The following is a 72,089-nucleotide window of genomic DNA, read 5'->3' as shown; positions in this document are numbered from 1 at the left end:
GCCTGGGCTGCCAAGCGTCTCCGCCAGTACATGATTCGACATACTACTTGTTTGATCTCTCACATGGATCCAATCAAGTACATCTTTGAGAAGCCTGCCTTAACCGGGAGAATTGCCCGTTGGCAGATGTTGTTATCAGAATACGACATTGAGTATCACGCACAGAAAGCCGTGAAAGGAAGCATTCTAGCTGAGCACCTGGCTCACCACCCACTCAATGGTCATGAATCAACCAGTTTCGACTTTCCGGACGAGGACGTCATGTACCTCAAGATGAAAGATTACGACGAGCCACTACCAGACGAAGGACCTGAGATAGGATCCCAGTGGGGCTTAATCTTTGACGGAGCTGTCAATGCTTATGGACGAGGAATTGGGGCAATCATTGTTACACCTCAGGGTACCCATATTCCATTTACTGCCAGATTAACTTTCAAATGCACAAACAATGAGGCCGAATATGAAGCTTGCAGCATGGGTCTCGAAGAAGTCGTGGATCTAAGAATCAAACACTTGGATGTATACGGAGATTCTGCTTTGGTCATCAATCAAATCAAAGGAGAATGGGAAACACGCCAACCAGGGCTAATTCCTTACAAAGACTACGCAAGAAGATTGTTACCATTCTTTGACAGGGTAGATTTTCATCACATTCCTCGTGAAGAAAACAATTTGGCTGATGCATTAGCCACACTCTCTTCCATGATTAGGATAAATCATTGGAATGACATTCCTCGGATCGATGTTATGCGCCTGGATAGGCCCGCTCATGTTTTCACAGTAGAAGCAATCATCGACGACAAACCGTGGTATCACGACATCAAGAACTTTCTTCAAAAGCAAGAGTACCCTCTTGGGGCATCAAAGAAAGATAGAAAGACTTTGAGAAAGTTAGCTTGTAGATTCTTCTTGAATGAAGATGTTCTGTACAAGAGAAACTTCGACATGGTTCTGCTCAGATGCGTTGACAGAAAAGAAGCAGAAACACTCATGAGAGAAATACATGAAGGTTCCTTTTGTTAGAACAAGATTTGTTCTGATCAATTATCTTAGTTTTGATGATAACAATAATATGAATTTTGCTTAAGATAATATGGTACTCTAATCCAATGCAATTTCCTTTTCAGGAAATATATAAAGAGTATGCATAATTCAGCGCTCAGAAGCTTTGTCTCAAAGGTTCAGCATGCAACATCAGAACATGGTCTGGCAAGACATCAGAAGATGGTCGAAGCAGAATCAGAACATGGGTCTATGGAAGCATCAGAAGAACAAGAGAACAGAAGCACTGAAGTTCTGATGGTATCACGCTCAGAAGCACTTCAAGGTCAGAAGATCAGAAGATGCTATGCACCAAGCTGTTTGACTCTGATGATATTCAAACGTTGTATTCACAAACATCAGATCAGAAGGAAGTACAAGTGGCAGGCTACGCTGACTGACAAAAGGAACGTTAAAAGCTACTAAAGGCTACGTCAGTAGACACAGCGTGAACAAGGCTCGAGGTAGTTGACAAAAGCGTATAACATTAAATGCGATGCTGTACGGAACACGCAAAGCATTAAATGCACACAACGGTCATCTTCTCCAACGCCTATAAATATGAAGTTCTGATGAGAAGCAAGGTTAATGAAAATAACGACTCTGCACCAAAACAACTCAAATTAACTTGCTGAAACGCTGTTCAAATTAAAAGCTCAGAATCTTCATCTTCATCAAAGCTCACTACATTGCTGTTGTAATATATTAGTGAGATTAAGCTTAAACGTTAAGAGAAATATCACAGTTTGTGATTATCGCTTTTAAGAAGCACTTGTAATACTCTTAGAATTGATTACATTAAGTTGTAAGGAACTAGAGTGATCGTGTGGATCAGAATACTCTAGGAAGTCTTAGAGGTTATCTAAGCAGGTTGTAACTAGAGTGATCGTGTGGATCAGTATACTCTAGAAAGTCTTAGAGGGTATCTAAGCAGTTGTTCCTGGAGTGATCAGTGTGTGATCAGAAGACTCTGGAAGACTTAGTTGCTGACTAAGTGGAGAACCATTGTAATCCGTGCGATTAGTGGATTAAATCCTCAGTTGAGGTAAATCATCTCTGCGGGGGTGGACTGGAGTAGTTTAGTTAACAACGAACCAGGATAAAAATAACTGTGCAATTTATTTTTATTTGTCAAGTTTTTAAAGCTACACTTATTCAAACCCCCCCTTTCTAAGTGTTTTTCTATCCTTCAATTGGTATCAGAGCGCCGGTTCTAAGGTGCAAGCACTTAACCGTGTTTAGAAAAGATTCAGGAAGAGAAAAACGCTTCAGTAAAAGATGGTTGATGAAAGTGAAAAGTCTACACCTGCATCTACATCTGGCTCTGCTGAGCAATACAACGGTAACAATGGTTATACTAGACCGCCGGTATTTGATAGTGAAAACTTTGAATACTGGAAAGATAAACTGGAAAGTTACTTTCTTGGTCTAGATGGTGATCTATGGGATCTTCTGATGGATGGTTACAAACATCCAGTAAATGCCAGTGGCGTAAAGCTGACAAGGCAAGAAATGAATGATGATCAGAAGAAGCTTTTCAGGAATCATCATAAATGCAGAACTGTTTTGCTGAATGCCATCTCTCATGCTGAGTATGAGAAGATATCTAACAGGGAAACGGCCTATGACATATATGAGTCCTTGAAAATGACTCATGAAGGAAATGCTCAAGTCAAGGAGACTAAAGCTCTAGCTTTAATCCAGAAGTATGAAGCCTTCAAGATGGAGGATGATGAAGACATTGAAAAGATGTTTTCAAGATTTCAAACTCTTACTGCTGGATTGAGAGTTCTTGACAAGGGATACACCAAGGCTGATCACGTAAAGAAGATCATCAGAAGCTTACCCAGAAGATGGGGTCCTATGGTGACTGCATTCAAGATTGCAAAGAATCTGAATGAAGTTTCTCTGGAAGAGCTTATCAGTGCCTTGAGGAGTCATGAAATAGAGCTGGACGCAAATGAGCCTCAAAAGAAAGGTAAGTCTATTGCATTAAAATCCAATATCAAGAAATGCACTAACGCTTTTCAGGCCAGAGAAGAAGATCCTGAAGAATCAGAATCTGAAGAAGAAGATGAATTGTCCTTTATCTCCAGAAGGCTAAATCAACTCTGGAAGACCAAGCAAAGGAAGTTCAGAGGCTTCAGAAGCTCAAAGAAATTTGAATGTGGAGAATCTTCTGATGACAGAAGATTTGACAAAAAGAAGGTCATGTGCTATGAATGCAATGAGCCTGGACACTTCAAGAATGAATGTCCAAAACTTCAGAAGGAAAATCCCAAGAAGAAGTTTCATAAGAAGAAAGGTCTTATGGCAACCTGGGATGAGTCAGAAGATGATTCAGACTCTGAAGATGAGCAGGCTAACTGTGCGCTGATGGCGACAGAAGATGACGAATCAGAATCTACATCAGAATCAGATTCTGAAGAGGTATTTTCTGAACTTACTAGAGATGAGTTAGTTTCCGGTCTAACTGAACTTCTGGAATTCAAGTCTCAGATTAGTTTCAAATACAAAGAGCTGAAAAAGCTATTTGAAGTTGAAACAAAGAAGCTTGAGTTGGAGAATTCTGAATTAAAAGAAAAACTTTTAAAATTATCCAATAATGTTGGATCTCCTTCTGATTCAGAAAAATCCACTCCCAGTCTAAACCATATTCTGAAAGAATATGATTTAAGTTTCAGGAAGTTCTTATCTAGAAGTATTGGCAGAAGTCAGCTAGCTTCTATGATATATGCTGTGTCTGGAAACAAAAGAGTCGGCATTGGTTTTGAGGGTGAAACCCCATACAAACTTGAACCTGTTGATGAAATGAAATTCACATACAAGCTATTGTATGATCAGTTCAAGTATGGCCACTCCCATGATATTAGGCACACTTCACATGCTCAAAGTTTTCACATAACACACACCAAAAAGCATGTGACACAACCTAGGAAATATCATGAAACTCATATTAAAAATTATCATGCTGTTCCTCCTATTGCTTACAATGTTAAACCCAAGTTCAATCATAACTTGAGAAAATCTAACAAGAAAGGACCCAAGAAGATGTGGGTACCTAAGGATAAGATTATTCCTATTGCAGATATCCTTGGCTGCAAAAAGGACAAAGCACAACATGTCATGGTACCTGGACTCTGGATGCTCACGACACATGACAGGAAGAAGGTCTATGTTCCAAGACCTGGTGCTTAAATCTGGAGGAGAAGTCAAGTTTGGAGGAGATCAGAAGGGCAAGATAATTGGCTCTGGAACTATAAAGTCTGGTAACTCTCCTTCCATTTCTAATGTACTTCTTGTAGAAGGATTAACACATAACCTCTTATCTATCAGTCAATTGAGTGACAATGGTTATGATATAATCTTTAATCAAGAGTCTTGCAAGGCTGTAAATCAGAAGGATGGCTCAATCCTATTTACAGGCAAGAGGAAGAACAACATTTATAAGACAGATCTGCAAGATCTTATGAGTCAGAAGGTGACTTGTCTTATGTCTGTTTCTGAAGAGCAGTGGGTCTGGCACATAAGATTAGGTCATGCTAGTTTGAGAAAGATTTCTCAGATTAACAAACTGAATCTTGTCAGAGGACTCCCTAATCTGAAATTCAAATCAGATGCTCTTTGTGAAGCATGTCAGAAGGGCAAGTTCTCCAAACTTGCATTCAAGTCCAAGAATGTTGTTTCTACCTCAAGGCCATTAGAACTCTTGCACATTGATCTGTTTGGCCCAGTCAAAACAGCATCTGTCAGAGGGAAGAAATATGGATTAGTCATCGTAGATGATTATAGCCGCTGGACGTGGGTAAAATTCTTGAAACACAAGGATGAGTCTCATTCAGTGTTCTTTGATTTCTGCATTCAGATTCAATCTGAAAAAGAGTGTAAAATCATAAAGGTTAGAAGTGATCATGGTGGTGAATTTGAGAACAGATCCTTTGAAGAATTCTTCAAAGAAAATGGTATTGCCCATGATTTCTCTTGTCCTAGAACTCCACAGCAAAATGGAGTTGTAGAACGAAAGAATAGGACTCTGCAAGAAATGGCCAGAACCATGATCAATGAAACCAATATGGCTAAGCATTTCTGGGCAGAAGCAATAAACACTGCATGCTATATTCAGAATAGAATCTCTATCAGACCTATTCTTAATAAGACTCCTTATGAATTGTGGAAGAATAGAAAGCCTAACATCTCATATTTCCATCCTTTTGGATGTGTATGCTTTATTCTGAACACTAAAGATCATCTTGGTAAGTTTGATTCCAAAGCACAAAAATGTTTCCTTCTTGGATATTCTGAACGCTCAAAAGGCTACAGAGTATACAATACTGAAACATTGATTGTAGAAGAATCAATCAATATCAGATTTGATGATAAGCTTGGTTCTAAAAAACCAAAGCAGTTTGATAATTTTGCAGATTGTGATATTGATATATCAGAAGTTGTTGAGCCAAGAAGAAACGCATCAGAAGCAGAGCTTCTCAGAAGCAAAGAATCTGAAGATCAAGTATCAGCTTCTCTGGAGGATCTAAGCATTTCTGAAGAACCATCTGTCAGAAGATCATCCAGACTCATCTCTGGTCATTCAGAAGATGTCATTCTTGGAAAGAAGGATGATCCAATCAGAACAAGAGCATTCCTTAAGAACAATGCAGATTGTCAATTAGGTCTTGTATCTTTGATCGAGCCAACTTCTGTTGATCATGCTCTAGAAGATCCAGACTGGATAATTGCTATGCAAGAAGAACTGAATCAGTTTACAAGGAATGATGTTTGGGATCTTGTTCCTAGACCAGATGGATCCAATATAATCGGTACAAAACGGGTCTTCAGAAACAAGCTCAGAATGAGAAGATGAGAAGTTCTTATGGATGAGTATCTTCTGAAATGAATTTTTTTTTAAGAAGTTCTGATTGAAATCAATTAGAAATTGTGATTCAGTTATTACTAACGTTTCATTGTCTAAGTTGATTCAGAATCTCTATAAAAGCAAAACAGCTGTAACTGGCTATCCAGATGGTAAACACGTGTTCACTATTCCTGGACAAGCGTGCGTGCAGTTGAGGGGACGTCTACTTAGGTAACTGTGCAAATCACGTCTTTTGTCATTATTATCTCTCCTCACGTCACGTAACATTAAATGCTTTTCATCATTTACTCTCTTTCAGTTTTTTTTATATTCTTCAAACGTTTCTTTTCCCTCTTATATTTCTCTCACTTTGCATTCAGTTTCTTTTTCGTTCTCTCTCTTTGCATTCATATCATAAACCCTAGCAGTTTCCAAATCTGCAAATTCATCATGAATCCATCGTCAAGCTCTGGGAATCAAGATAATGATCGGAAACAAAAGAGAAAGGCAACTGCTGAACCAGAAACCAAACCAAAAAGAGTAAGGATCACCTATGACCCTCTCAAAGTGTATCAACCCCTTGACGGTACCCCTCAATCACCTCCCACTTCAAAGACCTCCACCACCTCTTCCTCCTCATTCATCCTCTCGGAACCACCTTCTTCACCATCTGATATCTCCTCTCCTTCAACCCATCCATCAGATATTTCTTCATCTCTCTCACACCCTTTTCCCACCAGAACACCTAATCCCTATAGTGTTGTTCTTCCCGACTCCAGGTTCACTGTCAACCCTCCAACCCCTACCACTCAATCATATCTGGAGCTTTTACATTCTGATGTAAATGGCTGGTTGGAGATTCTGGGTGCTGCTCACCTTAACCATCTGGATGAGTATGCTACAAGCAACCTTTGGGATACCTTTCGTCAGGATTTTCTGGCTAAGGCTACAGACACTCAGAGAAGGATTATGTCTGAAGCTCCTGGTGTTCGTGGTCTTCGGTTGGAAGTTGGTGAAAGCAGCTATCACCATCTCATCAGGAACAGAAGTGTTCTTGAGGGGAAGATACCAGCAGATGAGTTGGAAGAAGAAAATCTCTGCAGAGACATCGTGGTGTGGAGACCATGGTTTCCTGTGCTGACTGGAGATTTTCAGTGGCTGTTCAACTGGTTCAGAATGAACCCTTCTGAAAAAGCACCTCACATGGTCTTTCCAGTAGTGGTTTATCCTGCTGAAGTTGCTGGTCCTACTCCTCCAACAAACCTAGCAGCTATTCTTCAAGCGTTGGAAGATGGAACTTCTGAGCTGCCTGAACCAGAATATGCTAAGGCTACTTCTAAGTCAGACTCAGATGAGGAAATGGAAGATGCACAAGCTGAAGATCTCCCAGAAGATCACCCTGCTGAGATTGCTGTCCCTTTTGGCAGAAATTCAGGTGCCTCTTCTTCTGGTGAAACCTCAGCTCTGATGGAGACCTTGGAAGCTCTTCATCAGAATCAAGCTATGCTGGCTTCTCGTTTGGACGCGCAAGAAGTAGCCAATGCTGAGTTTCGCTCCTTCATGGCAAGGCAAGCTACAAGCACTGACGGGATTCATGATGTTCTGGCGCGGATTTTGCGTAGGCTAGGATCTTAGTCCTTTGGTCTTTGTAGTTTTCTTTCCTTGTTGCATCTGTTTTCCTGCATTCCTCTCTGTAATACGGTGAACTGACTTTTATATCGATCGGAATGTTGCGGTAAGCAAGAGTCGCCACCGACTTTTATTTTATCCAAACTAAATCAGAAAGGCAAAAAGAAACAGAAAAAAACCTTTTTAAAGAAATCTAAGTTCGGGGGGTAATTTATGCAAAGGGAAGGTGTAAGGCACCCTTTGCATCCATGGTTTTCCATGGGCTCTTAATTGCTTTGCTTGCTCGTTTGTTTAGAAAATATAGATGAAAGAGATAGGGACTTTAGCTTGTGAATAAGCGTTTCCCTTTTGAAAAATTATGAGAAAGAATATAATAAAAAGGTTTGAGCATTGCAAGGCAATTAGGGGCAATTACCTTAAACTCAGATGATAGGTCTCTTTTTGCCTTTCAGAATGAAAGGGTCTATCCTTGCCATAAGAGGGCAGGAAGCCTTTCGTTTGGAGGTTGAAGGGTCATCGAAGCATCCTTTGCCATAAGACTGTCCCATGCCATAGAAGGGCAGGTAGTCTAAGGTAAGGATCAGAATAAGCCTTTTCGTAGGCAACCAGAAGATACCTCAGCCTTTTTTCGTAGGCAACATCCGAGGGTCGAGGTCATTTGTGTATCGAAGGCAGCATCATTAGGGTCGTGACCTTTTTATCGAGGCAACATGGCTGAGGTATCTTCGAATTCGAGGGACGTGGCTTATTCTGCAAAAACACAAAGGCAACAGGCAACAAGGCAACAGGCAACAGAGAGGGTTACCCCAAAAGCGTGCGTGTGTGCATCAATCACGTGATTCAATTCGGATATTTATCTTTTAATTAATTATTCTAAGTCAGTTTAAGGTTGCCACTCCCTATTTTACTAACCACGCAGTACGTAATAATATAAAGCAATAAAGGGAAGAGGGAAAATGAAACCAGCGGAGGAGAGGGGATTTGTAACCAGCGGATATAAAATAATAGGTCTGAACAAGTAATAATTAAATAGGGTCGAGGTTTTAGGGTTACCGACTATTCGAGCTTTGGCAATTGGCGAACCCTGGAAAGAAAGAAACATGGCAAACAATAAAAAAGGGGGTGAGTGCATTGTCAAGTTCGAAGGCAAACTTCATTAACCACAAAGAAAATAGAATAATAAATTAAAAGTAGAAATAGAGATAAGGTACTTAGCTTGGCATTTGCCTGACAGGGTTGAGGGCAAGGTTTGCCAGAAGCATCGACTCTGACCATTAGGGATGAGCAAAGAAACAAATAAGGCGTGAGTGTATTATCAGATTCGAGGGCGAAAGGATTAACCCTAAAAATAAAGAATAAATAAAAATAATAGTAAAAACAAATGAGGGTACTTAGCTTTGATTTGATCTGATATGGTTGGAGTCGGAAGAAACCTCGGGGGTAACCCTGAAAAGACATGGCAGCGAGAGAGGATGAACGCAAAGCAAACCCTAAGAGTAAACTAATTTAAGTATAATTAAAATTAAATAGAATAGAACACTTATCTTTGGGGTTTGTTGAAGGCGCGCGCTCGGGGCGAATCATGTTGCTAACCCTGATAACATACAGAAAGAAAATAAAATCAGTGTATGGCATGATCTTTGTAAACCCTGATTAGGGTACGAATTAAAATAAAAATGAAAACGATTTAATTAATTACTGGTCTTGCGACCTAATTAATTAAATCGGGATCAGAAAAATTAATCGGAAGCAAAAATAATTTTTTTATGAATTTTTGGAGTTTAAATAAAATAATTATGAATTTTTAAAATTTAAAATGAATAATTTTAAAATTATTAAACAAGTATGGGTGAATTTACTAATAAAATATAAATAAATTAAATAATAAAATAAACATAACATAAAAAAAACAATTTTTATGATTTTTATATAATTTTTATATATATAAAAATAAATTAAATGAAACAATATATATATATATATATTAAAATAAAAGAGGTTGTATAATAAAAAATAAAAAAAAATTATAAAAACTTAACTTGCGATCAGGTGTGGCGCGCGTGTGCAGTCCCTGGTGCGCCCTCAATTTGCCTGCGTTGGATCTGACAGCGTGATGAGATGAATGGCCTGGATGGAGGAGGGAGCATCTTAACGTGTGTTTCATGATACACCGGATCCCACAGCCTAATTCTCCTGCGCGCCTTTTTTGGATTCGAACCGGCCATTCACGCGTGGCCACCTCATCGTCTTCTCCAAGGGGTTTCTGAAACCAGACCCTTTTACAGCGCTTTTTAGAAAAAGCGCCATGAATGTCCAACCTGAAAATAGCGAATATATGCAAACCGAAACAAAAATGTTTCGCGACCTGTCTGTTTGAATCGTCTAGATCCCCTGAATTCGAATATGCCAATAGTTTGTCTTGATTTTGGCTCAAACAAAAAGCCCTAAATTAATCTCATGAACCCTAACATGGCGGATCCGGATTCTCACGTTTAAAACTCACCAAACTTTCCAGAAACAATCATTAGATGATAATAAACACGAATATGCAATTAATTTTGAATGACAATGTATGTACGATGCAAATCGATTCAAGTTTAGAAGTGACAAACCGAGTGGGATGCTCGCGTGTTCTTGAGGTTCTGGGCCTTGTAACTGATCGGGAAAGCTTCCTTGATGCCTCAGGAAGCTTTTTGAATCTTTAAAAACTCTTGAATCTCTCTGTAAGCAAGAAACCGAATTGGATTTCTTTGAGTTTTTTAGAGCTCGAGTTTGAGTTTTCTGACTGCAAAAATCTTGTCCTCAAGGGTTTGGTCTTGGTCAGTATATATATGAGATTGATTAGGTTAAATAAAAATGAAGGAAATCTCTTTGAATCAAGAATTCAATGTGATGGAAATTTGATTGAAATTATGAAGAAATTTTCCTTGATTATGGCTCAATTTCAATCTTCTTTTACCAATCTTTTTGTGCACGAATTTATGATGATTACAGGATATATTTGAGGATTGGATTGATTGAAATTAAAGATAAATTGAATCTCTTCAATTTTCCTTCTAAATATTTGATTAAATCATGATTTAATTGAATGTTAATTCATATAAAAATCAAATTTTAATCAAGATTTCGTGGCCTTCTAATTAGAACTTCTAGATGACTTGGGGAGCAAGCTTGGGCCAAAACATATTGGGCCTCTTTGCAAGAAAATTCATTTTGAAGCTCTTTTGTTCACATTTCTTCTTCAAAATTTAGCCAACTTTGACAAGGTATATCTCCCTCAACTTTTGAGGTATGGGGGTGTTCTTGGACTTTTTGGAAACCTTAGAGAGTCCTCTAACCAATGTCTTTGGTCTCGTATCAAAATCATTTTCCATTCTCCTTTTATGACCTTTTAACAAAAATGTCTTTTTGTTGACTTTTGAAAAGGACCTATAATGTATGAAGCCATATCTCTTAAACCAATCACCTATGAGCTCTGTTTCTTGGACCATTGGATAGAGGAATGAATTCCCTTCAAAATGAGCTTTGGTGGGAATTTTTCTGATGAAGTATGAATATTTGGTGAATTTTCAAAGTTTGGTTGACTTTTTCAGTTCATGCCCAAAATAGTAACTTTTGACTTTTGACTTTTCTGATCTTTCCTTGCATCGTCATGATCAACCCTTGATCAAATGATGATTTTAGGGTTATGAGGATGTTGTTGACAAAATATCTTGAACTTTGACTGTATTTTGACTTGAAATGACTGTTTTGCCCTTAAGAGTCGACTGTTGACCTAATCAGGATTTGAGGGACCAAATTTGCTCTGTTTGACTTGAAACTTTATATGGGGATGTTTGTGACCCTATGGATTCCACCTTGAGCCATTGATTCAATGATTTTCCTTTGAATGAGCCAAACCCTGGTTTTAGAGCCTTGTGTAGGAGAGTGTGTCTTGGAGCATTGTGTTCTGATTTGAACTTGCATATGAGAAATAGTATGGGCAAATTTTAGGGTATGACAGTTGCCCCTGTTCAATTATCTTAAACCTGAGGATATAGAGTGGTTTGTACGCCAGTCGGTATCTGAAGGTGGAAGATGATTGAACACTAGAATACCAAGAAATTTGCCCTAGCTAAAGTAGGGACTTTTGTCGGAGATGGGCTTAAAGATGCCATCTGGATAGTGTGAAGTGAATTAATTGTAGTGACTCTATTGTCATGATTGTTTCTGTACTGAATACCAGGATTAGACATGTGACTTAATCATTATGACTCCATTGTCGTGACTTCGTTGTGGTGATTCCATCATCGTGACTCAGTTGTCGCGATTCCATCATCGTGACTCGGTTGTCGTGATTCCATCATCGTGACTCAGTTGTCGTGATTCCTTTATCGTGACTCAGTTGTCGTGATTCCTTTATCGTGACTCAGTTGTCGTGATTCCTTTATCGTGACTCAGTTGTCGTGATTCCTTTATCGTGACTCAGTTGTCGTGATTCCTTTATCGTGACTCAGTTGTCGTGATTCCTTTATCGTGACTCAGTTGTCGTGATTCCTTTATCGTGACTTAGTTGTCGTGATTCCTTTATTGTGACTCAGTTGTCGTGATTCCTTTATCGTGACTCCGTTGTCGTGGTCTTTTCTGATTTGCGTGTTGTGATTAAGTCTGTTTCTTTCTTTGATTGTGTCAGCACCATTCGTGGTGGCCAAATTAGGTCTTGGAGAGATGATCGTGTCAGTACCATTCATAGTAACTGAATTAGATCGTAGATATTGTTTATCTGCTTGTACTTATGTCCTGAGAAAAGTAGAGTTAGTCTTTATGCAATGTTATGATGCATGTGTTATGAGTTTCTCAAAATAAATGAGAAACTTGTATATGAGACAATGTATGCAATGTATGAACATGTTTATGATATATGATGTCAGAATGTGGTTTGTCCTTGATTGAGAAAATAAATCTCTGCATCATTGTGATTTTGATATATGATCTTTTTTGAAGATGCTCAGCTGGGGATTTATGATTTCTGCTTGGGGACAATCAGTAACTTGATGCACCCTGATTGGGAATAAAAAATATTAGTAAACCATGTTGGAGAAGAGCGAAGTGTTTGGAAGAAACTGGCTGTGTTGAAGATGTAAACTCTATTGGGGAACCATATCTTTGTCGGGACGAGAGCATTTGAAGATATCTTCTTAATGATTGCTCTGTGGGGATATGATCTTGTGAACCCGACTCTGTGGGGGAGACATGGGTGTCTTGAAAGTTCCCCCCAGTATTATAGCTGCCATTCATGGATTTGTATTGGGACACACCGCTGAGTATTGATCAAGATGTCGGACTGGACTTGCATAGATTTGCCCCAGTTAGCAGGAACTTTAGAAAGATTCGCCTCGCGAGGACTTTGTGAGATGTACATTATGGGCGATATGCCCCTAGTAATCATAGGCCCTATATAATGTCCTATGTTGGTTGAGAAGTAGCTTCGGATTTTCTGGGATGCGTGCCCCTGATTATTTTGGCATCCTTGAGAGATTCTCGGAATCTTGACTTGATTGCCCCAGATTGTTTGGACAAAACACGTCGTGCCCCTTGTATATGCAGGAGACATTGCTTCTGGAGTGATCTTGTCTGTCGGGATAACTATTAGTCATTAGTTGTACCCTGTACAAATTCTTTCTGTTGCTAACATTTGAAATTATGTAGCAGAATTTGTTTAATAATGAATTCATGAGATGCAATGCATACATTTGTCTTGAGTTTTTGAAAAACATTAAAACAAGAGATGTAAAGGCGTGATGTTTGTAAAAACATGATGTTCGTAACAAAAACGTGATATCAACTTAGCATTTTGGTAACCTTAAGGAGTCGGGATACCTTTTGATGACAGTATGCTTTCGAACTAACCATGCTTCAATTAGGACTTTCAAGGGTTGTAACGTGGCTTGGTTCATGGTTTAAGAAACAAAGGATAATGGCTCAAAATTTGATTGTACCCACCCCTCTTCGTGATGATCTTCAGTCCTAAGCTCAGTTAATTTAACTTATGCATTCAGGTTCCAAGAGACTTTTGGATTTGCACCTTTGATAATGATGATGGTTCACAAGCAAAGAGAACTTTTGAGATGGCAGTCACTTCTTCCTTTTGGTAGTCACAACATTGTGTTGTTCAGGAATTTATTGACTTTTCTTTTTCATCTTTTTGATATCCCTAACTTTTGCCTGAACTGTCTACTTTGAGCTTACAGTCAGCGGGATGCCTTGATTTTTGCCTAAGTCTTCTTTTTGATTTTTGACTTAGCAGGCTTTTCTTTGTATATATGTTTTTTCATTTTTTTTTTGAAAGATATTGTCTGCCTTGCTTAATGATTGATGAACCATCATTGGCTTTTGATTGACATCTCCCACACTTCTTTGATGTGTGCGGATGAACGCTTGTGATTGAAATCTTTGTTGAAAGGTGTACTGAGTGATTCTCTTAAAATAGAATGCATAGCCAAATTAGCTGAGAATTACCCTGCCCCAGGTTATGATCAAGGGTTTTAAATTGTGCAAGAAAGAAAACTTCTACTCCTTAGGCTCAAAAGGGTTGACGAGGGATTAACATCCTTATATCTCCACTGTTTAGGAATTGAAATAATGCCTGTACATCGTCAGCATAGTCCGCTCAAAAGCATACTGTATGAGGCTGCGGTATCGTTTTCGTCATCCTCCCTCAAAAGGCTTACAGTTTTAGCAGGAATTGAGTATCATAAAAACATATGTAAAGTAAAGACATAACTTTAAAATGAGTGATAACGAAATAAATTATTCAAGACAAACATATGCAATGCACTGATGATGATTATTAAAAATAGATAATGTCTATCATAATTCGAATGTTTACACAAACAGAATAGGAATTTGCAAACGAAAGTAAAACTAATGATTAAAAGTTTATCCTTCTAGCTATCCACATTATTAGCAGCTACATTAGGAGTCTCAGGAGGATCAAACTCGACTTCTCCAGCATCGATCATATCTTGTATTTTGTTCCTTAATGTCCAGCAGCTATTTGTATCATGACCAGGACTATCAGAGTGGTATGCACACCTCATATTGGGATTATAGCTTCGAGCAGAAGTACTAGGATTCTTAGGGGGATCCTTTAGAGTGATCAACTTTAACTTCAACAAGTGTTGTAGTGCTTGAGCTAGTGACATATTGATCTTTGTGAATTGACGTCTGGGTGTAGCTTGTTTGTCTTGACGACCTTGTTGAGGCGCCGGTGTGGAGCTCAGAACTGCCCCAATAGATTGATCATGGTTTATCCTTTTCTGCCCATACACAGCATTGGAATCTTCCCTCTCATTGAAATGCTTCTTTGTAGTACCTGAGGATGTCGCTATTTGAATCTTACCACTTCGAATGCCACTCTCGACACGTTCCCCAGTCAGTATGAGGTCAGTAAAGCCAGATGAGGAGCTACCCAGTAAGTGACTATAGAACGGCCCCGTTAGCGTGCCCATGAATATGTCCACCAACTCTCTATCATTCAAAGAAGGTCGGACTCTTCCAGCTAGATCTCTCCACATTTGTGCGTACTCTTTGAAACTTTCTTTAGGTCCCATAGACATGCTTTGTAGTTGCATGCGAGTTGGTGCGAGATCGGAATTATATTGGTATTGCTTATAGAAGGCAACAACTAAATCTTCCCAGGTATGGATGTTGGTACTTTCCAGTTGATAGTACCATTCAAGTTGAGTTCCAGATAAGCTTTCCTGAAAGAAATGGATCCAGAGCCTCTTATCAGCAGTGTGAGGTTGAATCTTCCTTACATAAGACCTCAAGTGTAGTTTAGGACAAGAGACTCCATCATACTTAGCAAAGGCGGGAGTTTTGAATTTTGGAGGAATAACGACTCCAGGAACGAGTCCTAATTCTTCAAAATCTAGCCCAGGTACCTTTTGGATTTCCACACTTCTCAGACGCTCTTCTAACATCTTGTATTTGTCATTGGGATGTTCGCCCTCATGGTAATAGTCCTCTTCTTCTTCAGAGAGTTCGACAGAGTCGTGGTTACTTTTTGCATCGGTTTTGATACTAGCATCATCATCTTGCTCATCCTCATCACTGTCTTCAGAGGTTTCAGCATCCCTGAGTTGCAAGATTGGTCTAAGCTTTTTCCCTCGAGTCTTCTTACCCTCTTTGGGGGCTTCAGCTTCTTCAACCTTTTTGAGAGGGCCTTTGAACCTTCTTCCCATATTGAGAACACCTTTGGGTTTCTTGGTCTTCTTTTCCTTCTTAGTCAGAAGGGATTTCAGCTCATCTTGCCCCTTGGACAAATTCAAAATCAAGGCTTGGAACTCAGTGTTTTGAGCTTGGAGATCCTTAACTGATTGTTCGAGATTCATGATGCTGAAATAAACAGCGAGGAAGGATGAGAGACCTATTGTAAGAAACCTGTTATGCGATGTTATGAATGTAAATGCAATGCTTTCGAGGATCTATAGGAAATTTAGCTTGCAACGTTTAGGCATTGAATCGAACACAGCTATGCCTAGAGAATTCTGGCTTTCGTCTTTGGGCGTCCTTCTTTGAGAATCAAGCTCACCATATCGAGTGGGTCCTCACCTCTGATTCAGGATACTTCTTAACTTGAAGGTACATGGCTAGAGGAAAATAAATCCTCTTGCCCCTTGATAGGTACTGAGTCTTTGAATTGAAAGGCATGTGGCCAGAGGAAAATAAATCCTCTTGCCCCTAGATAGGAATGCAGTCCTTGATAAGAGCACCTGAAATTGTGCGCCCTAAATTCCTAAGATCCTTGAAAGGGTTAGTTAACATGTTATGCTTATGATGTCATGATGTCATGATGTTATGCGAATGCAGCTCATAAGGCATAGTGTGAGATAGTAAGGACAAACAAGTCCTTTTAACAAAACCTGCAAGAAACGAAGGTTAGTAGCAAACACAGGCAAGTTACGCAAGTCACACAAGTCACACAATTTTTGGCTTAAGGCTTGCATGGAGTCTGATCAGGTGTCCTTCCCAAGGGTATTTCTATGGATAGGGAGATTTCAGCAACGGGTTCTACAAGTTATCCAGAATTGTCAGCCCTTCTAAAGCACCCTCGGACATGATGCATTTGCACCATGCAATGATACTTTGAGAAAGAACCTATCTGAATTGTAGCATCGGGTAGCGACTAGTTCTCGACATTTGCCAAGAGTAGTCCCCCCACTACGTTCCTAAAGGCCAGGATGGGTTAAGGGTAACTAAAGGTCCTTGAGCTCCGGCGCACCCACAGACACATACTTAGACCTCCCTCATTTGAGAAAGGTGTGCATATGGATATGGAGTCCTAACTCAAGTGTGAACTTCATATTGACTCATCTCCCACATATGTGAAAGAGGTCGCCATGACTATGCCACTCCTAATCTTAAGTGTACTTGAATCCGGGTGTAGGATTCGTCCTTCAGTTAATTCCCAAAACGCCCCTGAAAAATAAAACAAACAAAGCAAGCAATAGAAAACATTTATGTGATTCCTAAACTTTTAAGGTAACCCCTCTTTTATCGAAATCATCCCCAGCAGAGTCGCCAGTTCTGTAATACGGTGAACTGACTTTTATATCGATCGGAATGTTGCGGTAAGCAAGAGTCGCCACCGACTTTTATTTTATCCAAACTAAATCAGAAAGGCAAAAAGAAACAGAAAAAAACCTTTTTAAAGAAATCTAAGTTCGGGGGGTAATTTATGCAAAGGGAAGGTGTAAGGCACCCTTTGCATCCATGGTTTTCCATGGGCTCTTAATTGCTTTGCTTGCTCGTTTGTTTAGAAAATATAGATGAAAGAGATAGGGACTTTAGCTTGTGAATAAGCGTTTCCCTTTTGAAAAATTATGAGAAAGAATATAATAAAAAGGTTTGAGCATTGCAAGGCAATTAGGGGCAATTACCTTAAACTCAGATGATAGGTCTCTTTTTGCCTTTCAGAATGAAAGGGTCTATCCTTGCCATAAGAGGGCAGGAAGCCTTTCGTTTGGAGGTTGAAGGGTCATCGAAGCATCCTTTGCCATAAGACTGTCCCATGCCATAGAAGGGCAGGTAGTCTAAGGTAAGGATCAGAATAAGCCTTTTCGTAGGCAACCAGAAGATACCTCAGCCTTTTTTCGTAGGCAACATCCGAGGGTCGAGGTCATTTGTGTATCGAAGGTAGCATCATTAGGGTCGTGACCTTTTTATCGAGGCAACATGGCTGAGGTATCTTCGAATTCGAGGGACGTGGCTTATTCTGCAAAAACACAAAGGCAACAGGCAACAAGGCAACAGGCAACAGAGAGGGTTACCCCAAAAGCGTGCGTGTGTGCATCAATCACGTGATTCAATTCGGATATTTATCTTTTAATTAATTATTCTAAGTCAGTTTAAGGTTGCCACTCCCTATTTTACTAACCACGCAGTACGTAATAATATAAAGCAATAAAGGGAAGAGGGAAAATGAAACCAGCGGAGGAGAGGGGATTTGTAACCAGCGGATATAAAATAATAGGTCTGAACAAGTAATAATTAAATAGGGTCGAGGTTTTAGGGTTACCGACTATTCGAGCTTTGGCAATTGGCGAACCCTGGAAAGAAAGAAACATGGCAAACAATAAAAAAGGGGGTGAGTGCATTGTCAAGTTCGAAGGCAAACTTCATTAACCACAAAGAAAATAGAATAATAAATTAAAAGTAGAAATAGAGATAAGGTACTTAGCTTGGCATTTGCCTGACAGGGTTGAGGGCAAGGTTTGCCAGAAGCATCGACTCTGACCATTAGGGATGAGCAAAGAAACAAATAAGGCGTGAGTGTATTATCAGATTCGAGGGCGAAAGGATTAACCCTAAAAATAAAGAATAAATAAAAATAATAGTAAAAACAAATGAGGGTACTTAGCTTTGATTTGATCTGATATGGTTGGAGTCGGAAGAAACCTCGGGGGTAACCCTGAAAAGACATGGCAGCGAGAGAGGATGAACGCAAAGCAAACCCTAAGAGTAAACTAATTTAAGTATAATTAAAATTAAATAGAATAGAACACTTATCTTTGGGGTTTGTTGAAGGCGCGCGCTCGGGGCGAATCATGTTGCTAACCCTGATAACATACAGAAAGAAAATAAAATCAGTGTATGGCATGATCTTTGTAAACCCTGATTAGGGTACGAATTAAAATAAAAATGAAAACGATTTAATTAATTACTGGTCTTGCGACCTAATTAATTAAATCGGGATCAGAAAAATTAATCGGAAGCAAAAATAATTTTTTTATGAATTTTTGGAGTTTAAATAAAATAATTATGAATTTTTAAAATTTAAAATGAATAATTTTAAAATTATTAAACAAGTATGGGTGAATTTACTAATAAAATATAAATAAATTAAATAATAAAATAAACATAACATAAAAAAAACAATTTTTATGATTTTTATATAATTTTTATATATATAAAAATAAATTAAATGAAACAATATATATATATATATATTAAAATAAAAGAGGTTGTATAATAAAAAATAAAAAAAAAATTATAAAAACTTAACTTGCGATCAGGTGTGGCGCGCGTGTGCAGTCCCTGGTGCGCCCTCAATTTGCCTGCGTTGGATCTGACAGCGTGATGAGATGAATGGCCTGGATGGAGGAGGGAGCATCTTAACGTGTGTTTCATGATACACCGGATCCCACAGCCTAATTCTCCTGCGCGCCTTTTTTGGATTCGAACCGGCCATTCACGCGTGGCCACCTCATCGTCTTCTCCAAGGGGTTTCTGAAACCAGACCCTTTTACAGCGCTTTTTAGAAAAAGCGCCATGAATGTCCAACCTGAAAATAGCGAATATATGCAAACCGAAACAAAAATGTTTCGCGACCTGTCTGTTTGAATCGTCTAGATCCCCTGAATTCGAATATGCCAATAGTTTGTCTTGATTTTGGCTCAAACAAAAAGCCCTAAATTAATCTCATGAACCCTAACATGGCGGATCCGGATTCTCACGTTTAAAACTCACCAAACTTTCCAGAAACAATCATTAGATGATAATAAACACGAATATGCAATTAATTTTGAATGACAATGTATGTACGATGCAAATCGATTCAAGTTTAGAAGTGACAAACCGAGTGGGATGCTCGCGTGTTCTTGAGGTTCTGGGCCTTGTAACTGATCGGGAAAGCTTCCTTGATGCCTCAGGAAGCTTTTTGAATCTTTAAAAACTCTTGAATCTCTCTGTAAGCAAGAAACCGAATTGGATTTCTTTGAGTTTTTTAGAGCTCGAGTTTGAGTTTTCTGACTGCAAAAATCTTGTCCTCAAGGGTTTGGTCTTGGTCAGTATATATATGAGATTGATTAGGTTAAATAAAAATGAAGGAAATCTCTTTGAATCAAGAATTCAATGTGATGGAAATTTGATTGAAATTATGAAGAAATTTTCCTTGATTATGGCTCAATTTCAATCTTCTTTTACCAATCTTTTTGTGCACGAATTTATGATGATTACAGGATATATTTGAGGATTGGATTGATTGAAATTAAAGATAAATTGAATCTCTTCAATTTTCCTTCTAAATATTTGATTAAATCATGATTTAATTGAATGTTAATTCATATAAAAATCAAATTTTAATCAAGATTTCGTGGCCTTCTAATTAGAACTTCTAGATGACTTGGGGAGCAAGCTTGGGCCAAAACATATTGGGCCTCTTTGCAAGAAAATTCATTTTGAAGCTCTTTTGTTCACATTTCTTCTTCAAAATTTAGCCAACTTTGACAAGGTATATCTCCCTCAACTTTTGAGGTATGGGGGTGTTCTTGGACTTTTTGGAAACCTTAGAGAGTCCTCTAACCAATGTCTTTGGTCTCGTATCAAAATCATTTTCCATTCTCCTTTTATGACCTTTTAACAAAAATGTCTTTTTGTTGACTTTTGAAAAGGACCTATAATGTATGAAGCCATATCTCTTAAACCAATCACCTATGAGCTCTGTTTCTTGGACCATTGGATAGAGGAATGAATTCCCTTCAAAATGAGCTTTGGTGGGAATTTTTCTGATGAAGTATGAATATTTGGTGAATTTTCAAAGTTTGGTTGACTTTTTCAGTTCATGCCCAAAATAGTAACTTTTGACTTTTGACTTTTCTGATCTTTCCTTGCATCGTCATGATCAACCCTTGATCAAATGATGATTTTAGGGTTATGAGGATGTTGTTGACAAAATATCTTGAACTTTGACTGTATTTTGACTTGAAATGACTGTTTTGCCCTTAAGAGTCGACTGTTGACCTAATCAGGATTTGAGGGACCAAATTTGCTCTGTTTGACTTGAAACTTTACATGGGGATGTTTGTGACCCTATGGATTCCACCTTGAGCCATTGATTCAATGATTTTCCTTTGAATGAGCCAAACCCTGGTTTTAGAGCCTTGTGTAGGAGAGTGTGTCTTGGAGCATTGTGTTTTGATTTGAACTTGCATATGAGAAATAGTATGGGCAAATTTTGGGGTATGACACTCTCTTGTAATCTTTTTTATTATAAATGAAAAGTTTCTTTGTTTTTGCATTCCAGTGATTTTATTTGTCATCTGAATCTTTTGAAATATTCTTTTTGATGTTATGACAAAAAGGGGGAGAAGATATAAATGATAAATGATTTGATTAATCTATCAGTTGCTGGGTAAAGCTCCCACACATTTTCTAACAAGAACTGCAAGTTCTATATGGTTTAAGTGTTTTGCAGGTATAAAGAAGTGAAGAGAATCTTCAAAGCAAACACAAGAAGCAAAACCATAAGAAGAGTTATTCTGTAAAAAGAATAAGCTCATGGAAACTGAAGCAAGCTGAGTGTTGTCAAGCTTCAGGAATCAGAAGCAAGAAAGAAGAATGAATCAGAAGCACTGATAATAGAATTTGATCCATATTTGTCTATTTGCTTTGACAAAATTCTATTCGCTCTGATACATTATTTTAGCCTATATGGCTCTGATACATATAATGTGTTCGAATATACATTTTATGTTCTGACTCGTTCATGCTGACTTTTGTCGTTTAGTTTTTGTTCTGTAACATTTCAGGATGTAAAGATGCTCAGATGATGCTCTGGTACATTCAACAATGTTCTGATACAAATCTAGCATGAAGTGATGTTGGTAGAAATTCAAAGCTCTGAAGCTATCCGAGGGAAGCAGAAATCAGAAGCTGTGAAGGTTCTAAAGATCCAGAAAACTCAAGTTCTGAAGCTGTCCTAAATGGAAGCAGAAATCAGAAGCTGTGAATGTTCAGAAGATCAAAGAAATTCAAGTTCTGAAGCTGTCCTAGATGGAAGCAGAAGTCAGAAGCTGTGAATGTTCAGAAGATCAAAGAAATTCAAGTTCTGAAGCTGTCCTAGATGGAAGCAGGAATCAGAAGCTGTGAGTGTTCTAGAGATCTAAAGAAATTCTAGTTCTGAAGCTGTCCAATGGAAGCAGAAGTCAGAAGCTATGAATTCTCTAAAGACAGAAGCTTATGTGATCGTCTCTACCGAAATAATCAGGGAAGTCTTTTATTAAAGTTCTTCGAGTATTTATTTCAGGGGGAGATTATTTATCTCAGGGGGAGATTGTTAATCTCAGGGGGAGACATATTCATATGCTTATGCTATAGCTGTGTAATTTGTCTTTTGCCGTCTGTTCTTTCTGATCGCAAATTCATATCATTTATATATGTTTTTGTCATCATCAAAAAGGGGGAGATTGTTAGAACAAGATTTGTTCTGATCAATTATCTTAGTTTTGATGATAACAATAATATGAATTTTGCTTAAGATAATATGGTACTCTAATCCAATGCAATTTCCTTTTCAGGAAATATATAAAGAGTATGCATAATTCAGCGCTCAGAAGCTTTGTCTCAAGGGTTCAGCATGCAACATCAGAACATGGTCTGGCAAGACATCAGAAGATGGTCGAAGCAGAATCAGAACATGGGTCTATGGAAGCATCAGAAGAACAAGAGAACAGAAGCACTGAAGTTCTGATGGTATCACGCTCAGAAGCACTTCAAGGTCAGAAGATCAGAAGATGCTATGCACCAAGCTGTTTGACTCTGATGATATTCAAACGTTGTATTCACAAACATCAGATCAGAAGGAAGTACAAGTGGCAGGCTACGCTGACTGACAAAAGGAACGTTAAAAGCTACTAAAGGCTACGTCAGTAGACACAGCGTGAACAAGGCTCGAGGTAGTTGACAAAAGCGTATAACATTAAATGCGATGCTGTACGGAACACGCAAAGCATTAAATGCACACAACGGTCATCTTCTCCAACGCCTATAAATATGAAGTTCTGATGAGAAGCAAGGTTAATGAAAATAACAACTCTGCACCAAAACAACTCAAATTAACTTGCTGAAACGCTGTTCAAATTAAAAGCTCAGAATCTTCATCTTCATCAAAGCTCACTACATTGCTGTTGTAATATATTAGTGAGATTAAGCTTAAACGTTAAGAGAAATATCACAGTTTGTGATTATCGCTTTTAAGAAGCACTTGTAATACTCTTAGAATTGATTACATTAAGTTGTAAGGAACTAGAGTGATCGTGTGGATCAGAATACTCTAGGAAGTCTTAGAGGTTATCTAAGCAGGTTGTAACTAGAGTGATCGTGTGGATCAGTATACTCTAGAAAGTCTTAGAGGGTATCTAAGCAGTTGTTCCTGGAGTGATCAGTGTGTGATCAGAAGACTCTGGAAGACTTAGTTGCTGACTAAGTGGAGAACCATTGTAATCCGTGCGATTAGTGGATTAAATCCTCAGTTGAGGTAAATCATCTCTGCGGGGGTGGACTGGAGTAGTTTAGTTAACAACGAACCAGGATAAAAATAACTGTGCAATTTATTTTTATTTGTCAAGTTTTTAAAGCTACACTTATTCAAACCCCCCCTTTCTAAGTGTTTTTCTATCCTTCACCTTTGGTACTCACACCAATGGACATACCATGACAAGGAAAATACTGAGAGCAGGATATTATTGGCTGACGATGGAGTCAGATTGCTACCAGTACGCAAAGAGGTGTCACAAATGCCAGATCTACGCCGATAAAATTCATGTGCCACCATCTCTTCTCAACATACTCTCTTCCCCTTGGCCTTTCTCCATGTGGGGAATCGACATGATTGGAATGATCGAACCAAAAGCGTCCAACGGACATCGCTTCATCTTGGTAGCCATAGACTATTTCACCAAATGGGTTGAAGCAGCTTCATATGCAAACGTTACAAGACAAGTTGTCGTCAGGTTTATCAAGAATCACATCATCTGTCGCTACGGCGTTCCTAGCAAGATAATCACTGACAATGGGTCAAATTTGAATAACAAAATGATGAAGGAGCTTTGTGAAGAATTCAAGATCGAACATCACAACTCATCTCCTTACAGACCAAAGATGAATGGAGCTGTAGAAGCAGCTAACAAAAACATCAAGAAAATCATTCAGAAGATGGTCATTACTTACAAAGATTGGCATGAAATGCTCCCGTATGCTCTTCATGGTTACCGTACATCAGTACGTACTTCGACTGGAGCAACTCCTTTCTCCCTTGTATATGGCATGGAGGCAGTCCTACCTATAGAGGTTGAGATTCCATCAATGAGAGTTTTGATGGAGGCAAAATTAACAGAAGCCGAGTGGTGTCAAAGCAGATTCTATGAATTGAACTTAATCGAAGAAAAGCGCATGACAGCTTTATGCCACGGACAGCTATATCAACAAAGAATGAAGAAAGCTTTCGACAAAAAGGTTCGACCTCGCACAATCAAAGAAGGCGACCTTGTACTCAAAAAAGATTCAATCTTTTCTCACAGATTCGAGAGGGAAATGGACTCCCAATTATGATGGCCCCTACGTGGTCAAGAGAGCTTTCTCAGGAGGAGCCTTAATACTCACGACTATGGATGGAGAAGAATTCACCCGTCCTGTGAACGTCGACGCAGTCAAGAAATACTTCGCCTAAATAATTAAAAGAACAGCTCGCTAAGTTGAAAACTCGCAAAGAGCGGCTTAGGCAAAAAAGAGCGTCTCGGTGAATCGAAAACCCGAAAGGGCGATTCAGGCAAAAGTTAGAGACATAAAAAAAAAATAATCAATCCCGGTAGACTTAAAACCCGAAAGGGGTAGTTTACGCAAAAGTTAGGGATATATGGCAAGTAACTGTGTTCAGGACAAACTTGATCATTCAAAATCCATAGCGGAGTATTCATCAGCAGTAGGTCATCTTCTACGAAGCACGAATACAGTGCAACTCGGAGTGGAAGGGAAAGATAACGGTCGTCACGTTTCATCGTAGCCCTTTTCCCGAAAATTACCAATTTCCAACCTTGTAAATACTCCATGGAATCAAGCATTTGGCTGATTACCATTCCATATATAATAATTTGAGCCTTGTGCTTTTCCTTTGCAATCTAGTCTTATTCAGTTTCTTGAAATGCATTTTAAGTTTAAACAGTCATTCTCTTGAAACAAATGTTTTCATAAAAATAAAATGAATTTACTTGCAAAAAAATAAAGGTGAAATTTCTTTCTGAGGTTTACAAACAATAGGAAGAATGCAAACAGTTGCTCTGAGAACGGTTGAGATTCCGGGAATCAAGTTTTCCCCATGAGGTCGCTTTGCGAACATCTCCCGATGACGGATCTTTACTTCAATTCATATTACTCATTTCGGACAGCGGATAACTGATAACCAGGTATTCCCAACAGAGTTCGAACTACAAGAAGAGGACATCTTCTGATCAACAAGAATTCAAGTCGTATCTTAGGATTTTCCATCCGCGACAATTCTATTCACATTCACTTTACATTTTATCATTGTCATAATATTCATGCATACATTACATCATAATTGCATAGCCGAATCAGGCTTTGATCCTGTGAATGCCTAAGTCATTGAGGCATGAACTCAAGTTTCCCCTGCAAGTTCCGGAGAAACTTTTTCCTTCGAAACAACAGTTCATACACGAGGATCTCCCCAAGCAAGTCAACAGATGGTAGTCTCCCTCAAAGAGATAGTTTGTTCACTTTTGGAATTCCTCAGCCGAGAATCTCCTGCAGAGCGACATTCGACAGTCTTCTTCAGATAAGATAGTTTGCTTCACATTTTGGAATTCCCTACAGGTTTGGTATTTCCCCAGCAGGGTCAAGAGGTGCCACTTCTTGTCAAAGAAAAATCCAGAATCTCCCAGCAGATCGACAAAGGATTCCCCAGCGGAGTCAGCGAATGGTAGTCTTCGTCCAGAAGATAGTTCAGATTCCCCAACAGAGTCAGCAAATGGCAGTCTCTTTCAGCAGAAGACAGTTTGCTCACTTTCTATCATAACAAAGTCAGCAAATGGCAGTCTCTTTCAGCATAAGACAGTTTGCTCACTTTCTTTCATGACAGGGTCGACAAATGGCAGTCTCTCCCAGTAGAAGACAGTTTGCTCCCCTAGCAATTGGCAAATGGCAGTCTTTTCCCAAGAAAAGACAATTTGTCTGTTAAATACTCAAGAGATCGACAAATGGCAGTTTCTTCGAACAGTTTGTCTGTTTCTGGGATGTTTAACTCCCCACAGAGTCGATGAATGGCAGTTTCCCTCTTAGGAAAACAGTTCGTTGATTCCCCAGGCATCAGTTGACGAATGGCAGTTTTCACCCCGAAAACAGTTCGTCCGCCTTCAAACAAAGTCATTAGCCCCTCAAAAGATCATGAGGCCATATGACATTCTTTCAAAGACGTCAAGTCAAAAGGGAAGATGGTGAAGTTTCTTTACAGCCGTCAAATGGCATCTTACCTCCAAGCGCTGGTAAGAAGTTTGACGAGGAAACAAACCTTTGAAGTTTCTCTACAGCCGTCAAATGGCATCTTACCTCCAAGCGCTGGTAAGAAGTTTGACGAGGAAACAAACCTTTGAAGTTTCTTTACAGCCGTCAAATGGCATCTTACCTCCAAGCGCTGGTAAGAAGTTTGACGAGGAAACAAACCTTTGAAGTTTCTCTACAGCCGTCAAATGGCATCTTACCTCCAAGCGCTGGTAAGAAGTTTGACGAGGAAACAAACCTTTGAAGTTTCTTTACTACCATCAAATGGCGTCTCGTCTCCAAGTGCTGATGAGAAGTTTGATGAGGAAACAAACCTTTGGGAAATTTTCTCTTTATCTGAGATATTGTCCAAACGCAACTGAGACCAGTTTCGAGATTTGGACATCCGGAACGAGAGGAGGTTGTTTACCTTTTTCTAAGTATCAACACTTAGTTAAAGAAGATGGATTACGCATCCTACATTGCCATCCATTCACCAGAATCCACATCAAGTATTTCTACAGGAGTTTGTCTCCTCATCCCCCGCCAAGTGCGACAACGGGATCAAATCATGCAAAGATTTTATCATCTCAGGAGCGCCCAAAATTCGGGCATTCTTTGATATTTAAGTCTCTTTTACGCAGGAGAGATCGAGATATCAATCTCTCTCCCTCCAGATAAAAGAAACTTAAATAGGGGCATCTGTCATACCCTAATTTTTGACCCCCCTGAGATGACATATCTTCAGGATTTTCATCAAGTCAAAGTAAGTACCCAGGGCAGTCTGGCATTCAATCGAGGGTGTTCAAAGACAAGAAAACTCAGGCAAAGGATCAATCAATAGAGGGATTAGTCTCTAATACAATCATAAGACTCAAAAGCTTCATTATTTCACCTATGATTGATTAGACACCCAGTCATCTAAGTACAGAATTACTCAAATCAACAGACTAGGGTTTGGAGCCTATCAAGGACTAAAATCAGGGATCACCTTTGGGAAACCCTAAAAAGCCCCAGGGAACCATTCAAAGACATCAATCATCTTCAAATAACTCATATGACAAGATCCACTGGACATTACACCTCAGTTCAGAGTCTACAGTCATCATTGTCCTCTGGTCGACAATTAGGGTTTTTGACCTAATTCACCAAGATAGTTGACTTTTAATCAGGGCATGGATCCAAAACTCAAGGCATGATTCAAGAGTCTCTACTACCTCAATATAATCCATTTACATCATTCATTTGAGGAGAAGATCTTGATTCTACACAAAAGTCCAAAATCTCACCTTACCAGGAAAAAGTCAACTGTATGGGATCACCATTGACTTTTGAGATTTTTGGTCAAACCATGACTTTTAAGGATCAATATCATCAATATATGGATAATGAAGTCATTTGACCAAAGAAATTCAAAGAAATTCATCAAGGAGCAAAAAGTCGGGAATTAGGGTTTTTTAAGGCATGGTGGGAACTCAAAATTTCACCTACACAACTCAAAAAACTTCCAACATGAAAGTTGTAGATCTTGCAAAATAAAACAACATCTTACAAAGGAACTTTTTTCAAAAGATCAATCATTTAATAGTTTTGGAAATTTTGGAGTTTTAGGTCATAAACACTTAGAAATTTTTCTAAGTGTTTTAACCTAGTTTTCTTCCAACTTTGGCCTCATTTTTCACAAATTTGCCAAAGGATTCTGAAGAAACTCCAAACTAATGATTTGAAGTAGATGTTTAGGGCTTTCCAAATTGTGTTCAACCTTCTCCAAATTCAATTTGAGCTAGGAGTTATGCTTGTTCAAAGTTGGCCTCATGAAGTAAAATTATAGGTCATGTACAATTTGAAACTTTGCAATTTTGTGCATTTTGCTTCACTAAGTGATGCCACACGACCTCTAATGCATCTGAAACCATACCATACATCAATTTCCATCATTGCATAAGGATTAGAGAAGATTCCCAAAAACAAAGGCATGTGATTATGTAATGATTGCATTTTTGAATTTATGACAAATTGGTGATTCATCAAAGGAATCTTCTCCCAACCAATTGGAGCTCATTTCTGCAGCCATTTGGTCCCCTAAGATCAAGCAAAACCGATGGTTAGGGAGTGGTATCAAAGAGCTCATCATTGCACTTGGAATATTCTTTGAATTCCTTCATGGCTAAGAAACCAAACTCACTACACTAAGCAAGCTTACTATGATCAATTGCTCTGAACCAATTGCCTATAAATAGAGGCCTCTTTCTCATTCAGAAACCACACCAAAGCAACAAAATTCTTGCTTTCTCTCTTCTTTCTTCATACTTAAGGTTTTCAAAGGTTCTTTGGCAAGAAGACTCGGATTCTTCAAACCAAAGCTCTTCCTTTGGAATTAAGTATTCAAACACATTAGGGAAGTCATTTAGAGGTGATCCAGACCTCTGAAACACTTCTGTAAGTGAAGAATCATCATCTTCACCTCTCACTTGGAGCTGTTGCAGTTGGAGGTCCATAGAGTAATTCAGGAGGTTTCAAGCCAAGCCAATCATCCAGGCACACTCCTCAGGTCATAGTGAAGCTAACCAGATGGCTGCAGCTCGTCTGTAACTCCAAATTCAACAACCTCCATGTCTACTTGAAGCTCAAATCGAAGGAGGTCCACAGAGCAATTCAGGAGGATTCAAGCTCCAATAAGCATTCAGTTAGCATCATTGAGTCTCAAGGAAGCTATTGAGATCATTCATTCAAGTCCAGGTGTTCTCCATCACCCTCACGACCTCCATTTTCAGAGGTAAGTCTCTGAACCTCACCTCTTTAATTTAAGCACTCTTTGAGTTAAAGCTCGATTCTATCTTGTTTAGCATCATCAGAGGATTGAAAACCCTCTATCATCTTTCATTTATTCATCTTGTTTGTCATTTAATTTCAAATTTAGGGTTCATGTGTTCTTAGAGTTTTCTGAGAAATTAGGTAGCTATAGTTCATATAAATAAATGTTAGTTACATATCTGGATTCGTGAGGAAATTTAGAACAAGATTGATGTTTACATCATGTCATTTAGTTGAGAAACCAGAGAGTTAGGATTTTGAAAATTCTTGAGCTCGAGGAAGAAGATGACTATGGCCATGGCGCGCAAAATTTAAATCTGGGGCCAAAGTTTATTTTATTTTGAATGGAAGTTGTTTTATAAACGACTAAATCGTTACAGCCCAGTGGTAAAGAGTGTTTGTGTGTTGCGCGTGTCCAAAGTCTGGGGTTCGAATCCCCCTCGCCCCAGACTTTTTGATTCTTTTATTTTTCAATGATTTATCACTTGTTTTGAAACATAACCAATTGAGTGAGAGTTATTATCACCAAGCGCGCGCTGGCTCAGTGGTGTTGTTTTGGGCTGGTGACTTCAAGGGCGTGGGTTCAAATCCTCCAAGGGCCAAAAACTATTTTTTAACACATAATTTCTTTTATTTTCTTCACAACTTCACATGAATAATTCACCTATCAAATTAAATCATTTTCACTTCATTTTTCACACACTTGTCATTTAATATATCTATTTTGTAAATAATAAAAAAAATCATAAAAATATTATTTATTTCATGTGTTTTAATTAGGTTTAAAATAGTATGTTTTAAGTGTTTTCTTAAATACTTTAAATGTATATATTCACTTTGTTTTAACCTAATCATTTTGTAAATAAGTTTATGATAAAACCCTAATTGTTTAGGTCTTAATTAGTTAAAAATCTTTATTTTTACCTTAATTAAGTTGACTTTTGTCAATTTTCAAAACTGTTTTCAATCTCCGAATAAATCAAATGATTAGGGTTTTCAAACAACAAAACCTTGTATCATTCCGAATCATTTTCAAATTGCTTTTACACCAGTACTGTAAAGTACTGGGCCTCTAATAGAGTGTAAGTCCCAAAAACCTTCTCTTCTTAGCTTGTTTTCAAAACTGTATTTTCAAAATCTTCTTTCTGTTTTCAAAACATTCTTCTGGTATTTGAAGGGCATTATTCCCGGTGAAACTCTTCAGATACCTATGTGACCTTTGTCCATCTTCACTTCTTCTGTTTTCAAAAATCCTTGACTGTTTATCATATAAATATTCAACTATTATCAACAAAACAACAAAATTACTGTTGAGGCTTTGTACATACTTCTTCAAAGGCCTCCACTCCATCCAGGTTAGGCTTTACAAGCTTTCAATTTACAGTCTTTATTTAAATTACTGTCAAATATAAACTGTGCATATATTAGTTTAGAACTACGTTTGAGTATAAACCTTAGGACAGTTAAACTATATATATATATATATTATAGGAATATGACCTAGGATTGAGAATGTCTTCCCGGTGAAGGCTCTTTCCTAATTAGAGATCTGTAGTTCAAACCCCCAAGATGAATTATTCTCGGTGAAACATCTTGGCAAAAACTTTAGAATCCAAAAAAAATAGGACACATCCACCCAAAGAGGAATTATTCCCGGTGAAACCTCTTACCCATTTGCTTAGAGCCAAAATAAGTTCAAAACTACATAGCTTTCTCTTGTGCTATAACAAGGACCCTCGATTAGCCTCCTCTTGGGCTTTGTACAAGGACCCACATGCTTCTTAAAAGCATTTCCAGCTTCCTCTTGAGCTTGTATACAAGGACCCATCAGGTTTCTTATAAACATAGGAACAGGTCTTTAGTCACCTTTTAGCCTACCCTGGTGAGTTTTCTTCCAATTTAAACCAGACTCTAAACAAGCCAAGTTTGTCTCAATTTTGCATTGAGTACACCTTTTGGAATGAGAGACATGGACAGTCTCTGTCACCCTTATCTTCATCAATCTTCCTTAGCAGAGTCTAGGATCCATATTTTCTTATCCTCAGCATGAGTCAGCCTTCATCTTGGGCTTTAAACAAGAAGTCTCCACTAGATAATCTTTCTGCCAATCATTTCAATAAAACCCCTGGAAAGGGTTAGCCTCCAAATCAATCCATCATTTCAATAAAACCCCTGGAAAGGGTTAGCCTCCAAATCAGTCCATCATTTCAATAAAACCCCTGGAAAGGGTTAGCCTCCAAATCAGTCCATCATTTCAATAAAATCCCTGGAAAGGGTTAGCCTCCAAAGTCAATTAATAAAAATGTCAAAAAAATAAAGATTCATTTCTCTTAGGAGATAATTTCCCCAAAAGAGTCAAAACCCCTGGAAAGGGTCAGCCTCCAAAAAACATGATAAAGTCAGTCTTTTACTAAATAATATCTCCAGCTGAGTCAAAATCCCTGGAAAGGGTTAGCTTCCAAAGAAAAACAGTCTTTCAATAAATAAAATCTCCTCAGTAGATTCAAAACCAACAAAAATAGTTAGCCTCAACCTTGGGCTTCATACAAGGCACCAAACAATAAAACTCCCCTGTCAAGAGTCAGCCTCAACCTTGGGCATTGTACAAGGCAGATAATAGAGTCTCCCCAGTGAGTTCTTCATCACTCAGTAGCCACAACCTTGGGCTTTGTACAAGGCAGATAAACCATATTTTCATGTGTCAAAGATTCCTAACACCTAGGATCTTTTCCCCATAGAGTCATCCATACTCAGTTTATTTAAGAGTCTGCCACAACCTTGGGCTTTGTACAAGGCAGAAAATAATGTTTTCCCTAGCTAGAGTCAGCCACAACCTTGGGCTTTGTACAAGGCACACAAAATAGAGTCATTCATAGTCTCAAAAATTCAGTTATCCTCAGCAGTTAGCCACAACCTTGGGCTTTGTACAAGACACACAAATAGAGTCTCCCTAAATAGAGTCAGCCTCAATTCTGGGCTTTGTACAGAACACAAAAATACCCTGTAATTAATCCCCAGTGGAGTCATCTCCCAGAGTCAATAATATTAATAAATCAATAAAAAAAAAAGCCTCAAGCTTAGGCCTCATTCAAGCCAGCTAAAGTCAAATCTTTCATATAGTAAATAGACATAGCTTATCTCTATAGAGAGATATTTTTACTACTCTACCACATTCAAACAAACAAACATTTCAATTTCAATTTCAATCAAAGTCTCCCATTTAGGACTCTGAAAGACATGCTCTGGCACATCCCCAGACTTGTACACTTTCCCTAATTTGGACGAGCATCTTTCTTTCATTTAAGAGGCATCTGACTGGCATACTTGCACACACAAGTAAGGTCCCCCTCTTGAATGAAATGAATCCAGTTATTCTGTCACTCTTTTAAATGTTTGTGGTAGAATAGTACAAATACCTCTCTGTAAAGATGATTTCATGTCTCTTTACTGTAAACAGAGATTTAATTCCAAGCTTCAACCTTGAGCTTCAAGCAAGGCACCAAAAACAAGTAATTTCCCTAGTTAGTTCCCCGAACTACATTAAGCTCTGACTTCCACTAGGGATATGTAGGCATGAGGTTCACAAGGAATCTCAGCGAGCTAATAAAATACCAAAAATAGTCAGTCTGTCTATCTGTCTGTCTTTCTTTAATCAATTCAATTCTCTCTCCTAACACAAAGGAGAAACTTTCCCAATCATTAGCAGCAAACACAATCACAATGACACAGAGAAGGTTCCTGTAGAGTACTACAGATATGTAGGGTGTTTAAACACTTCCCTATGTATAACCGACCCCCCGGACTCCAGAATTTCTAGTCTAGGTGAAATCCCCACACTTAGCAAACTCCTAGGGTTTAGTTGAGATCTTTTTTTCCCTTTCCTACTCGTAGGACCAATAAGAAAGTTCGTGTGATATCGTAGGAAGAACTGAAACAAAATTCATCCCACCACGGGCGCTTTCTCCTTCCAAATTTCGCGTGAAGGGTTTAGCGTGCCGTCCTCCCAAGTGAAACGGGGAGGTAAAGAAAACGACACCACAGGATTTAATATCATTATGTCGGTGAAGGAGAGGTGCAACAAAATCAAACAAACGTGCAGCCCTCCAACAAGAGTTAGTTTCCGAACACCCGAAAAATATATGCCAATCATCCTCCTCGGTTACGCCACAAAAGAAAAATGCTCCATTTATCTCAATCAATTTTGAGTATAGTCCAATCTATAAATTATAAATATATTGGTTCACATTCATTATCTATCTATAACTTCAAATTAATAATACACGCCCCATACAAAATTTTCCTTTACACCATGACAAAACTCTATTAGTTTCTAAATTAATATTTAAATGACAATCATAATTTGAAATGTTCTTTTCATCTTAATTTATATATTTTTTATATATTTTGTAACCATCATTATATTATATTTATTTACTATTTATATCAACATTACGTGACTCATACGAATGCACAAGTCTCGATATTTTATACATAATAACAATTATAATTTTTTTATTTATAGTTTTTTATTATTTATATTAGAAGTAAAATACATCACTATATAATATTAATTCATAATTTTTTAACTACACTGCGAGACCCGTGCGAATGCACAGACCCTTTACTAGTAGATAAGTTAAAATAAGTCAATGCAAATAAATTTTTAGTCTCTTGCTTTTTTAGTTAGTTAGTCTATTTAAACATTATTTTAATTTCTCATTTACATATGTCTAAAACAAATAGGCTTTTATGTAGGCTAACCAGGCCTTCAAAAAGGCCAGACTCAGACCTAAAAATAAGCCTACGACAGGCTACAAGTTAGGCTTAGGCTTTAGTTTTTTTGATAGGCCAGACTCAGGTTTGGGAAAGCCTAACTCGGCCCAACCTATTTCCACCCCTAATCCCACTAGTGGAATTTGGCTGCTTCGAGCACCTGTTGAATGGAAAACAATGTCGTTTTGATGGGCCATTCAATGTGTTTATGAACTCAACAACTTCAAAATATCAATATAAATATATAAAATGTAAATTACTTGGAAAAAACCACAATTAATCTTTTGATTAAAAATTTAAACTATTCTGATTTCAGGATTAAAATCGACTAATTACATAATCCTTGATTTTTATATTGATTTGGCAATAAATGTAGCTTATGTGTCAGCACAACAATTATTCTAACAATTTTTACTTATTTTAAATAGTAAACCTAATTTATATTCCAATTTAATTTATATTCCACTAACTAAACTTTATTCAAAATCCTAAACCTAATTGCATAACTTTATTTCACCTTAATTGCATAGGGTTTAGAATGTGAAAAACCACGACTCATCAATAGCCACAAACACAACTTTCCACATTCCTCTAATGAATACGTTTTAAGAAGTGCAACATTACAAAATAGGGAAATACCTTTTAATTTCAATATCACAAATCATCTATAATTCTATATCTCCAACCTTCAACTGTGGTTATTCTGGAAAAGGTTATTGTTAAATCTTTCAAGGCGCTATTGCTATCTTCTTTTCTGTTTCTCTGTTTCACTTTCAATTTCACAAATGTTATCATTACTTTTCTTTCGTATAAACTTTCTTTTCTTTCGTTTAAATTTTCTTTCATTTCAATATCACAAATTAATTGTTCAAAATAAGGGAATGCCTCTTCAATTTACGAATCTTTCTGTTTCTCTATGTTTCATTTAGATAAATTTTTGTATTAATTGTTGCATTTTAACCGATGATAGTGGAATGTTGAAGAAGTAGCATATGAAGATGCCAATAGTATCTTTCTCTTTGGTCGTTACATGGTTAGGTTCCTTCTCTTCTTCGGATGGTTGCAAAAAGATTACTATTGAAGCTTTGTCGGAGAAGATGAAAAAAGTTCCTTTGGTACCTGATTTGTCGCAGTTTTCAATTAATCGATTTATGGCTACTCTTACTCATTCTATTTAGGATCTCTTCTGATTTAAATTGCATTCTTGCATGTATTTCTAAATTTTAAGTTTTATATGTTTAAGTATGTGATTAGGTTTCTCCATGATCCGGAAAGATGGGGAAGGGAGACAAATCCGCTAAACTGACAAAATGGAACAGATCTGGAATACCAGAGATTTACATTGAGGTTCCTGAAACTACAACATGAAAGCTATTGCCAATCAATGGCTTTCTTGACCAATCTGATTTTGTTTGTTTCTGCCTCACTACTTTAGCTCAACATGAAAACTATGATTTTCTTGCATGAAAATTTTTCCATAGAGATCATTACAATGTTGTGTTGTGATGATTAGTTCAGGTTGTAGTTGCTCAAGTAGTATTAACCTACTAAGTGTTCGATGAAGTATATGTGTTGTGATGAGGTTTTAAATTTCCAAGAAATGAAGAAAGGAGGGTAACCACTAGAGAAATAGATATCATATGATACTTAAACCGCTAGATTGATGAGAAAGATACACCCTATTGGTAAAGTTTATCACTTTTATATGCTATGTGGTTTTAAGACCTTGTCCTTTAAACTTTAATCTTTGTTTAAGTGATAACCATGATGTTTATTATTTGTCTTGTCTTGTTAAGTATATTGTGTGATGTTTGTGTTTCATACAAGAAAAAGGGATTATAGTATTGACTTAATAGTCATATGTCTTTGTTATTCATCCATATGCATTCATCTTTGTTCATTATTTTTGTATGATTATCTTTGTGTGATTGTTTCCTTGTTAATTTTAAAGCCCTAATCCTACTTTCAAACTTGTCACCATTTTTAAGTTAAGACTTTCACTTTTTGTCATTGCCTTTTCAAAATTTCTTTTACAAATAAATGCTTCAATATACTTAAGGATACTTAGATTCCTTTCAAAATGACTAAAATCAATTTAGGCCCAAATAATTATAAATTTTGAAAAATTTAAATTAATTTTTATATTGTGTTACTTCAAAATAACACATTAATTTTTCTTACTTCACTAAATTTTAACTCTATTCTAGTCAATCTTTCTCTTTTAAATTATATACATTAATATAATCAACACTCTTTCCTCGTATTCCATTAGATTCTCTTATGTTAAATATTTAAGTATTATTTTATACAATTTAAACATGTATTGTATTTAAAAATTCATTACAGTAATTATAAAAGATAATATAGTATTTAAAAATGTATTGTGTTTAAAATAATATAATTCTTGATTTAATTTATAATAAATATTATGATTTTTTAATTAATTTTTATTTATTTATGGCTGAATAGCTTGAAGTCCATCCAGGGTCAGGTTCAGGTTTTCAGACGCATATTATATAGAATTTTTTTGACCCGGTCTTAAAAATCTTGAGACCCACCAGAATCAACCGACTTGTTTAGAACAAGATAGTCAATTTTAACAGATCTAACGAGAGTATACGATATGTCACTAAGTGTAACTTATCATATATTCTATACTTTGTGGGCTCGCCGTCCAACAAAGTCCGCCCCACCATAACCATCCGCCCACCAAAATTTGTCGTCCGCCAAAGCCCGCCTCGCCTATTCGTTTAGCCTATCCTGCCTTAAGTCTACCCTTTTTTTAGTTAATTCTAATCATTTTAATTTTTGATGGTTTAATTTATACATTTATTTGTAAATATATACAATATTTTTTAAGTAAAAATTGTTAAAAAGATACTTTATAAAAAATTATTCTAAAAAATAAGTGAAAATTTTATTTGAAAAAGTAAAAAAAGTCAATTAATTTATTAAAAATGGCGGACATGTTCTCCTTTTTTTTCTTGCGGACTTAAGGCAGAACGTGGAGGAGCGGGCGGCCCGTTTTGCCACCCCTACTTTGAACATACATATGTCATAAATTAATTGGAAGTTCTTTATTTTTTTAATTGGACTAGAAAAAGAATATATAATTAAATTTATGATATATTGTAGTCTATAATGGAGAACACTATAGAATTTTCACAAAGTTGTAAAAATATTTAAAAAATATGGATGTATTGTTTAAATGATTAAAAATTGTAATATATAAAATTTACTATAATCCATTTAAAAAAGTAAAGTGGATTTTTTAGATATCGATACACAAATGATGTAAAACGCTACACCTGAATAATCAATCTCCAACATTGAATAAACTCACAAGACCATCATTCTCCGCTTGTTGTTCTTCAACACTACACTTGGAAACTATTGTATGTTCTCCTCCATAAGACAAACTCACAAGACCATCATTTTTACCAACTCATCTCCATGAACATTAGAATACTAATTTTCATTTGTACATTCACCTTTACATCCATTCAAAGAAACTGAAAATAAAAAAGAAAAGAGAGTTAAAAACCCATTGAAAAGAAAACACACAATCATGATGAAGTTAGTGTAAATCCATTAAAAAATTATCACAACCAACAACAAAATCCTTCTAAGTTAAATAACAAACATGAGAGAAAAAAGTTACTGTTATGCTATAAACAAAAATAAGGAAGTGTGTATATGTATAAAGTAATGAAACAATTATATGAAAAACATGTTTTAGAAGAGAAATGCAGAAAAATAGAGCAACATAAAAACAAATGCTTAGAACCTGAAATATTAGGAAGCTTGGCTGCAATAGAGATTGAAAAACCCACTCATGATTGAGAGCCAACAAAACATTATTTTGAAGTGTCATGGCCAATGTGTATTGCATATAGTGATGAACCAAATATATATAAAAAACATGATTTAGAAGAAGAATGTAAAAAAAAAAATGGAGAAACTTCATAACATAAATGTGGAACCAGAAAAAGAACCTGAAAAACACAAAATAGGTATCAAATGCATAAATAAGAATTAAATATAGAGGAAATAATGAATTGTTTTCCTGTTAGAAGAAGAAGACATGAATGAAAGAAAAATAACAGAGGGAAAAATTTGAGAAACAATACAATCATCCATTGAATAAAATATAGAAGGCTTGAAGACTGAGAAGCATTTTTGCTCAACACATAAAAACAGCAGTAGGTTGAAACGTTAAAATGACTAAGCAGATCCAAACCGCAACATAAATTACACATGTTCTCGTGTCTTCGGATCTAAAAAAAATTACACATGAGAGGGAGCAGATTGGGTAGAGTTTAGGATGAGAGGCCGGTTCGATTTGATTTGGAAGAAGGATCTTCTAAGCGATTGAATTCAAGGATGAGGGAACGGCGAGCGATTGATTTGTAGATGGTGATGTTGGGTTTCAGAGTGTTTAGGGTTTGAGGAGAGAGAAGAAGCAGGGGCGGATCTAGACATTGTATATTGGTGTGGCTAGACATGGAAGAAATAATGAACAAAATTATATTGAAAATAAGAAACAAAAATTGCTAATAAAATACTTCTACAATGAAACTCATCTATTATCTATTTTTAGAAAATGAGTTAAAGTAACATAATTTTTAATTGGTCCAAGAACAACTCTTTGTAACTCTTAATTCAATTCTAATTATTTTATTAAAGAAATAATATTTAGAATTTAAATATTTGTTTTATAAAACAACAATAGCACACATAATATTATATTTGTTTAATAAATATAATACTATTTAAGTATTTATAATTATGTGGACCCATTAGCACACATCACAGTACCAATAAAATATAAATAATCACAACCACTACTTGTTATATATATAAAAGAAAAACTCTTTTTTTTTTTTTTAGAAATTGAAAGTTAAATTTCAGAGAACTTAATATAAGAATTTAATAACAAAAATACATTACTATCATAAATTAACATTAAATTAGACAACTACAATGAAAGTTGTGTATCCACTTAAAAATCATTCATACTTTCTGCTATATCTTTTGGCCACATCAGTGTTGATTCATGTCATCTCATTATATAATAATGTCATTCCATTTTTTTTACCATAACAAAGATATAAAGAATATGGTAATAATTCACGAGATGCAAAAACCATGTATATAATAGATTTTTTTTATAAAAACTGGTGTGGCTATAGCCACACTTAGCCTCAACATAGATCCGTCCATGAGAAGAAGGAAGGAGAGAAAAAGAGAGACGAGAGAGGGAAAAATGATTCAAAATGAGAGAGAGAAAAGAGTGTAAATATTTGCAAGTTTATTTGGAATGGAGAAAGGATTTTAATTGCCAAGTGTCAAATAATTATTGGAAAGTAGAAAAGTTTAGTGTTAATTTGTTAGTTACTAAAATATCCTTTTTATAGTGCAGTTTTTTTTTTGAAGAAAGGGCATTATTGGTAGTTTAGTCAATTGATTAGTAATGGATAGATAGTAGATAGTAGATAGATAGTAGATAAAAGAAAATATGAGATTATTTTATTTTTCTACTACTAGTCAAAATTCCAAATCCTTGAGTTAGCCATAAGATGGCTGTGGAAAAAGAGACACAGGCCTTTCCTATACTTCTTACAAGTTACTTCAAAGGCTATTCTCTTACAGGTTACAGTAGCATTTCCAAAAATTAGAATAGTTTATATTTGCAAAGATTATTAATTCTTTTGTATTTTCTGTACATGAGTATATCAAAAAATTGTGATCTTATACTAATGTCTCCAAACTCTTACTTTTCAATAAACAACCTTCTAAATATTTCTGTTTGCGACACCATAAAGCTTCTTAAAAAATTATACGTTATGCAGAAACATAATTTCTGCACACTTTAAACACAAACTACATTGATTTTGTGGCTGAAACAGCCAATAATAAAATGCCATAGCTGATCAAAAGTCATGTAAAACTTAAAAGGTGTCACAAATGTAATTTACCATGGCAGGGATACAAGACTCTCATAGCAAATATGTAGATTGATCCTAATATTGTTGGTACTTTTCAATAAATAATCCAACTGACCACTACTTAAGTTATACCGGATAAATTGGGAAGTATATTCGTTCTTTAGAAGAACAACATTTTTTGAAACGAACGTGGGAATAACACTAGAAGGTTGTTTGTTGAACTTGTCAAGAGAGATGATCATAAATTTTGTCCATGACTCAACAACTCCGTACTCTTTCATCAACCACGCAATCCAATTAGTTTTGTTAGACACATGACACACACCAAGACAATCATTTAAAACATATAGAGTTTCGTTATCACCATCATCTTGAGGGAACAACACTTCCTTGTAAGTCTCCTTCTCAAAATCAAAGGAAAGAATTACACCTCTTTTTCCAGCTATCCAATTTAAAGTGCCACTGACAAATTTCCCCAAATACACTTGAGGATATCCCGGTAAATTCTGAATAATTTTCCAAGAATCTTCACCAAAGGTATAAATTTTGGTTAAAGGTTGACTTGGATCATTCTTATTTCGCATAACAAGTAGTACTTTGTACTTGTCATTAACTTGATCATATCCAAAGCCATGGTGCCTGATCATCCAATCAAGAGAAAAAGCACTTGGTGACTTTTTGGATTTGAACATGATAGAAGGGTTGAACAGTTTGACACAATGTCGAGTTCGATCATACAAACATAACAATCCATTGCATGAACCTATAATCCAATATGGGTGCTTCGTCATCCCGCTAGAGCTAACGGGAGGTAATAGGTGTCCGAATAATGTCTTTAAAGGAATATGTAAGATTTTGCAGGGTTCACCCAAATGATAAAAGAACAATCGCTGGTGGATTAAGTTTGGTTCAACAGTTGAGATTTGAAGATGGCGCTTTACAAATTTAGAATCTGAAACAAGAGTTTTCCATAATTTGCAAATGCATTTTAATTGAAGGAGGGATCTTACCGGAAGTCTCAGGAGGATTTCAACAATGAGTTCTTCCGGAAGATGAGAACATAAATCATCACCATTTGGAGAAAGAGTTAAAACAGTGCCGTTTTGATGTCCTCGACAATACATCTTAAAACTAGCAGTGAGTGAGAGTATGAGGGCTTGTATTCTTCTGCAGTCACAAAATAGATGAAAGATATAACAAGTTTATAACTCGATTTCTAAAACAAATACAAATCATTTCAATTAAATTGATATTATTTTTTAAAGATACGGAATCAAAATAATTAAATTATTGAATCGGTATTTAATACGTCATTCAAAATAAATCTTTATTAAATTATTATATATTATTTTAATTTATATACTTATTTTAATAATATAATAAATATGAAAAAACTGCATTGATGCGCATTAATTTGTATTCTTCTTTTCAATCTCATGTAGATCTAAGAAAACAAATTGCTTTTAAATGTACCTTAACATTATTTAACTCTATTATTTTTAGGATTATTTTCACAATACACCCTTCAATAGTCATAATAAAATATAAATTTAGTGAAGATGCAATGATATGATAATATATTATCCCATGGATCTATTACACACCGTGCGAAATTTCATTTTTGTCTCCTGATTTGGTAGATGTACTTCCGGAAGCATTTCATTTTCTTTTGAAAATTTAGTTTTTTTTTCCATAGATGCATCTAAGATAGCGTTAAAACATAGTGAAATTTAAGATTTTTCTAATTAATTGAAAACATCCGAATGTTTCGTAGATACATTTATGGAACATTCTCTTTTCAAACTCTTCCGTAGATGTAGCCAGAGCCGGTTATACACCTGTGCAGTCTGCTCCACTGCACAGGGCCTCTAAACATAGAGGGGCCTCCAAATAAGGCACTTCAGTTAAAACTAATTTTGATTTTTTAGGCAACTTTTGTTTAGACAACATTAGATAATAAAGCTGCATAATAAATTCAACCACTAACTAATAGCAAATACACGTTTCATTTTCGGTTTTTTCTATCAATTTTTTTAAAGGGTTAGGCTTATATAATTAATTCTTATTATTAGTGTATAAAAATTGTGAATTATGATCATTCTTTTATATTTTGATAATATCGTTTAATATTTTAATTATTTTCTTTCTCGTCAATTAATTAATATGTCATATCTTATTTAAAATTACATTATTAATACGTTTTAAAATTAAATATTTAAGATATTGAATATTTAAGATGTATTGCATGATTTCGTTAAAATACAAGGTATTCTTGTAAAATGTTGATCTTTTATATTTTCAAATATTATATTTTTATTATTACGTGTAGACATTCTAATTTAAAAATGCAAGTGTATACTATACATTATAATAAAAAATATATTATTTTTATTTTATAAATTTGTTTTTAATTATTATTTGTTTCTCTTTTATTATTAATTTCTAATTTTAAGTTTTATTTGATAATTGTTATCTCTTAATTGTATTTATTGATTCAACTTTAACGTTGTCTATTTAATTCAAATTTCACTACTACGAATTTGAAAAAAAATTAAAAAACTTAAGTTTCTTTCCATTCTTCATTAACGGCTCTTAAATTATCGCTTAAAATTAGAAAATTTAATTTTAAATATGAGAAACATTAAAAAATTGATAAGTTAATTTAATTTCAAATTAAAACTCTTGATAAAAATCACAATTTTTTGTTGTCGAAAACTTTAATGTTGTTAATATGTAAGAAATTTTAAATTTTTTTTATTTTGAATTTTTAAAATATATTAGAACAGGGCCTCTAAATTGTTTGAGACGGCGCTGGATGTAGCTACGGAAGATTTTATGAACTTAATTAATATGAGATTTTTCTAATTAATTGAGAAATTAATTTGGAATTTTCTCAATAATTAATTTGTAACTTAGTTCGAGATTTTTCTAATTAATTGGGAAAATCTCAAGTTTCAATACAAAGCCTACACAGCGAAACTTGTGATTTTCCTAATTAATTGGGAAAATACCAAATTAAGTTACAAATTAATAATTGGAAAAATATCAAATTACTTTGTCAATTAATTGGGAAAATCCCATATTAAAGTAGCTACATCTACGGAAGGGTTTGAAAAGAGAGTGTTTTGTAGATGTATCTACGGAACATTATGATTTTCCCAATTAATTGAGAAAATCCCAAATTTCACCATGTTTTAACGCTTCTGTAGATGCATCTACGAAAAAAACTAATATTTTTTGAAAAAATGGGTGCTTCTAGAAGTGCATCTACGGAAGCACGAGGGCATTTTGGTCAATTCGGTGGTGTGTCAGAGACTCATGGGGTGGGATGAGAAATTGTCCAATGATATACACGGTTATCTAATAACTTTGATTCACAACTGATTCACAACAGTTCAGAAGAAGAGGAGATATTGGAGACGAACGAAGATTTATGGTTGAGAAAGAGAGGTGAATCGAGATGAGATATACACTAAATTCCCTTCGTTTTGCATACTAATTTCATGTATTAGAGGTTTGTGATGAGGTTGAAAATTCCGTTTGAAGTTTGAGGTCAGATGTTGATCTGTGCCAAAACCTAGTGTAGCAACCTGCCCTAAAAATCAAGATTTAGAGTCGCCACCTATTCTACCAGGGCGAATAGGAAACCCTATGCAGTTTAGAGAATTCTGGGTAAGTTATTATATTCGGGTTAAGGGAAGGTGTTAGGCACCCTTAACCCTTTCCTAAGGTTTTGAGTTTAAGACAAAGGTTTGCGGCTAAAAGTGTTAAGGTTTATAGGTAAGGAAATGAATAGGGTGAGAAGTGAGATTTTGGGGAAGGGGACTCGCCTTGTTGCCAAGTGCCTACGTACCTCCTTATGGAGGATCAGAGTCAACGTAGTTCGGGGAAGGGTTGTACGCCTTAGAATTAGTATGAATGTATTTGAAGGTATTTTGAATTACCTTATCGTAGTTTTGAAATTCGCAGTTTGCAAGGTATTTTGAATTACCTTATCGTAGTTTTGAAAATCCGTAGTTTTGTGAAAGAAATGTGTTTTGAATGGCGTACAACCCTGATTTTAATATGTTCTATTAATCGCGATGATTAATAGATTTAATCACCCATAATTAACAAATTAATAGGACTTGCTAATTATTTTAATCGATTGATTTGATTAGCACCGTTAGCAAATTGATGTGCTTTAAATAGATTATAGTTTTTTAGGATAATTTGGGAATTAAATTTTTTATTAATAACCATCACAACCAATTAGTTTGATTAAAAGGATTAATAAATTAATGAAGAATTTTAATTATCGCTAATTATCGTAACCAATAGGTTTGATTAAAACAAATAACGAATTAAACCTAATTATAGTAAACCTAATCCTAATTAAATTAATCTTAATGATTTAACCTATTTTAATTAATTAAATTTAAACTAATAAAAATCATTAATCCCAAAGAAATCATTAGTTTTAAAAGAAAAGATGTCAAATTAAATTAGTTTTAGAAAAAAGTAATTATTAAAAAAATGGAAAGAGAACCAAGAAAATAAACAAAATCAAAATAAATAAAACATAAAGAATTTTATAAAACCTGGCGCTGGATCAGATATGGTGGTCCTCTGAGTGTCCACCATGTGCTTTCAGTCCTGTGTGCATTGGATCCAGTTTTGAGATCATCCAAAGGTCATGATGCGAGGGCGTATCGTAGGTGCTAGTAGACTAGACGCGCATGATTTGTAAGCAAAGGCCATCAAAGAATTAATCAAAAACAATTGCAAGGAGCCGGAATCGAACTCACGCCCTTCTTGCGTTGTAAGAATTGGTCGCTTCCCCACTGGGCCGCTTATGCTTCGATGTTAAAATATCAACCAACAAACATAATGAAAACAATCAAACAATATTTAAATTTAAAACGCGCGCAAATGGCTGAGTCGTCTTCCTCCTTGCGACTGGTTTTTTTTTTGCCCGCGGTTTAACTGCAATTTAGCTGCGAATCCCACCATAGCTAATACCTGCAAATTCGAATCTTACACAATACGTAATATAAATTCCAAATAATTACATGGTTTAATTGTAAATTTCATTCTAAACATGATAACATCCATAATTTGGCCCAATTTTATCCCTTTCGAAAAACCCTAAATCAGAACTCCAAACCATAGCCATGGTGGATTCACGTATCTGTACTTAAAACAAAATTGGATTATCCAGAATGCTTCCAAACCTCAAGAAGAACACGAATATGCCATCAAATTATATTTATGACTCTTAAATCATTGAAATCGAAACTAAACAAAATAGTGCAAACCGTGAAGGCAGTGAACGCGAATTAGCATGCTTCAGGCTCGCGTGATTATTAGGAAAGCTTCCTGGGATTGATATGAAGCTTGATTGAACCTCAAAATCCCTTGAATCGGACTGTAAGGGCCACTTCGTATCCCCCCTCTTTCAGTTTTTTGCAAGCTTATATATAGCTCTTCTGCGGCCAATCCTTCCCCCATGCATCTGAATAGACCCAAGTACTTATAAGGAATGCCTTAGGTCAACAAATATGAACTAAATCTTGCTAATTGAGAAGATTGAGATTTGATAGAAACTTGATCTTCAAATTTTCTAAAATTGGTTCAAACATGACCTATCTCTCTCCAATCATCCTTGAACAAAATTGAATCAAATCTTGGCTTATTGAATGATTGAAATTGATCTAATAATAAAACCAAAGCAATTCTTTTCATATTTTCCATTTATTTGCCTTAAATTGGATTTTTAATGAATAAAAAATTCAATAAAAATAAAATAAAAGTAAAATGGGTGTGGTGTTGGATTTGGAGATTCTTAGATACTTGAGGAACAAGTTTGGATCATAAGAAGTTAGGCCCATTTGTAAAAATATCCATTTGAACCTTATTTTCTTCACATATTTTACCCGAAATTCACCAACTTTGACAAGGCATATATCTCTCAGTTTTTAAGATATGGAAGAGTTCTAGGACTTTTTGGAAACCTCAATATGTCCTCTACAAGCCACTTTGGAACATAATTTTCATTTGGATATTTTATCTTGATGATATGGTCTTTGACAAAAAACTGCTTTTTGTTGACCTTTAAAAAGGACCTGTAATCTATTGTACCATATCTCTCAAATGAAGCATTTATGGCCTTGGCATGTGAGAGAAAAAGTTGTAGAGGACTAAATTTCCTTCAAAATAGGCTTTGAGTGAGAAATTTATGACATTCCATGTGAAAGTTATGGCCAGTCAAAGTTGAGTTGACTTTCTCCTATAAAACCCTAATTTAGAAACTATGAGCTTTGTTGATTTCTGATCTCTCCTTGATGAATCATGATCAACCTTTGATCAAATGATGAATATAATTTCAAGAGATTGATGTTGACAAAGAATCAGGAGTTTTGACTATACTTTGACCATAGTTGACCTTTAAGTCAAACTAGTCGACTGTGGAACATCTGAGCATTTGAATGAGCAATCCTTGGAATTGAAGCTTGACTTTTGACATGGAGATACCTTGAACCATAATAAACCATATGAAATACATTGGAACCCTTGATACATCTTTTCTCCTTAGAAAATCCAAAACCCTAATTTGAAAACCCTTTGATGAGGAGAGAGTGACTTGAGTTTAACCATTGATCCTTGAACCCTTGGAGCTGAAATGAGATGGGAAAATTTTAGGGTATGACACCTAGATACTGGTTCGAGGGATTTTGGAGCGGCACAAGCGTAGTAGAAATGGAATTGAAGCTCATAAGTCAGGTGGGTTCCATTAGTTAGTACTCAGATAGAATTTGCGTATTCTACATGATAAGGGAATTATGGTTTATGAGTGTTATTGTGATTACATGCCCCGTGTGTTGTGCATTCTAATTATAACTTGATTTGGTGTTGATCGTGCTAAAATTAGATGTTGCATGTCTAAATGTTGTTTATGAATCTTGTAATTGTCATGTTGTCTTACTCTGTACATGAAGATACTTTAGATTAGAGGAATAAGAGCAAGTGTAGGAACATGTTTAGGTCAATACCTGAAGAAGTGAATTCCATGTGTGCATAAATGGTGATTTTATAACTTGTGATTATATTACATGTTTCTGAATCTTGTTGGGAGATTGTGATATTATGATGATAGATATGTTAAATACATGTATATGCTGCTAAGAATGATCATTTTATGTTTGGGATAGTTTAAGGTGAGAATAGATGTGTTGAAAATGGTTTAATGCAAGGAACTCACTGAGATTTAGTAATCTCACCCCATTCATCTTATTATTTTCAGGTACCATGCAAGTTTGCTAGATGCTTGGATAAAGAGTTTTTTTGATCGGATGACGTGAAGGCGTATTTGATCTCTTCTTCCGTTGTACTATTATTATTGGATAGACATACTCAGTGAATTCATTTCTGAGACATTCTTGAAATGTATACAACTTATGTCATTATTTATGACTTTTGTATGTACTCAATACCAGTTATTAATATTTTACTTATAAGATTTTAAATGCAAATTGGTAGGGTATTACATTTCTCCTAAAAAATAGGTTATTTATAAGACCATTTGATCCAATGCTAATAACGGTTGAGATTTGGTGTAAGTCTTTTAGACTTACACCTGATGTCAACAGATCCTGCATATATATATATATATATATATATATATATATATATATATATATATATATATATATATATATATATATATATATAGGACGTATACTATGAGAATAGGTAAGTTATATGAGAATATGAGAATGAATCTGAAACCATTAGATTTTAAAATAAATGGTGGAGATTATGCGTCATTCTTTTTTTCTCTCTCCTCAATTATTAAAATAAATGATGAAGGAGAGAGAAAAAAGAATGACATATAATCTTCAGCATTTATTTTAAAATTTAATGGTTCAGATTCATTGTCACATTCTCATACAACTTACTCATTTTCACTATATATATATATAAATATATATATATATATATATATATATATATATATATATATATATATATATATATATATATATATATATATATATATATATATATATATATAAGTCAAGATCAAATGACACTAAGATGTCAAACTTAGTAACATGACACCTCTGATAAATTTTTACCGCAAATATGTATAACAAAATTCACCGTTGGATTGTAAGCTAACATCATATAGATCATGTCCATAAAATTTAACATCAATCAAAAATCATTCGATATGTCAACAAGATGAATAAAATGATTTCTGATTTTGATCATTCTCTTTAACTTATTAAATGATTTTCGATTGATGTTAAATTTTATGGACATGATCTATATGATGTTAGCTTTTAATTCAATGGTGAATTTTGTTATATGAAAAAATGATAAAGAGTTATTGGAGGTGTCATATTACTAAGTTTAACACATTGATGTCATTTTTTTGTAAGCAAGTTGTATTAATAAAGAACCAAAGTTCTAAAGGACTTAATTACACGGGACTAAGAGCAAAACCATCCCGATAATTGGATAACAAACATCCAACCAAAAAAGAAAATTACCCAACCAAATGGTACCTAACTTAAGTAAAACAAATGGTTTTTGCTAAACTCATAAAAATTACAATTGGGTTGAGTAATTCTCCCGATGTACGACCATCTCCAAACAAGCTCTTTGCAACTCCAAACCACATCTCCCATGTTCCAAGTAGAGTTTTTGAATATATATTATTTCGTTTCGGCACAACCAAAGTCTCCACACTATAGCCAACCACACAACACCTTCCTTACTTTGATTAACTTCTTATGATGACAATAAGAACTCCAATCCCAAAAACTCTCTTTGAAATCGAGCATTACTTTTAAATTCATACCTATCCACTGTGCCATTTCTTTCCAAACATCAACCGCAATACGACAAGATAGAAAAGAATGGGACAAATATTCACCAACCTCATTACAAAAGACACAAGAAAGATTAGAAGAAGAGTTAAGAATACCTCTTAACAAAAGAGAGTCTTTTGAGGGAATCCTATTTTTGAAACATCTCCAACCAAAAGCCTTGACTTTGAGCGATACTTCCACTTTCCAAATTGAGGACATAACTCTTTCATATCTATTTTTCGGACCACAAGGAAAAGATGCCTTGTGTAACTCGCTATAACACGTAGAAACGGAGAACACACGATCCTCCGACAGCAACCAAAACACAGAATATGCCGCTACAGCAATGCTGTTGGGCGCTGGCAGCAACTCTGTCATGGCTGGCCGTGAGACATCAGCTCCTGGATAAGCCCCGTAATGAACTCCGAAATCTCCCCAACGTCACTCTCCGTCTATCCATCCCCCCATACCGGAAACAGAGACATCCTGCAAAAGAGATTGATCAAATAAATCCGGAAAGATGTCTTTTGATAATTCCCACATCCGACCAATTAGCGTACCAAAGTGGAATAGTGTGTCTTAGACCAACATTGATGTCATTTGATCCTGTCCCGGTATATATATATATATATATATATATATATATATATATATATATATATACACACCATTTTTTGTTATATTGATAAATTTCTCATTTAAAATTTTTAAAAGGATCAAAAGTTTTAAAATTATGACACAATATTATACGACAATTTTTCCGTTACATGTAACATAATACGTTTCTCAAATGATTATAATTGTAGCATTTGAGTTTTGAGTGAGTTATAAATAATTTGTATATAGACTTATTTATATTTAAAATTATAGGAATTTGACCTCACTCGTAAGTTGATAAACCTTTTATGACCATCATTCCCTTTTATGTGAATTTGTCTAAATAATTATGATATTTTATTTACACGTAAAATACGTGGTTAAATTTGTAAACATCTTATGGCCATATAATGTACAATCACCTCTTTATAGTTTTGCACTAAGAATAAAATCAAATTAGTATCACATTCTTTAAATATTATATCATCGGACTACTCAATACTTGACAACTCTAATAAATCTTTATCCTATTTATACACGGCATATAATATACTAGTGAACTCTGATAAGTCAGATCAGTATACTAGGAAACTCTGATAAATCTTTATCATATTTATACATGTCTAATCACTAGGAGTGCATTATATAATTTAACAAATTTTAAATTATTATTTTGATATTGTCATATATTCTTGCGTGCATTATTAAATATGACATAATCTAAGAAAATTTCAAAATACAAAGTAGTACAGAAGTAGGTATGTAAGATTAACACTTCAACACCCAAGTCGATTCATAACTCAAGATAAGTATAGTTAAATGTGGAGGTCAAAAAGTGTCCATTAAATAACTCGTGAGAATGTTTATATATATATATATATATATATATATATATATATATATATATATATATATATATATATATATATATATATACATACATATATATATATATATATATATATATATATATATATATATATATATATATCATAAATGCAATAGATAATTTACGTAAGAATTTAGTTTCCAAATTCAAAGTACTAATAAAATATGCCTACAACTAGAAATCATAGATTAGCGTTGTCACTTTGGATGAATGAGTAATTTTTGAAACAAAGGTGTTTCCGGATGAATGTGACTCATGTATTCAAACTCTGATTTTTTTTCCAATCATCGCATTATGATGATACAATCCAATCCACTATATGGCATAAGATGATACATAATGAGTTCTGGTATTTAATATATATATATATATATATATATATATATATATATATATATATATATATATATATATATATATATATATATATATATATATATATATATATATATAAAGATTTCATAATAAAAAGCAATATCCCAACCCAACATAAGAAGATATGAAGCAAAAGTAAACCTATTTTAATTAAAAATCATGTATGTAAAACTTAAAAGATTTCACAAACATAATTTACCATGTCACTGATACAAGACTCTCACAGCAAATATGCGGACTAAGCCACAAATAGTCGGTAGCTTCCAATGAATAGTCCAACCTACCACTATTTAAGTCATATAGAACAAATTGAGAAGTACGCGGGTTCATTAGAAGAATAACACCATTTTCCGAAATGAACAAGGGAATAACAAAATAAGATTTCTTTTTGTAGTTGTCAATAGGGATGATCATGAGTTTAGTCCATGAATCGACAACTCCATATTCTTTCATCAACCACACAACCCAATGAGTTTTGTTAAACATCTGACACACACCAAGGCAATTATTCAAAACATACAGATTATGTTTATTGACTTTGACACCATCCTCTTGAGGCATTAAGATTTCCTTGTAAGTCTCAGTTCCCAAATCAAAGGAAAGAATCACAGTTTGATTAGAAATAACACCTATTTTTTCAACTATCCAATTAAAAGTGCTTCTCACATATTTCCAAGACCAACTATAAGGCATGACGAATTTAATGGAAAAATTCTGAATGGTTTTCCAAGAATCTTCACCAAAAGTATAAATTTTGGTCAAAATTTGACTTAGATCATTCTTACTTCGCATAATAAGTAGTACTTTGTACTTGTCATTAACTGGATCATATCCAAAGCCACGTTGGCGGATATTCCAACCAAGGGAAACAGGCGGAGATTTTTTGGATTTGAACATGATAGAAGGGTTGTGCAGTATGACACAACGTTCATATGTATAATACAGACACACCAACCCATTACATGAACCTATAATAAAATTTTGTTTCTTCGTCATGCCACTGAAGCTAACCGGAGGTAATAGGTTTTCGAATAATGGTTTTAAAGGATAATATACGATTTTGTTGGACGTAAACTGAGAAAAGAACAAATGTTGGCGGATTAAACTTGGATTATCAGTTGAAATTTGAAGATGACGCTTTACAAATTGATGATCTGAGATTAGGGTTTTCCATAATTTACATATGCATTTAAATTGATGGAGGGATCTCACCGAATGTCTGAGGAGGATCTCGACGATGAGTTCTTCCGGAAGTTGGGAACATGATTTATTGCCGTTCTTAGAAAGATGTTTGAGATTTTGGAAATACATCGCAAGCAGCCCGTGCGACTTCGGTCACAAGATACAAGTTGAATTGTTAGTAACCTTCAGTTTCGTTGGCACAGATGGAGGTATAAATATGAAGATTTTTTTTATTTTTAAATTTGGACTGGGCTTTTTGAAACTCAATTCCATTAGGAATAAATTATTATTTTTCTCTTTAAGAAAAACCAAATCTTTTAAATTAAATTAAATTGATTTGTTTTTTTTTTAAAATAAACCAAATCAATTAAATTGCTGGATTAGATATTTAATAGTTTGTCATTAAAGACCAATTATTATAAATCATATATCATTATTTATTTTAATTTGTGTATTTTTTTTTAAAGATATGATAAAAGTGAGACAATTAAAATTGGACCGAAAATTAAATTGGAATAAATTGAAATAAACAAGAGATCAAGGTTTAGAGGTTTAATTGGAGTTTAATTAGGTTGAGTCGGTTAAATAGTTTTAATATAATATAATATACAATGTTATCATAAAATATAGAATAATTTTATATTGTGTAAATAAATATTCAAGAATTAATATTGTATTTCTAATTGAATTGTACGTTTGCAAACAAGGTTGTTAAAATCTCGATTTAAAACCTAAACTCTATAGATTTCACGTTTTTAGGTCAGCATTTCGTGTTAAATTGCAGGTAAAAACCTTTTTATGTAAAATCGTATTCTGGAATGATTTTACGTGATTTAAATCTTTCTAAAATCGGTGAAATCGTGTAAAATCATGTAAAATCGTTGGATTTTACTCTTTGACCTGATTTTACTTTTTTTTTGTCAAAGTTAAAAATCACATGTTATATTTTGCCCCATAAATTTTCTCTATGGATTTTTAATTTTATTCACATTCATATCTTGGTTATAATACTAAAGAATTTTTAACATTTGGAGATGGATTTAATCAAGTTGAATATGAATGTTCTAATTAATGAAGATGATGTTGTAGATGGATTGAACTTTTGATTAAGTTGAAGAAGAAGATGAAAAGATTTATTTTTTTGAACTTGAAAAACTTTTGAAATTATTGTTTTTTTATAATCTTTTGGATGTTACATTTTATGATTTGATGAACAATTTATGTAGTTTGATACATGTTTGTGAATATTACATTTTATTATGATGATATAGTATATTTTTGTTTTATAATTAAGTTAAAATTTTAAATAATTAATGCATTTAGAATATTATATCAGTATATATATGTCGTATATATAAATTTAATATAATTTTAGTATGAGGTAAACTCAGTGATTTTACGTTTCGATTTTACGTTTCGATTTTACCTAGGTAAAACGAGTTAAGGTAAAAACTCGATTCTGACAACCTTGTTTGCAAATGATTTGAACAAGAAAAAGAAAATCAAGAAAAGATACTAGTGAAATGGACGTATCGTATCTTATTTCTTTCTACTCTCAACTATTCCAATATTCCAATGCCATAAATCATCATAATTAAAATAAATTAGGGAGATAAGTTTTACTTCTGTCATGTTTTTAACTCATTAAAAAGTCAAAACTATTAAAAGTCCATTTGTCCTATTTAACAATATCCATTTCAAATTTAAATTTTAAACAATTAAATTTAAATTCTTCAGGCTGGTCTAGGACAAAGTTGGGATGTGGAGAGTTCGTCTCTTCGTGTTAGATGTATTTACTTTGTTGTTGGTATGGAGTTTGATAATCTATTTGGTAAGGAATATTGGTATTGGTGTTCGTATTGATGATGGTGATGGTGTTGTTCTTGGTACTGAGTTTGGTGTTGGCGTTGTTGTCGGTGTTGGGTTGGTTGTTAGTTGTACATTTGTTGTCGGGGGTCGTGCAAATAGTACGGGTCGGACACAAACGGTTAAGGGGTGCTTATCAATCTATACCAACTCATATATTCTTCAGTTGGTTTCAATGGAAATGGGGCAACGCGGAATAGCAGAACAAGTCGGCGACAGTCCTTCCATATCTAACAAAATTCTGGTGCGAACTCTTTCCAATTTTGAACATTCCACTGGTGATTCACTCTTTTGAGATGTCATTCTCCCAAAGACTTCGAGGGAGCCGGGATTTCTTGACGCATATCAAACTGGAGTTTCACACGGTCACTTTGGTGCATTTCTATAATGTTGTATCGTATGATAGCTGTATTCGCAGTCCAAATAGCTTTATCGTCAGGGTTCGGCTCATGTTGGAGACCCATATATGGTCTCCAATAAAATTGCATAGGAAAAAAAATAGATTAATATATTATTTGGAAGATGGTTGATATTACAAATATGATTCTTAAAATTTTTAGTGATAACACATCATCCGGTCGAAGGTGATCCAAAAGTTGTCGATACAATAACAGATTTCCCCTCGGGTTCTTGCTGTAATCTAGCCCTTTAACATATAATCTTAAGCAAAAAGAGAGAAAACAAATTATTTACAATTTTTTTAGAAGAGAGTGGGAAAACTGAAATAGAGTTATAAACTTACTTTGTTGCATATGGGAACATGTAGTGGTCATTGTTTATAAGGGCTAGTATGGGCATTCTCCACCAACCTCGTACTTGGAGCAAGAACGTGCATCAATCAAATGTGCATGTATTGTTTTTTGCGTTCTTACAGAGGGAACTATAAAGCATAGCCAAAATAGCAGACCCCGAACTATACTTTTCAATTTTATTGATGTTATGAAACAAACTTAAATAAATAAAATTGATAGTGTTACCTATACTTTCTGGAAATAACAGCTTACCAAACAATGTCATAAGATAACACTTAGTTTTAACGAATATTTGTTCCTCAGTTGAGTTCTCTTCCAATTTAAGAGACTTATAAAACTCTTTAAGGGTATTTAGGTTGATACCTTGACCCCTCGAATTCACGTCTCCCTCAATCATATCCTTCCCCAAGACTTTCTCAAATAGGGAATTTGCATGTTGAACATACGCATTAATCGCTTTTTCCTCAATCGGGAGACCCAACAACATATGGACGTCCTTGAGTGTGATTGTACACTTAACTGTTGGAAGATGAAACGTGTAGGTTTCAGGTTTCCATCATTCTAATAAGGCAAGTATGGATTTTGGATCAATGGTGTTGTTGGAAAATTGATCACATGTTCGAAGCCAACACATCCGAGATATGAAACTATCATAGAGTCAAGAGCGAAATAACCGTGAGAACGACAATGGAATCACAAAACATCTTTAAAAACATATATAAATTAATGAGTATGGACATTATATAAGCTTAGATGTATGGAAGAATAAATGTACGGACTTACAAATGTCTGAAGGTTCGCCCTAGTTTCTCTGTGTCTTCCACCCATGGTTAGAATTTGAGACATGTTTGAAATCTCTGAGACTTGCTTGGAATATGAAAACTTGAAGTGTTTATGAAGATAAGAAATGGAGAGTTTGTGTTCTGATGAAAAAATGAGTTTATAGCAGGGGTATTTATAGAAGGGATGGTGGATGCTGATGCCTTTTGCATGAATGACATGTGGCTTAAATGTGACATGCATGCCGATATAGGAATAAGTTGTTGTGATAAGTGTACATGCATGGACAGGTAGTTGTAGGTTGCAGTATAGGTGTGCATGCATGGACATGTAGTTGTAGGTCACAGGACTAGGGTCACATGCATGACATATAGGTCATGTTGCAGTCATATGCGTGCATGCGGGGTCATAATAGGTTGTAGGATGCACTCATAGGTGTGCATGCATGATCAGAATAGGCTGGAGTAGACAGGTGTAGACTCACATGCGGGATCAAAAATAGCATGTACATAGGCGGCATCCCATGTGGCTCCTTCTTGTTAATTTTTTACATAGGCTCCATCCCATGCGACGCCTTCCTGTAGACAATTTTTTCTTTACATTCCTTAGTTCATGTGTACACATATGTCTGATTGCACCAGACAATTTGTGTATATCCTGTACACTCAACTCAGCATGGTCGTGTCTAGTCTCATCTACTATAAAGCATGTGACACTCAATGCATTAATCTAATCAACTGTAAACACATGTGATGCTCCATGCATGCATCCCATCAAGTGTAAATGCATTGGAGTATACATTATGTGTTGTTCCCATAATTTTGTGTTATAGAAGCAACTTTTTTTCTTCTACTTAAACTAAAGAAGTTCAGTAAACAAGCAAACATCCCATTACAAACTTGTCAACAATCAATAATGACCTCTTCACCATAATACATAATCAATGCGTGTGTAAATGGTGAGACAAACATTTGTGAAGCTGCTGGTTTTGTGTTGAGAAACACTAAAATTACACGATTTTCATTAAACAGAAAAACAATTTTTCTTCAAAAAGAGACTGGAGGCGAAGCTTGCACGGGGTGTTGTATCACAAATTTTCTACTAATATCCATTTTTTTTGTGAAAACAAACCATTCGAGGTTTTCTAAGTTGAGGCCCAAGATGACAAAGACTTATAGAATATGTTTGCTAATCACGAGCATTGTGGTTACGACTCCATAGAGTTGTATGCTATCCTACAAGAAACGCAACTATCACTGTTGGTTGAGTCAAAAGTTATTGGTCCATTGGTCGACGAGAAAGCAGAGGTCGACGTTGTTGACAAAGAAGAGGAAGATTCAGAGTTAGAAGTTGATCACATGGTCAATGAGCAACCCGAAGATGAAAAAGACGTTGTTGTGCCTCCAGCTCATGTGTATAGCCTCCTGCAGACATGAGTAACTTGAACTTGGATGGGGATGAACCATCATCTGATATTTTCTCGACTCGTATATACAGTCCGATGAGCTGTTAAAATTTGGAGATAAATTTCGTTCAAAGGAGGCCTGTGTGCGAGCCATAAAAAATTTCACATGGCACAAAATGTTGATTTTAAAGTGGATTGCACCAACGTAGAGAGGTATAAAATTCTGTGTATAAACCTTGATTATGGATTCAGGTTGTCTGCATCATATAGGAAGAGAAATGATTCCTGGGTGATGGGAACTTTATGTTGTCAGGTCGGACATAATAGAAATAATTGTCCTATTCGTGGAGCAACCTCCGCCAACCAATAATTGTATGTCCTATTATTACTATCATTTATAGAAATCAACTGGACTTTATTTATTCGTGAAACATATGGGTATTACAACTAAACAAACACAAACAAAGCTTAAACAACAACAAACAACAACACAAACAAAGCTTAAACAACAATAACACAAATAACACTAAACAATAACAAAAACACAAACAACCTTTAAGCAACAACACGGAAAAAACATTTTTACGATATCACAGCCATAAAAAAGATGTCATCTGTGTCATGCATCATGACACAGACATCAATGACATTCTTAACTTCATCCCATCAATGTTCGATATTTCCCGTGACAATTGACGTCCTCGTTCTCTGACTTTGAATTCTTTTGATGCTTTGACCAACTTCGTACTCTCTATCTAACCAGCGCATCAATGACCTCTTCAGATGGTTCATGAAATAAATGTTCCAAAATTTTATTTTAATCAGAGATTTCACAACTGAAAAATTTGGAGAGAATGTGAAAAAATGGTGGAGAAAATGTGTGGAAAATGAAGGGTGATTGAGGGTATATTTATAGGAAAATCCCTAACACATAGTAGCCATCCCATAAAACTCCTATTTACAAAATTTATGCATATGCGCCACCTGATCCTAAACCCTAATTTCCCTTACACTAAGGCGCCACCTAGGGCGGCGCATACACGCATAATTTTGCACATTGAAGCCATGAGGGGTGGCTCCTGTGTGTAAGACACCCCTCAAACCTGGTTATCTATGTAAATATTTTGAAATTTTTGTTTTTTTTAATTTTTTTTTAAATCTAGTTATTTAAATTTTTTTCTATATTTTTAAACCATTCTACAAAACCAAAAATTCTAACTTTTTTTTCTTTTTTAAGCACCGCCTGAGAGAAATTGAAACATGTCTCCTCTCTCTTCTTTTATGAGTGGCAACTTTTTTTCATTGTGTTAATAATTTCCCACACAAACTTTCTTCAATTTTTTTTAATCTACACATCAAAATGCAATGTAAATATTTTGTTCATGACTATTTTTACAGTTTATGTTTGCAAAGAGTATTAATGTAATGTATTTCCTGCACGTACATGACTATATCAACAAAATTGTACTGATATATTGTGACTCGTGTATTCAAACTCTATTTTTTCTTCAATAATGACTTAGTCATTGGTAATTATCATCGCATAATGAATACTACACCTGATGATGATACAATCCAATCCACTATATGGCATACGAAAATTTCAATAAACATCACAAATTTCTAAATTAAGCAAATAATTATTTTTCCGGGTGTTACAAGAATAGACTGGAGTAGACAGGTGTAGGCTCACATCAGGGATCAAAAATAACATGTACATAGGCGCCATCCCACGTGGCGCTATAACACGGTGGGAGAACTGACTTTTAAAATATTGTGGATAGCAAGAGTCGCCACCGAGTTTTATTTTATCCAATTTTTGGAAAGGCAAAAAGAACAGGAAAGACCTTTTAAAAGGATTTGGGTTCGGGGGTAGGTTATACAAAGGGAATGTGTAAGCATCCTTTGTATCCATGGTTATCCGTGGGCTTTTAATTGCTTAGCTCACTTTTGAATTGTTTGATTTGTCGTGAGCAAGCACTTAAGAGTTACTTACCCTAAGTTCGTAAGGTCTTTCCTATTCTAAAGACTTTCATTGAGCGATAGTACTATCCATACCATATAAGGGTAGATAATCCTATACATTGGATGTGTTCGGGACATCGAGGGTCATCGTATACTCATAGGGGTTATCCATACCATAAAGAGGGTAGGAAGTCCTATGCATAGGATGAGAATAGTCATAAGACAACAAGTAAGGATACCTTAGCAATCGAAGGGACTATCATCATTTAATCGAAGGCAACATCGAGGGACGAGATCATTTTATTGTAGGCGACTCGAAGGGACTGTGATCTTTATTTCGAAGGGACTATGATGATTTTGAGTTGAAGGCAGCATATGCTAAGGTATCCCCATGTTCGAGGGACTTGACTTTTATTCGAAAGGCAACGAAAGAGAGGGTTACCCTAAAGGTGGGTGTGTGAACAATATAAAAGGAGTGTTGTGTTCAGATATTTATCTTGAAGTTAGTGAGCTAACGATTGATTTTAAATATTTCCATACAATCCTAGACATACATCTAAACAAATATAGGAGTGCGGAAAGTAAAAGCAAAAAGTAAATCGTAAGCTATTACAGGGCTTCGAGATGGGGGGTACATAACCACAAAAGCGTGGAAAGGTAAATGCGGCAAGGTAAAAGCGGAAAAGTAAATCCTAATTACTATTACATAAAAACCTTACGACCTATACACCTTCTAAAAGCAAATAAATGATTAAATAACAGACGGAAATTAAACAATCACGCGTCAATCACTAGAGTATTAGATGAGAAGAAGAATCGAGAGAATCGAGCGTTAGAGAAATTAGGGTTAATAGGTAGAAACTTAACTAATTATTAATTAATCAAACTAAAAAGTCTAGATTAATTTAGTTGAATCCTAAGTCTAAATTAACTAATTATTTATATTTTGTAATTTTGGTGAAAATTGAATTAATTAATTAACCTAATTAAAATTAGCTAAATTAATTAAATAAAAAAAGTTTAAGTGAAAACCTAAACTAGTCCTAATCCTAATATTAATCTTCTATTAGTTTTAATTATTCACTAAAAAAGAAAAAAAACCTAATGGAAAAAGAGATTAGAAAAAACAATAAATAAATAAAAAGGAAAGAAAACAGGGCGCTGATCAGGTGTGGCAGCCCTCTGAGGGACTACGATGGGCAGACGCTTTCTGGAACCATTGGATCTGGATCGTTGGAGATCAACCGGCCATTGTACGGCGGCGTACCATGGACCTGCGAGGACTGGGTGTGCTGAAACTGCACGTTAAGAAACTAAAAAAAATGTATAACGCCTGGTTCGAACCCAAATCTTTGATGTTCCAAGTCTCCATATACTGCCAATCATACCAAGTTTGTTCGCTGATCTTAACACAAACAAGAAAAAATAAATATGTAAATAAATGTTAAATGGAAAAATCCAATAGGCACTCAACCTTGGGCCCACTAGACTTTGCTGTAGCCAATCGTTGGCGGAGAGAGGAAGTGGGAACTTTGATCAGCGAATGGGATTGATGTACTATGCCACGCGTTACAGTCAAGATTTCAACGACACTGTTCATCATCTCATTCCTTCACACCTGCGGAACTAATTGCGAATTTTGCTACGCAGGTACCTGCGGATTTTGTTGTGAGTTCGTCCTCCTCCATGGACACGACTTGAATCCTGCAAAACAACGATCAAATGAAACAAGAAACAACCCAGATCCCCTAATTAAGGTCTCCTGAATTGATTGGTGGTATTAGTTTGTCCAGAAAATGCCTCTAAATGCAAACACGAGCAACATGCATTCTTGTTCCCTAGCCATGGCACTCTTTGTTCTGGGCACTAAAGCTTCATCTTAAGGGCTCAAACCTGCACTAAATATCACCAGGGACTTAAACAAACAATTAGTTCGAATTTAAACACAAGGAATCTCAAGGTGTAAAAATCAGAAAATGCGTATGAATATGGCAAACGCATAATGGAGATTTCAAGCATTATATGACCTAGTTAATGATGCATTCTTACTCCATACTACCTCAGAAAGAGAATGGGATGGTTGGTTTTCTTTGAAACTTCTTGAATTTGCCATGAGTTTTTCCAACTTTTTTTTTGAAAATTTTGCACTCTTGAAACCCTAGCCTCCTTGCCTCAATTTTTCGTCCACTTGGCATATGAATGAGTTATATATATATATATATATATATATATATATATATATATATATATATATATATATATATATATATATATATATATATATATATATATATATGAGAGGAGATTAGGTCAAGAAACTTGGAAAGAAATCAAATCTTTCAAGAGGTAGAAATTTAATTTGATTCTTTATATGAAAACCTTCTATTTTGGTCCAATTCTATTTCCAACCTTTTTTCTCACGTGTTTCCTTAGCTTAAAGATTAATTTTGAATCAATTTGGATCTAAAAAAAATCAATCACATGATCTTTGAATATTAAATCATGATTTTATTTGATTTAAATTGAATAAATTCAAAATAAAAGGAATAAAATCATAAAATAAGTATAAATTGATATATGGGCCTCCTTTAAGCTTAATATCACATGGGTACTTCATTTGTTAAGGCCCAATACTCAAAAGTATGCAAATTTTCAATTAGGATTCCAAGCATCTCTCAGAAATAGCCCCACTTGCATCATTCATAGCTCTCTCAATTTTGATCCTATGAAGGTATTGTAGAACTTTTTAGAAATCTAAAGATGTCCTATAAATGATCCTTTTGGTTTCATCTCAATTGAGTCTTCCATGTTCATGTACCTCGGTTAAATGATGAATGTGACTTCAAAATGTTGATGTTGACAAAAAATCAGGAATTTTGACTGTGAGTTGACCATGGTTGACTTTTTAGGTCAAACTAGTCGACTGTTGATCATTTGAGCACTTGACTGAACAATCTTGTGAACCAGAGCTTGAAACTTGGTGTGAGGATTCTTTGAGACATATGAGGAAGTATGAAGACCACTTGAGGCATCAGGGCTTGATTTTACCTTGAGAGGGGCAAACACCCTAGTCAGAGGCTTGTTGCTTAGGGCAAACACCCTTGTTGCTTGAGCAATTGAAAGTCATGTGAGTTAAATATCTTGAAATATGATGGACAAATTTTGGGGTATGACATGCGCCTTCTTGTTAATTTTGTACATAGGCGCCATCCCATGTGGCGCCTTCCTGTAGACAATTTTTTTCTTTGCATTCCTTAGTTCACTAAACTCAGCATGGTTGTGTCTAGTCTCATCTACTGTAAAGCGTGTGACACTCAATGCATTAATCAAATCAACTATAAACGCATGTGATGCTCCTTGCATGCATCCCATCAAGTGTAAACGCATTGGAGTATACAGTATGTGTTGTTCCCATAATTTTGTGTTATAGAAGCAACTTGTTTTTCTTCTACTTAAACTAAAGAAGTTCAGTAAACAAGCAAAAATCTCATTACACACTTGTCAACAATCAACAATGACCTCTTCACCATAATACATAATCAATGCGCATGTAAATGGTGAGACAAACATTTGTGAAGCTGCTGGTTTTGTGTTGAGAAACACTAAAATTACACGATTTTCTTTATACAGAAAATCAATTTTTCTTCAAAAAGAGATTAGAGGCGAAGCTTGCACGGGGTGTTGTATCATAAATTTTCTACCAATATCCATTTTTTGTGAAAATAACCCAGTCAAGGTTTTCTAAGTCGAGGTCCAAGATAACAAAGACTCATAGAATATGTTTGCTAATCATGAGCATTCTGGTTACGACTCCATAGAGTTGTATGTTATCCTACAAGAAACGCAACTATCACTGTTGGTTGAGTCACAAATTATTGGTCCATTGGTCGACGAGCAAGCAGAGGTCGATGTTGTTGACGAAGAAGAGGAAGAATCAGAGTTAGAAGTTGATCACATGGTCAATGAGGAACCCGAAGACGAACAAGACGTTGTTGTGCCTCCAGCTCATGTGTACAGTCTCCTGCAGACATGGGTAACTTGAACTTGGATGGGGATGAACCATCATCTGATATTTTTTCGACTCGTATATACACTCTGATGAGCTGTTAAAAGTTGGAGATAAATTTCATTCAAAGGAGGCCTGTGCGCGAGCCATAAAAAAATTTCACATGGCACAAAATGTTGATTTTAAAGTAGATTACACCAACGTAGAGAGGTACAAAATTCTGTGTGTAAACCCTGATTATAGATTCAAGTAGTCTGCATCATATATGAAGAGAAATGATTCCTGGGTGATAGGATCTTTATGTTGTCAGGTCGGACATAATAGAAATAATTGTCCTATTCGTGGAGCAACCTCCACCAACCAATAATTGTATGTCCTATTTTTACTATCTTTTATAGAAATCAGCTAGACTTTATTTATTCGTGAAACATATGGGTATTACAACTAAATAAACGCAAATAAAGCTTAAACAACAACAACACAAACAAAGCTTAAACAACAATAACACAAACAACGCTTAAACAACAACAACACAAACAACCCTTAAGCAACAACACGGAAAAAAATAAGCATCATTAATACAACAACATTTTTACGATATCACAACCATAAAAAAGATGTCATATGTGTCATGCATCATGACACAAACATCAATGACATTCTTAACTTCATCCCATCAACGTTCGATTTTTCCCGTGACAATTGACGTCCTCGTTCTCTGACTTTGAATTCTTCTGATGCTTTGACCAACTTCGTACTCCCCATCTAACCAGCGCATCAACGACCTCTTTAGATGGTTCATGAAATAAATGTTCAAAAACTTCATTTTAATCGGAGATTTCACAGCTGAAAAATTTGGAGAGAATGTGAAAAAATGGTGGAGAAAATGTGTGGAAAATGAAGGGTGATTGGGGGTATATTTATAGGAAAATCCCTAACACATAGTAACCATCCCATATAACTCCTATTTACAAAATTTATACATATGCGCCACCTGACCCTAAACCCTAATTTCCCTTACATTAAGGCACCACCTGGGGCGGCGCATACACACATAATTTTGCACATTGACGCCATGAGGGGTGGCTCCTGTGTGTAAGACACCCCTCAAACCTGGTTACCCAGGTAAATACTTTGAAATTTTTGTTTTTTTGTTTTAATTTTTAATTTTTGTTTTTTTTTTAAATCTAGTTATTTAAATTTTTTTCTATATTTTTAAACCATTCTACAAAACCAGAAATTCTAACTTATTTTTCTTTTTAAAGCACCGCCTCAGAGAAATTGAAACATGTCATCTCCTCTCTTCTTTTATGAGTGGCAACTTTTTTTCCATTGTGTTAATAATTTCCCACACAAACTTTCTTCAATTTTTTTTAGTCTATACATCAAAATGCAATGTAAATATTTTGTTCAAGACTATTTTTACAGTTTATGTTGGCAAAGAGTATTAATTGTATTGTATTTCCTGCACGTACATGACTATATCAACAAAATTGCACTGATATGGAATTGGATCCTCTCCAATTTTTTCTCTCATGTATGGAATTGGATCCTCTCCAATTTTTTCTCTCATGTTTTTTCTCCTGTGCAATTTTAAATGGTTGGATTAATCCAACACTTAAAACACATTAAGAAAAAAAGACATCATTTAAAGAAGAGAGAGAAAAAGTATTAGTTTTATTTTTGTTCCTATGCTATATAACTTAAAACAAAATACCATAAAAAAATCAAACATTTCTTATATAATTTGTTTCACGTAAGTTATTCTTTTTTATTTTAATATTGTTTTTATTAAATTAATACTTTTATATATTTTTTATTTGTTTATAATTAAAATAATTCCATACTATTTAATTAACTAGTAAATTTTTATAATTTAAAAGTTGAGAATAATCAGAATAATAATTAATGTATCATAAACTTCATAAGACAAATGTATATAGTTAAAAAAATAGTTAAATTTAAAATTTTATAATATTGTCAACATAAACAATAATTATAATTTACTATAAATCAATTATAATTTACTATACATCATTGTTTAATTTTTTTAATTATATCGCTAAAGATGGACTTAAAACGTACAATTTGTATATATGTGAAAAAAAAAACTATTTTTCACTAATTTAATTAATTAAATCTATGTTTTTGTGGATATAATTATAATGTACAAAATACAGTTTGGTGGATAAATAATAAAATTAATATTTCTTTTCACATTGTCAACATGAAAATTAAAAAATAAAACTTATTATATATCACATTTTAAATTTTTAACGTTCTTTTATTTGAAAGAGTCATTAATTAAAAAAAAAAACTACTGAACCAAAGAATTCATCCATTGAAAAATATTGTTTGTTATCATAAATTAGATAATTTACTATTATATATTTTATAAATAAAAATAAGAATAGTTATAGTATATTTATTGTTAAAACATTTGATTAATAAAAGAAAATAAAAATTGATAATCGTTATTTTGTTTTAAGTTATATAGGATATTAACAAAATAAAAGAAAATTAAAAGTAATAATTTTCTCTCTCTTCTTTAAATGGTGTCTTTTTCTTTTATGTGTTTTAACTGTTGGATTAATCTAACCATTTAAAATTGCACATGAGAGAAGACATGAGAGAAAAAATTGGAGAGGATCCAATTCCCACTGATATATTGTGACTCATGTATTCAAACTCTATTTTTTTTCTTCAATAATGGCTTAGTCCTTGGTAATTATCATCGCATAATGAATGCTACACCTGATGATGATACAATCCAATCCACTATATGGCATAAGAGGATACATAATGAGTTTTGGTATTTAATATATAAAGGTTTCTTAATAAAAAGCAATATCCCAACCTATTTTAACTAAAAGTCATGTATGTAGCAAAAGTAATAAAAAGCAACATAACAAGATATGAAGCAAAAGTAAACCCATTTAAATTAAAAGTCATGTATGTAAAACTTAAAAGGTTTCACAAAGATGAATTACCATGTCACTGATACAAGACTCTCACAGCAAATATGCAGATTAAACATAAAATTGTAGGTATCTTCCAATAAATAGTCCAACTTACCACTATTTAAGTTATATAAGACAAATTGATAACTATCTGAGTTCATAAGAAGAATAACACCATTTTCTGAAATGAACAAGGGAATAACAAAAAAAGATTTCTTATTGAAGTTGTCAAGAGAGATGATTACGAATTTAGTGCATGAATCAAAAACTCCATATTCTTTCATCAACCACGCAACCCAATGAGTTTTGTTAGACACCTGACAGACACCAAGGCAATTATTCAAAACATACAGAGTATGTTTATAGACTTTGACACCATCCTCTTGAGGCATTAAGATTTCCTTGTAAGTCTCATTTCCCAAATCAAAGGAAAGAATCACAGTTTGATTAGAAATAACATCTCTTTTTTCAACTATCCAATTAAAAGTGCTTCTCACAAATTTCGCTGACAACCTCAAGGGCGCACGGGATGTAGGAAAATTCGGAATGGTTTTCCAAGAATCTTCACCAAAGATATAAATTTTGGTCAAAGCATGATCATTCTTCTTTCGCATAGCAAGTAATACTTTGTACTTGTTATTAACTTGATCATATCCAAAGCCATGATGTTGGATAGTCCAACCAAGGGAAACAGGTGGAGATTTTTTGGATTCGAACATGATAGAAGGATTACGCAGCATGACACAACGTTCATATTCATTGTACAAACACAACAACCCATTATATGATCCTATAATACTATATTGTTTCTCCATGATGCTGCTGAAGCTAACCGGAGGTAATAGGTTTTCGAATAATGGCTTTAAAGGATAATATACGATTTTGTCGGGTTTTTTCAACTGAGAAAAGTATAATCGCTGGTGGGTTAAACTTGGATTAGCGGTTGAAATTTGAAGATGGCGCTTTACAAATTGCGGATCTGAAATTAGAGTTTTCCATAATTTACAAATGCATTTGAATTGATGGAGGGATCTTACCGGAAGTCTGAGGAGAATCTCGATGATGAGTTCTTCCGGCAATAGGGAACATGATTTATTGCTATTCATAGAAAGAGGTTGAGTGAAAACTTTGTGGTTTTGATGATTGTGGAAATACATCCCAAGCAGCCGGTGCGAGTTCGTACTTGTTAGGTTACAAGATACAAGTTGAATTGTTTTCGCTGGCATAGATGGAGGCATAAATATGATTTTTTATTTTTTATTTTAATTTGGACTGGGCTTTTTGAAACTCAATTCCATTAGGAATAAATTACTACCTTCCTCTTTAAGAAAAATCAAATCAAATCTATGAAATTAATTTGATTTGTTTTTTTAAACTAAACCAAATCAGTTAAATTGCTTGATTAGATATTTAATAATTTATGTCATTAAAGACCAATTATTATAAATCATATATAATTATTTATTTTAATTTGTGTATTTTTTTAATGATATAATAAAAGTAAGACAATTAAAATCGGACAAAAAATTAAATTAAAATAAATTGAAATAGACAAGAGATCAAGGTTTAGAGGTTTGACTTGAGTTTAATCCGGTTGAAACAACTAAATATAGTTTTAATATAATATAATTTAAAATATTATCATAAATTTTATAAAAATTTTAGACTTTTAAAATATAGAATAATTTTATATATTTTGTGTAAACAAATGTTTAAGAATTAATATTGTATTTCTTAATTAAAATAAATTAAGGAGTTAAAATTTACTGTTGTCATGTTCTTAACTCATTAAAATGTCAAAACTATTAAAAGTTCATTTGTCTTATTCAACAATACCCATTTTAAACTTACAAAAATACTACTAATTAAAGTTTTGTAGCCCCTAACATCGTGGAAGGCGAGATTAAAGTTTTGGGATTCTGTTTTAATTATGTATGTATTAATTATGTATGTATTAGGTAAAGAACTTAATATGAATGCACTTAAGCAAAGACATGGTTGTCATGAGGGGTCCTTATACAATACAGAACATGCCCATGATCATTAAGGATTGGAGCCCTAATTTTGAATTCAAAAAGGGTATATTGCGCACTTTGCCAATTTGGATGTGACTCAGAAACAAAAAAAGAACATCATTATCAAAGATACATAGGGTAGAAAGAGAATTCAAGCAGTGGAATATGAATGGAAACCGTTGTACTGTGGAATCTTTTAAAAAGTGGGGCATCAATGCAAGGCAAAAACCAAGATACTTTTGCATCACAGACTAAGGTCCCTTAAGATACTTTCTTGTTTTATCCTGCATCTTCTAACTTTACACTTTCCAGTTTTGCAAATAGTGATTGGGCAACTTATCCAACCACAAGACGCTCTACTACTGGCTTCGCTGTCTTTCTAGGCAAATCACTCATTTCCTGGAAATCCAAAAAAAAACCTACGTTCTCCAGATCCAGTTCCGAAGCTAAGTATCGAGCTCTCGCTGCTCTCACATGCGAAATTCAATGGCTGCATTCTCTGTTCAATGACCTTGGCATTCAATTTGACAAACCCACTTCGATCTATTGTGACAACCGCTTCGCTGTTTACCTTGCACACAATCTTGTTGGTGCACAAAGAATAAAGATGATGACAAAGAGAATAACGGCACAAAGATTAATGAGAGAGAATAAAGTTGTTGATGATAATAAATGATAACTACTACAAGGCTATTTATACAAAAGAAAAATTCTTGCCGCGTAGGCCCTAACAGACTAAACTTAGTGAACAAGTTTAAGGTACAAACAGTACATTACTACAAAATACTAAAGTACCCTTACTACTAAACAGCTAAGCTAATGGGACCCAGAAGATAACATCTTCTGGTCAACAACATCTTCTGAGTAACCATCAGAAGATCAGCCCACATCAGAACTTCTGATGCTCATCTTCTGAATATTGAATTACTCTTCAATACCATCCCTTAATTCATATTCTTCAATCAAAGCTGATAACGCCAATTCGATTCCTTAAGAGCAGAAATTGATCCGTCTTGATCGCCTTCGTCAGAACATCCGCCATCTGCTTTTGGGTGCTCCAGTGCACAACTTCTAATGTTCCATTCTGGACTTGGCTTCTCAAGAAATGATACTTAGTCTCAATATGCTTGCTTCTTCCGTGTAACACTGGATTCTTGGCAAGATTGATTGCAGACTTGTTATCAATCATCAGCTTCAGAGGCTTCTTCACTCTAATCTTCAGATCTTCTAATAGATTCAGAAGCCACACAGCTTGACATGCAGCTACAGCGCCTGAGATGTACTCAGCTTCACAGGTTGATAGAGCAACAACAGGTTACTTCTTGGAACTCCAAGAAATAGGACCTCCCAGAAACATGAACAAATATCCAGAAGTACTCCTTATATCAACTTTGTCTCCACACCAATCAGAATCAGAATAACTCAATAATTCTGATTCTTCCTTTCTCCCAGAAGGAAATAATATGCCATATTTCAAAGTTCCCTTGACATATCTCAAGATTCTGACAGCAGCTTGGTAATGGGACCACTTAGGTTTACTCATGAACCTACTAACCAATCCAACTGCATAGCATATATCCGACATGGTATTACACAAATACCTTAGAGAACCCACCAGCTGCTTTAAGATCGTAGCATCAACATCTTCACCTTCAGAATCAGAGTCCAACTTCTGATTCGTTTCTGGCGGTGTAACAGCAGCTTTGCAATTCTCCAGCTTGAATTTCTTCAGAAGTTCTAATTGTTACTTCAGCTGATGCAGAATGATACCATCTTCTGAGTACAGAATCTCCATCCCTAGAAAATATGACATTTTCCCAAGGTCTGTAATCTCAAACTCATTCATCAGCACCTTCTTGAACTTCATCAGATCTTCTGGACAACTCCCTGTAAGCAATATGTCATCAACATAAAGACATAACAAAATCATATTGGTTCCAGAATGTTGCACATAAACTCCATATTCCATCTCACACTTCTGAAACCCTTGTTTCTTGAAAAATGAATCAATTTTCAAATTCCAAGCTATGGGTGCTTGCTTCAATCCATACAGAGCTTTATGTAATTTGTACACCATCCCTTCCTGATTCTTTTTCACAAAGCCAGGGGGTTGTGACACGTATACCTCCTCTTATAATGGACCGTTCAGAAATGCAGACTTTACATCCAGATGCATCAAGGACCAACCTCTATTTGCAGCTAACGCAATCACCAGTCTGATTGTTTCATGTCTAGCTACAGGAGCAAACACCTCAAAGTAATCTAGCCCAGGTTTCTGAATAAAACCTCTTGCCACTAGCCTCACTTTGTGTTTACCCATCTGACGCTGATGACTTTCTTCTTCTTTAGAAGTTCTGTCAGCTTCCAAGTCTTGTTTCTTTCTATAGCCTCAAGTTCTTCTTTCATGGCATTCAGCCAGACTTTCTTCTTGAGCGCTTCTTCAATACCCACTGGTTCAGAATCTACTAACATGGCACACTGAATGACCTCTCCTTCTGAGTTAACTTCTGTGTCTTGCAACATGTCAAAATCTGCAAACCTTCTTGGTATAGTTCTGACTCTTTGTGGTCGCTGAGCTACTTCAGAGTCAGCTACTCCAGAGTCACCATCTCCATGATCATCTCCAGAAGCTTGTCCTCCAGACTCTACGTCTTCATAGTTTTCCCTTCCAGAATCATGACTACCACCAGATTCTGGATCATCATCAGAATCTGGATCAGAATCAGATTCACCATCTGACTCATCTTCAGAAGATTCTTCATCTTCTGACTCATCTTCAAAAGATTCTCCATCTTCTGACTCTAACTCTTCTTCAAAAGTTATCTCTACATCAGAAGTTGGTTGAGACTCTTTCCAATTCCAAACTTCTGATTCTTTTACAATGACATCTCTGCTGACTTCAACTTTGTTAGTCTCTGGACAATAGAGCTTGTATGCACCTGTACTGTGGTACCCCACCAATAACATCACTCTACTCCTATCATCCAGCTTCTTCCTTCTAGCTTCTAGAACGTGTTTGTAACACACAGAACCAAAAACCTTCAGATGACTAACACTCTGCTTCTCTTTAGTCCACTTCTCTAAAGGAACAATTTCCTTCAGCCTCTTTGTTGGACACCTGTTGAGCACATATGTTGCAGTAGCAACAACTTCTCCCCACAGATTATGAGGAAGCTTCTTCTCTTTTAGCATACTTCTCGTCATATCAAGCAAAGTACGGTTTCTACGTTCAGCAAGACCATTGTGTTGAGGAGTATAAGGAGCAGTAACCTCATGCTCAATTCCATTATCATCATAGAACTTCTGGAATTCTGTAGAGTTATACTCGCCTCCACCATCCGTTCTGAGAATCTTTATCTTCTGACCACTCTGCTTCTCAACCTTCACCTTGAACTTCTGGAATTCTGTGAACACCTCAGTCTTAAACTTGATAAGTGTTACCCACGTCATTCTTGTGAACTCATCCACAAAAGACACAAAATACCTATTTCCTCCAAGTGAAGGTTCTGGAAATGGTCCACACACATCAGAGTGCACTACTTCCAGAGCATGCTTTGCTCTTGGAGAAACTTCTGATACAAATGGCAATCTGGGTTACTTGCCTTTCATGCATACCTCACATGACTTCTCAGGCTTCACAATCTTTGGAATGCCACGTACGAGCTTCTTAGAACTTAGATGCCCCAGACTTCTATAGTTCAAGTTCCCCCAACCTCTTATGCCACAACTTACTATCACCTTCTGAGCCTTCAGCACTCAGACACTCTGTTTCAGCTGTTTCTACATTCACCTTGAATGTTCTGTTGCTTCCCTGTTCAGATTGCATAATCAACTTCTGATTGGAATCATACAACTTCAAGAGGTTGTTCTTCATAACAACTGAGAAACCTTTCTCAATGAGCTGACCCACACTCATCAGATTGCTTCTGATTCCAGGAACATACCAAACATCTTTGATCAGAACAGTCTTTCCATTCTTCACTTTGACTTTGACATTTCCCATACCTTCTGCATAAAGGTACTTATCATCAGCACATCTGATTTTTGTCCTCCTTTCAGAGTCAAAATCTATCAGCCATTGTTTGTTTCCAGTCAAGTGATTTGAACACCCAGTGTCCATATACCACCATTCTGACGGACATCTTCCGTCAGACTCTGAAGCCATCAATAGCACAAGTTCATCATCTGAACCTCCTCTTGCTATATTTGCTTCTTCTGATCTCCTTCCTTTGTTTGCCAAACAGTCTCTAGCAAAATGGCCAAACTGTTTGCAACAGTAACATTGAACTTTCTTCTTATCCTTTCCCTTCTGATATCTCTTCTCATCAGAAGTTGAGGCTTCCTTCTGGAATCTAAGTCCAAAAAACGAAAGGTGCACCGAAAAAGTCCAAAATTACACAAGAAGACACATCAAGAAAACGATCTCCTTCCTACTTTGAACATGTTGATGCATCATTCCCGGATTCACCGACACCGAAGTCCAAGTGTAGTGGTAACAAAGGAGCCCGTATTTCGAAGCCACCTCGCACACCGCCGATCAAAAAATCACCCATTGTCTACATTGATGAGATG

General features: G+C 35.1%; 3 protein-coding genes across 3 annotated transcripts; all 3 read right to left on the bottom strand.

Moving 5' to 3' along the window:
• Positions 1-39,896: 39,896 nt before the first annotated feature.
• On the bottom strand, positions 39,897-40,994 carry LOC131649945 (F-box/kelch-repeat protein At3g23880-like). The gene has a single exon (XM_058919691.1). The coding sequence runs from the start codon at positions 40,992-40,994 to the stop codon at positions 39,897-39,899; it is 1,098 nt and encodes a 365-aa protein (XP_058775674.1).
• A 9,787-nt stretch (positions 40,995-50,781) lies between these two features.
• Positions 50,782-51,483, bottom strand: LOC131649937 (F-box/kelch-repeat protein At3g23880-like). Its single transcript, XM_058919682.1, has one exon. The coding sequence runs from the start codon at positions 51,481-51,483 to the stop codon at positions 50,782-50,784; it is 702 nt and encodes a 233-aa protein (XP_058775665.1).
• Positions 51,484-65,528: 14,045 nt separating this feature from the next.
• LOC131649930 (F-box/kelch-repeat protein At3g23880-like) lies at positions 65,529-66,317 on the bottom strand. The gene has a single exon (XM_058919677.1). It carries the CDS (start codon positions 66,315-66,317, stop codon positions 65,529-65,531), a length of 789 nt encoding a protein of 262 aa, XP_058775660.1.
• Between the last annotated feature and the right edge of the window lie 5,772 nt (positions 66,318-72,089).

Source organism: Vicia villosa, linkage group LG1, assembly GCF_029867415.1.
Source record: "Vicia villosa cultivar HV-30 ecotype Madison, WI linkage group LG1, Vvil1.0, whole genome shotgun sequence".
In the NCBI taxonomy this organism is placed as follows: domain Eukaryota; kingdom Viridiplantae; phylum Streptophyta; class Magnoliopsida; order Fabales; family Fabaceae; genus Vicia; species Vicia villosa.
The sequence above is the reverse complement of the archived record's forward strand: the minus strand, read 5'-3'. Positions and strand labels throughout refer to the sequence as shown.

Excerpts from the sequence above, each read along its gene's own strand:
- LOC131649945 (XM_058919691.1), bottom strand. The coding sequence starts at position 40,994 with ATGTATTGTCGAGGACATCAAAACGGCACTGTTTTAACTCTTTCTCCA.
- LOC131649937 (XM_058919682.1), bottom strand. The coding sequence starts at position 51,483 with ATGTTCAAATCCAAAAAATCTCCGCCTGTTTCCCTTGGTTGGAATATC.
- LOC131649930 (XM_058919677.1), bottom strand. The coding sequence starts at position 66,317 with ATGGAGAAACAATATAGTATTATAGGATCATATAATGGGTTGTTGTGT.